Source organism: Xyrauchen texanus, chromosome 26 (assembly GCF_025860055.1).
Source record: "Xyrauchen texanus isolate HMW12.3.18 chromosome 26, RBS_HiC_50CHRs, whole genome shotgun sequence".
NCBI classification, from domain to species: domain Eukaryota; kingdom Metazoa; phylum Chordata; class Actinopteri; order Cypriniformes; family Catostomidae; genus Xyrauchen; species Xyrauchen texanus.
The window spans coordinates 38,370,513-38,431,460 of NC_068301.1; the positions used below are offsets into that span (position 1 = coordinate 38,370,513).

A 60,948-nucleotide genomic window follows, 5' to 3' on the forward strand; every position below is an offset into this window, starting at 1 on the left:
ATAACTGAGTTCAGGCTTCCTTTACAGCTGTAAACACTATTGTAACCACGGTAACAATGGCATCGGTTTTTGCCTACCGGTTTGAGTCTGAGTCCAATAATGAAAGTTTGGAAGAACAAGCTGATCAACCCAAACCACCTTCACAAGCATGACTTAACATTTCACAATGGTAAGTTTTAATTTGGTAGATTACTTACAAGTACACTGTTGATTATTGTGAACCTAACAAAGCTTCAAGTAAAAGACATGTAGTGCATCTAAGTTAGTCATCTTTTGCTGGAATGGGTGTAGCCAAACTTTTTTCATCAGAGCAATTAACGGAGAACAGAGGCTTACTCCCGGTTGGACATTACCGGGTGTATTAGAGAGTTAGTGAGCAAGTTATGTGTGACTACCATTGATAGCAGCCGTAACATTACAGCTTGTGATTATATAATTATATTAGACTTAAAATGTACCATTTTGTTGCCCAGTTATAGGTAAAAGCCGGCCCACAGTTGAAGCAGTAACATTACATAGCAAGTTAGTAACATTACATAGCAAGTTAGCCAAGCACTACCGTGGATTGCAGACATAAATTACCATTTCTCAAAATAAATCCATCTTCACATTTGATCACTATTCATGATAGTAAGAACTACAAACAATCTGCATAATTCTACACAATTGTAGGTAAAAGTGGGCCCTCAGCTGATTAGCAAAACTATTTCAACACAAAAAACATTAGCTAGCAGGTTAGCAGAGGCCTACATCTGTGCAATGGGTGTACACCTTAGCTACAACACAAAACTCTGCTGTTGAACTCTCGGTAGCAAATCATCAAACATACTTACAGGTTGTGGTCCTGAAGTGCCAGATTTTCCCAACAATGTAGGAACTGCACCATCTTTCAGGAGTAACTGTCTTGAAAATCCAGCATCGGTTGTGGTTGTACTGCTAAATAATTCAAATACATTTTAACCACTGATTTTTTTAATTCGTCTGCCTTTGGAAGTCCAAACAAGAGGTTTTGTTTTTGCAGTGAAGAAAACAGTGTCTTCTTGACAAGGTGACAACACTAACCCAACTCATCCTGGCCTCTGCTATAACTACATTTGTTTGCGGTCGGGCCAAAGTAGCATTATGCAAATGTAATACATAGTGACGTAGATACTTTACAGAAGAAATGGCTGGACTATAAATGAGCCGTTCATGTAGTTCTTGAGCAGTGGTGTCTGTTGGAGAGAATAACTCCCTTTTTCGTGGACTTTGTGCTTTGTAACTTTGCAGACATTTTAAATGCACAAACTAAATATCACATCACACTTAAGGAAAGGTAAAATCCCAAAAAGTATAATACAGCCTCTTTAAACTAATATAATAATCCAGTTTAACCCAGTTTTCAGTCAAACAGAGCACATCAAATCTATGATCTGTAATAATTTCATTTACAATTAGTGCTTTGGTTGAAAGAGATCTAATGCTTAGTAGCCCTACCTTTATATGATGTTTATCTTAATTGGTTTTTTTTTAAGTTTGACCTAAAATAATACATATTGTGTGAGTTTTGTTTTTGGTAATTCAGGGAACAGACAAAGTCTCTGTGTTATATCTAGATGATACGGTCTCTATGTGTTGTAGTTTGTGAACTGTGTGACGTCTCAAGGCAGCTAGCAGATGTTTGGATTAACCAGTTTGTCTGCTTCCGGACCTAGGCCCTATTTTGTCAAATTATATCACTATTAAGGCTATAAGCCAAACTACTAGAGAGGAGAGCGGCACTTTCCCTGGATGGATGGAGTCCGTTTCTTTAGCAGGTCAGATCTACCCCCAAAACTCTTCCAGTTGTCTATAAATTCTATGCTATTCTCCAGACACCACTCAGACATCCAGTCATTCAGTGACACTAATCTACTATAAACCTAAAATATTATATATATATATATATATATATATATATATATATATATATATATATATTAGCTATGGTGGGTGAATTCACTATTTCCACATTCCTTACAATAAAATCACCAATTATTATTAAGGCTCTTTCAACATGTTTCTCAGTGGGTGCATCACTGAGTGGGGAGAATCAATTGGAAACCCTAACAGTAAATTTGCTGAGCGAGTATGCCGCCAAGACGTCACCCAAACGCCCTGCTGCGGGGGCTCTACAGCCAGAACCAATGTGTGTGTTGCTCACTGTTCCACCCGCATCTGAAAAAATATCTACTGGCTTCTCTTTCTCACTGACCTCCACTAGCGTTCGGATGCGTGTCTGTAACTCATTAATCTTCTCCGTCAGCCTGCCTAATTCCTTACATATATCACATTTTAATCCCTCACTGCTAATGGAAGAAGCTATAGTAAACATGTGGCATGCAATGCAGGAAGAATTAACATAAGAGTATGCCATGACTTACCACAATTGTTTGTTGTTGTTCTTATGATTGTTCTTGCATGGTGAATGTTTGAGATCAATGTGGTTCCATGTGGTTCCTGATCAGCAGTGGTTTGAGATTGATGCAATAATCCTTGTAAAACACAGTGTAGAAAAGGGGGGACTAGAAGGATAGAACTGTACCTTTAGATAGCAAGCCTACGTCGCCATGGATTCAACCAGGATTTTCCTAGCACCTCATCTGGTTGAGCAACCTAATCACATACACCTGCACCTCATTAGCAGCCCATTAGGACAACTACTTACATGGGTGAGCACTGACTCCATGCTGAGACTATCCTCTGTTCCTCTCTGTTCACAGGCTCAGATTAATCTTGCTCTTCAGAGAATCTGGAAGTGGAGTCAGGTGGATGCAGCCTTCTGTTCACATGCCCTTGGTGGGAAACCCTAAAATAGCCCAGCCTACCTGCACCAAGCTCCACAACACAATTGGACTCTCACTTCCTGTCATCCTACCTCACTAAATTTGCTAATAAAGTCCCCTCCGGTGTAATTTGGGCAAGTCAACTGTGTCTATGTCTTGTCTCCCTGCTACAGCATACATTTAGCTACATTTGGGCCTTCCGTTAACACTGAGACTGCGCTTTTGTTCAGAGATAGGACAATTGCATTTTAGACCGTACATGGAAAGATTCAGTTTTTCATGTACAGACTATGACAGGAAACTTTTTAGTGCAAGTGTTACACACTGAAATGCAATGTGTCACCTCACAGACCCTTTTCACAGACATGTTAAGATGCGTTTCAACATTCTTTAACAACGTAAATGAAGCAATCTTTCTCCAATTTTAAAAATATTTAGGATACATTTTTAACATTGTACTTTGTATTATATTACCCTAGAATAGGTTTTAAAAAATCAGTAACCATAGCTGCAGTGAGGCTTCTAACACAGCTGCGGAAGGAGTGACAGAAAAGTTGCCTGTTTCACTATTCTTACTGCTGTTATCAACTGCTCTATATTTGTATTTTCTTTTGCAAAGCTGTTGCTGTTGGTGCAAATGGGCATGACATTTTTATAATTGCTGTGGTCTGCCATTCAAGCCAAATATGACAACTTCCGCAGATGTGTGAGAAAGGTCCATTAAACAGCTTCTGACAAGCTTCATCGCAATTCTTCATACTGTACTAGATAGAATGTGTAAGAAAGTACAAAATAAATTGTACATTCAACATTCAGTTACAACATGCACTACATGGCCAAAAGTATATGGACACCCCATTCTAAATAGCTATTTTAGTAATTCCTCTGCCCTGCACAGGAACATAAAAAAACTGTAACTACACATTTTGTGTCAGACCTGAATCTCATTAAGCACCATTGGAATTAATTGAAATGCCGAATACATTTTAAAAGTGCATATCTGCTGAAAGTGAATTATGTCAAAGTATAGATGGCTTCAAAACTAACAGACATGAACTACAAGTCACAAAACCTCGATTTTGATTTCATGTCATATGATCATATATGATCATTATGATGTCACGAAGGCAGCATAATACAACCACCAAAAAAATGACAAACTTACATTTAAGAGGTGACAGATTTCACCTATAAGAGAAACATTTATTAAAGCTCTATATTTCCTCAGCTGTCTAAGGGTGTTTAGATCTTGTAGCTGTAATGACGTGTGGCTAAAACCGGTCGTCAACCTCATAAACATCAGCCACCCATCAGAGATACCCGACCTGACAGTACTGATTTTGCATCTGGTATACCACTGCGAGAGATGTGACATGCCGATTACAGCAGTCTACTCAACTTATTTCTGCTCTTTATTAAAGCAGATACACCCACACGCAACACTTCAGATTCTCATAATTACACTCACTGCGACATACCACACAGAGGATTACTACATATTTACTGAATTTCTCCCTCATTGTGCCCAATGGAGCTCAAGTGCCCTCTTGTGCCCAAAGAGTTTCGTGTTATGGGATGTTAGTCTGTGTGTGTTGCTTTGATGTGTGTTTTTGCCAGGCTTTGTCATAAACTACAGGCTATTGGCCATTTTAAAAATGATACTTTGATATCCCTTTGTAATCTGAAACCTCAAAGCCATTTCATATAGGGTCTTTAAAGATTTGGTCATCATGAATGCATTAAAACGAGGAAATAAGACATAACTTTTAACTGATAAGTCTTTACTGGCTTATTAATTAGTATTTCAACAAATAATCTTTCTCTTTTTATTCAACACAACAGTTCAATGCATAAGAGTGATTATGAATGGCCAAGTGTGTGTTCAAACAACAAATATAGAGGTAGAAGCCGGTTTCGTCAGATGTGAGATGTCAGGGCAGTTTCACACTGATCTGGTGCGGACTCATTATCAGAATGAAGAACTGTCTGTTTACTTTAGTATGAGAAGAACAGACCTGTCAATCACTGTCATATCAATCAATAGTGGACTGGATACAGGAAGGATTGGACTGTTTTCTATGATAAAGTCAGTCTCTATTTGACTAATAGATGCCAAATTATGGTAAAGAATTAAAGCAGAATTCTTCATGATGGTTTATTTTGTTCTTATTACAGTTGGTCAAATCTATTTTATAAGGCAGGAACTCCATAGAGCATATCTTCTTAAACCGAAGAGAAAATATTTTTACTGGCAATTATCTGTGTCTTACATTAAAGCAAAAAGCCACTCGAGGATGTGATACAGTGAAAAAAACCACAATAACTGTAACGTGTCCTCGAGTAGCTGTTATAGCTTTTATAAAATGATGGCATTAGCAACAAGAAAAAAGATTCCAATGTTAAACAACAACATTAATTAATTAAAATAATCTGAGTAAACTATAAGCTGACATCTAATACAGTTCATTAGCTGAACTGTGTGCTGTTTTCCCCCCTTCGGTTCCTATCTGGGACCTTTCTATAGTTCTCGAAGCTATGAAAGCCCCCCCTTTCGAACCGCTTCAATCCGTGGATGTGAAACACCTCTCACTTAAAACCGTTTTTCTAACTGCCCTATCATCAGTTAAATGGGTGGGAGACCTTCACGCGCTATCTGTCAGCGCCGCGTATCTTGAGTTTGGACCAAGTGACTCCAAGGTCATTTTAAAGCCTAGACACGGCTACGTCCCCAAGGTGGTCGGTACTCCTTTCAGAGCACAGATCATTTCCTTGTCGGCGCTACCAGCATCTGATAGCGAACGCGACGCCAATCTCCTTTGCCCAGTCAGAGCACTGAGATTGTATACTGCGCGCTCCGCATCTTTCAGAAGCTCCGAGCAGCTTTTCGTATCGTTCGGAGGGCGCACCAAAGGTCTCGCCGCCTCGAAACAGACACTGTCCAGATGGATAGTGGACGCTATTGCTGCCGCGTCACGGCGTCAAAAGACCTACCATGCCCGCTAGGCATTAAGGCTCACTCCACTAGAGGCATGGCCTCCTCGTGGGCATGGTCCAGCGGGATTTCCATTCACGACATATGTGTGGCAGCGGGCTGGGCTTCCCCTCCACCTTTGTCAGATTTTACAATCTGGAAGTACCCTCTCTGCAGGCTAAACTGCTAGCGGTTTAATACGCTACAGCTCCCTGGTGAGCTGCATTAATGGGACACAGTCCACACAGACCGGCACCGCCGCTCTGTCTATGTGCTTATGTACTACACACACACTGGCCCGCACTCTTGCCGGCCAAATATTAATTCCCCACTCACAAGGGCTCCCCGGGTCCCCTTAATTCCCTGGGGCTCATGCAGTGGATGCTTGGCGCGCACGGCGTTGACAAAGGGTTCCCGTAGCGTAAGCTAGCTTACGCAATATGAGAGAACCTCTCGTAAGAGAACGAATCGGTTACTAACGTAACCTCGGTTCTCTCTAGATGAGGGAACGAGTATTGCGTAACCGGCCGTGCTCGCGCCACGAGTGATTTTTCGCTTCATTCAATGAAAACCAGGGTTCCAGCCTACGAACTACGCTTATATGCACTCTAGTCACGCCCTTTTTATCGGGCTTTGATGCAGTGAGCGCACGGACGCCTCTCATTGGATGCGAGTTCGCCCAAGTTCGTCTATAGGCTTCAGCAGTTGCCGCAGAGCAACCAATGAGCTCGCTAGATAGCCCGCTCAAGGTCTGCAGCTGCCGCACTGCGTTGACAATGGATACAAAATTAAGGATCATTTTTTGGCTTCAATATCTCAGAAAAGATGAATCTTTCCCGTAGTGTAAGCTAGCTTACGCAATACGAGAGAACCTCTCGTAAGAGAACATACTGTAACTTTCATAACTCAAAACTGCCTCTCCAGGTAAAAAAAAAAACATTTATTGAAACTAATCTGCAAAAACAACTCCCTTTAAACTTCCATTGCTTTGTAATGCCAGATAGATTTGAATAGGCCACTTTTGAAGAATAGAGCTGTGCAAAACACACTGGACCGAAAGCAAACCAAAAGTGCGTGAATAAACTGCAAAGCGTTGTTACTCATTTCAGATGCGAATGGGGCGATTACTATGGAGCACCTTAGAGGACAGGGAGGTCATTAGTTTTCTGAAATAATTGAATGCTCTGCAAGCTATTGCATTTATCAGAGATAAGTCAAGATGAAAGGTGCCGGTGCCTAATTTTTGTGGAAATACTGTATCATGTAAAGAGTAAGAAGATACAATGACTCTTTCTGTATTGCATCATTACGCCATAAATAAATCTGATATATGACATATGCAAAAAACACAAAATATATATTTCATAAATGGTGCTGCTAATCCTTTCACTGAAAAGTGACATCCTTGTACATACATGCAAAAAAAAAAAAAAATGCTGCAAAATTGGCAGTTTTTATACACAGTATGTAGCAAATAATAGTGGAATTTGAATAAAACACATATTCTCACATATCTGAACTACAATTTTGTATGCATGTTTACTGTATATATGGCCATATTTCATATTTGTGTATTGTGCCAGCAGATGGCGACAAGTGAATCTGTTATGAGTGAGTTCATTATTCAGTCAATAACATTAAAACTGCCTGCCAGCCCCTGTCCTAAATGGCACTCTAAGCCCTTGCTGTCCTCCTCTGAGTCCAGACTTTGGTGGCGTAACTGAGTGCAGATTGATGGGGCGCATGAGTGATAAAAGTGTGCATTTGGGACTGACTTGAAGACTTCAATCAGATGGCGTTTGTTTATACATTATGCTCTTCATATACACTCAGTTTTACAAATGATTATTTGAAAAGTCATGGCATTGATAAAAAGGGAAAAGGAACACATTTTAAACTAACTCTTGAATAAGAGAGATTTTTTTTTATTAAAAATTCCCAAGCAACAACAACAAAACCACAGTTCTGCAGGTATATACACTATATGGCCAAAAGCTTGTGGACACCCCCTTCTAATTAAAGAGTTTGGTTACTCTGTTAATACCAGTGAAGATAACTCATAACTCTACTCCAATCAATGGCATTCTAGGATATTCGGTGCTTCCAACTTTATGGCAACAGTTTGGGGAGAGCCCTTTTCTATTCCAGCATGAAAATGCCCCAGTGCACAAAGCAAAGAAATGGTTTACTGTGTCTGATGTGGAAGAAATAGTCTGGCCTTCACAAAGCCCAGACCTGAACCCCACTGTACACCTTTGTGGTGAATTGGAACACCAACTGAAAGCTAGGCCCCATCACCCAAGATCAGTGCCGGACCTCAGTGATGCACTTGTGTCTGAATGGGGGCAAATCCCAGCAGCCATGTCACTACATACAGTATAGTGGAAAGTCTTCCCAGAAGAGTGGAAGTTATTGCACCAAAGGGGGAAATTGATGCCTATGGTTTTAAAATTGAAGGTTCATCAAGCACATATGGTGTCCACACACTTTTGGCCATATAGTGTATATCACCGGTAGACCGAATGTTAATAATAAGCTACAGGACCGCAAGTCCACATCATGTGTGACATTTGGGACAGGGCTCCAAACAGCAGAAATGATGCCTCCACAGGGCATTTAGAAGGGAGAACAATCATGATAACCAAGCTGCAGAGTTGTTTCAATTTGGAATCACTTTTAAATCACTTGAATCACTTTGGAAGTTACAAACACAAAATTAAATACAAAAATATTTCAAACACAAATTCAAATAAAAATAATTTGAAAGTGAGTTCTGAATTGTCGTTATTTTTGAGCACGACACCATTCAGCTTTCCAATGCTCTCACATAGTAAAGGAAATAGGGCATAAAGATGTTCACTTCCAAATGGAATGTACCCTGTTTCGTTCTTTACCAAACAATTTGTATTGCGGTTTAATTATGTAAAGTTTGCGTATCTATAGATTTACTTAGAGACTGACATAACCTCCATTATAATTAACCATTTTAATTGGTTAATGGTTAATAAACCAATTATATTTATGGAGAGAGAAACACCACCACCACAAGAACAACAATACTAATATAGCAGCAAGCAGCAATTATATGGCTAAGCACTGAAATAGCAAGCATTGCACCATAGCAAGCACAACACATTGCATGAATATGACATACAAAGCAACCCAACACTATTTAAGATGTCACCAAAAAAGTGACAGAAATAGAAAATTTTCACATGTGCTAAAGAGACATACCATGCTGAGAGTCTGCAGGTTTTGAATTAAAAAAGTATTCAAAATTATGGAGAGCCAATATGGCTGACATCAAACAAAGTAGAAAGAAATGGATAGCAAAATAGGTTGGGCAGGATCTGGCAGCATTTCGGGAGTGAGTTTGGCCCACATACCACATGAAATTGGTCCAAAAGTCACTCCGGCCAAAATTTGACCGGATCCACAACAGAAAGCAGCCAAAACTCAGCCATAACTTTCCTGCCTCCTCCGTATACCCAGAAAGTAGCCGTTTCTGGACCAAAACTACGCCAGAATGCTCTGACGTCAGCCATACCACAGCCAAAGTCATGCCAAATCCACCCCAGAACTCACCAATAACTTACTCTGAAGCCCCAGATAGCAGCCGTAAGTGGTCCCCAGTTATGCCAGAATCCTCAGATGTCAGCCAGAAAACCATGGTTTTACTACAGTATTATTGTAGTAGGAACCATGGTTTCCTTACGACTCAGTACACTTGACATTGCGTCCTGCTGATGCATATGGGGTGTGTCCTTCTAAATGACCTTGCTGAAAACCTTCTAAAATAACGCCAATTCTAATATTGGCTATGGAGTTTGAGCCCCAGCCTTTTAGGCACGAAGCTGCCCGCATTAAAAACATGCGTGCAAAAAACATTCTTCTGAATTTTCTTCCTTCTAGACAGCAATTCATCTCTCAATTAGAAGCCCTCTACTATTTCACCGTCGACTACACGTCAGCGGGCCTGATCTTCAGCATAACAAGAAGAATCTCTGCTACCCTGCAGTGCTCCGGCGAACATCACTCAGTCTCGCCCCTTGACACTTCACTGGTGAACGAGCCACATCAGTATCCTGATTCTCCGCAGCACTTCGGCAGGAGTTGTGTATCCTTATAAGTAATTGTGATTTGTGTGTATATATATATATATATATATATATATACACATACACACAATATCAATCGATTAACATTTTTAATCGAATTAATTACATGGTGTCCAGATTAATTATTCGCGATTAATCGCATATACAAATATTTGCTGAGAAAGCCCCTCATATAACAATAATTCAGTATATAAAGATTATACATATTTATATCAATATATAATTATACATAGTTATCTTTAAATATTTAAAAGTACCCAAAAGTAGTGTGAAGGGTGAGGGTCAAAAATCCCTTGTCTCTTCAGATATATCAATACATATATATATCCTTTTATATCAATATCTATCTATATTCTGTTGCTTAACTTCTTTAATAAAATGATGAATTAACTATATGCATGATCACATAATCAATTCTATTTTCTTATGCATAACTGAAATATACTTTGGATCTTATGTGTGTTGGAATGTTAACTAGTGTCTTTTAAGAAACATTCCAGAGTCTTTCTCTCTGTCCTACCCGTAGTCTGAAGGTCCTTTGGGGATAAGCTTAGCTGTGATGAGAGGGGGCAGGGAGAAGGTTAAACATATGTTCTGTGTTTGATCGTTACTTTTCTATGATTAAGTATATGGTTTAAAGTCCTATGCAATACTACCTGAATAGTAGAAGTGTGATTTTCTATTATTATTTCTTTAGGGAAGAAATGTATGTTATTTCAACCCTCTCCTCTGCCCGAGGAGTGAATATTTTATCTCTCTGTTTTGGTTTAAATGGCCTGATAATGTGTGCTCTAGCTGTCTTGTGCCCAGAGAAGGACTGTCGTTCGTCAGTGTTTTGTGTGCGTTTGACCTTCTACCTAGGTTTTGAACCAGGGATGCACACCAGGCCGACTCGAAGACGCCCCGCGACCATCTGCGAGGTCACTTCAGATGTAAATCTCGGGCGCGGACGACAAGTGCGCTGATTAATGTTGATAGGCCATTTAACTATCTATATGTTGTGACTTTATGTTCTTTTAGCCAATCAGGAGTAAAATAATGGAATGTACGTCCTTGCAAATGGTATAATTGATGTAAGATTTTGTGTAAGGTACGAGTTGGCTTTTCGATCTCCTCGTGAGACTTTGCCGCTGGCTCTACCAATTTCACTGCAAACTATTCTTCAGTAAATTTTGATTCTTTAATTGAATTTCTCGACTCCTGGTTTTCTTTCTCCATATCTGGTCCGGGCCATACCTGTTGTACCCCTAACAAGTGCATAATGACAGATGTAGGTGATAGCAGCAACAGTTTGACTGGCAATATGTACATTGTGCAAGGTAAAGTGCAATTGTGCAGTAATGTTGATAATCAAAATGATTACTCAGAAACAGATCTTATTGCACATTCACCCACATGATTAGTTTGCGTCGATAGATCTGAAAGATACGTACTTTCATGTTCAAACTGTACAAAATCACAGGATGTTTTTGAGATTCGCATTCAAGGGAACAGAGTGTCAATTAAAAATCCTACCCTGTGGACTGTCTCTGGCACCTCGCACATTCACAAAGTGCATTGACAAACTGAATCTGAGCAGCGTACGTATCTCAACGATTGGCTGTTACCGGCCCAATCACAAGCTCTGTTATGCCAGCACCGAGACTTATTGCTTAAACAGCTTGGGCCTCAATATCAAATGGGCAAATAGCACACTCTCCCCATCCAACAAATCTCCTTTTTCACGAGTGAGCACATACAGGCCATTCTACAGTGTCTTTCTCAATTCAAACTGGTGAGAAAACTTCCACTGAGGCTGTTTGAAAAAGCATTGGGTTTTATGGCAGCAGCATAAGACCTCTTCTGTAACAGAGCATCTCAGTGTGGGATTTGTGCTGGGTAGGAAGGCGGAGCCAGGACCACCTACGTCAGCTCTGCGTCAAGATGATGTAAGGCAAGGCTCGGCTTCCACAGCCCTTAGTGGATTTCCCTCTGGAGCAGACATGAGACGAGACTCTTAGGCACACCTTCGACCAAGTGAGAGTGATTGATGTTCACCATCTTCAGCTAGACATTACAACCGCCTATCCATACTTTTATATTATAAATGACCGTGTGGCAGGGCGGAGGGCGGGGCCGGGTCGAGATTATACACACCCGGTCCCTTATCAGGCTAATCAAGCCTCCCGAGAGGGATAAAGGCCGACTGCGGAGGGTTGTGCGGGAGAGAGAGATAGTTTACGGACATGTCCGTCAAGTGTAAAGCAGTCAATGGAAAGGAGGAGGCAAGAACTGGCTTTTCAATATAAATAATAGTTTTAATATAAAACTTAAACAGACACAAACACACATGACGGATGGAGAGACCACCTCTCACCATCGCAAACCAAGGACATGGCCCAGTTGCAAAGAGAATTCTCTGACGTGTTTTCGCCGCTTCCTGGTGGTACGAACCTCATAAAACACCAAATCGAAACAACGTCAGGGGTAGTGGTACCCAGTCGTCCCTACCGATTTCCAGAGCACAAAAAAAAGAGTGGTTTGAGAAGAATTAAAGGCCATGCTTGATATGGGGGAAATAGAAGAATCCCACAGTGACTGGGCCAGCCTGGGAGTGCTGGTTTCGAAGAGCAATGGGTCAGTCCAGTTCTGTGTGGATTATAGAAAGGTCAATGCGGTGTCTAAAGTTGACATGTATCCAATGCCTCACATTGACGAACTGTTCGATCGGTTGGGCGTGGCTCGCTTTTATTTGACACTGGATTTTACAAAGGGTTGTTGGCAGATCCCCTTAACACCAATATCCCGTGAGAAAATTACATTCTCCACACAGTTTGGCTCACACCAATTCGTGACCCTTCCGTTTATTTTGGGAGGCCCCTGCAACTTTTCAGACCTCAGACCACACTCTGAATATGCTGCTGTGACCCTTTTAGTGCAACCGAAGTTCAGCATCCTCCAACCCAGCGTGGCAACTACTACTGGATCGCAACTCTGTGCCCTTCCCACTGCATGCTACCCGCATTGCCAGTGAAAGACGTCTCTACTGCCAGATTGATCACCCGACTGTTTGGAACGTAAATATAAACTTACCTTGGCATTAGTTTATACCTGCAGCATATGTTTTTCTAACTTGCTTAGATAACAGTTACCTGGGTCAGCTTGTTACAAACAATAGGTATATTATTAATTTAATGATAAATAAGCATTGTTTATCACCATTTTGCCAGAGCCATTAGGTGGTTTCCCATAAAAAGTATTTGTGAGACAGGTGTTAGACATAATCAAGCTCAGGTGTAAGCACCCTTACCGCTTTCACTTTCTCCAGACGGACGCTCGATCATGCCCCCGCTACTACCACATATACCATATTTAACAACTAATACAACATTAAATACCTGAGATTGTTGATTTCAATGCATCCATTATCTAGAGACTGACAGAGTTCCCACACAATTCCCTCCCATTGCTACAGTCAATAAATGTCCTTAATTTTATTACAAATCTGTCTTCATTGTGTTGATGATCAAAGACTCTACTAGTTGTCCAGACTCACAAATCCATCAGATAAATCAGCTGACCAACTCCCTCTAGTTTACATTCATTCTATATTATCGAACAGCTCTTTTGGGAGTGTTCTTAAATTGTCATGATGGTATTCTTAACTGGTGCCCTATATTGCAAAGGGGGAGGGGTTATCTGATATACTCATAACCACACCTTAATTGACACAGGATCAAAAATCACTATATCATTGGTAAATTGAGTAGAAACCACTACAGTATCATGAGGCTTTGTATTGTATTGTATCGTATCGTGAAATTTGTGTATCATTACATGCCTAGTGACTATGATATGAGACACCTGTGGAGGTAGCATTGGGGACATCTGCAGACACACTTGTAAAGGAAACACTACATCCCTGGAGTGGTAAAGGGATGCATGAGGAAAACCTACAAGCATCTTCTGCATGAAATTTGGAAAATACCTGAACATACACTTTAGAAAACAGTAGAAGCAACGGCAACACCTGATGAGAGGAGTTAATGCACAGCAAAAAAGGCATACATTTGCGATGTGCAAAAACATCTGGGCAAAAACACCTGCCATTGCGATGAACCTAAAGAGAGAGCTGTAATGAAACCAGTATTGAAACAAATGACATAACTCTTCTAGACTTCTGCTGAAGGCAAACCTACCTGTAGAAACCCCTATATGACCTTGAGGGACGATAATGGCCAAAAGTATGCAAGCATATTAGCACAGTCAAGATGCTCCTGCAGGAGCGGAGAGTTAAACATGTCTTGGGGGGGGGTATTTGCTCCCCTTTTCTTCCCAATTTGGAATGCCCAGTTCCCATGCTCTAAGTCCTTGTGGTGGCATAATGGCTCACCTCAATCCGGGTGGTGAAGGACGAATCTCAGTTTCCTCTGCGTCTAAGACAGTCAATCTGTGAATCTTATCACATGACTTGTTGAGCACGTTACTGCGGAGACATTACAGCGCTTGTGGAAGCTCATGCTATTCTACGTGGCAACCACGCACAATTCATAAACTTGTGACTCCATGTTTGGTATTCAGTGTCTTTACTTGCTGGGCTATCCAGGCCCCTTATTAATTGTGTCTTGAAAAAAACAGCAGCTTTATGTAAAAGAGTTAGATAACTGGCATACATTTCCGTCAAGAGAATAGTTTAAGAACTCTGTATATACACCAATGGCATATGATAAACTAATGTTTTACAGTCTGATTATGATGGATGACATTGAATCAAATACATTGATTTCTTGATGTCATCTTGTCGAAAATATGCTGATCGCTGCGGTAGGCCTGGTGTGAGCTCCTGAATGTGATGAACTCTGGGATATACTTAGCCTGAAACACCGCTCTGAAGCAGCATTTGTGCTAGTGTGGGTTAAGCGCACTGAGCTTTGGCATTTTTCAGACATGGAACAGTCTTGAACACTTACTTGGTGCTGGATGAACTCACACTTAAGTATCAAGTTCAGGGATCAACAATTCAAAAATTTACCGGAAACAGTAGACCATCCGGGCTACTTTGGGACACTCATTTTCACATACTACGATTTGGGACACCCTAATTCTAATCTCTGGTACTGTTTATGGTGGATAGGTTCCAGATTGGGATGCAGGGTCAGTTTCGGTTAAGCTGACCACACCATTTTGATTGAATCATTGTTTATTACTTTTGTTATTTTACTTTAGTTGCCACTTTTGTAACCAAGGATCAAGTATTGTTTGGAGGCTTGATTTATTTATGTTTTTCTAATATTTATATTTGTGTCTCATTGCCACAAGTTTTTTAAGGACTTTATTAAAAAAATAAATTACTGAGAAGAAATAAAAAAATATATTTTTATTATTCGTTGTCCTGCCTACTTCTTTGGCCATGACGTCACAGAGTCCTAGTATGGAGTTATAATACTGCCAAAGAGAGTGCATATGCATGTAATGCAAGAGCACATCCATTTAATGCACAAGCAGAAATTTTCAGCGTTCTCAGATTCCCTCTGGACTCGCTCAGAGTTTTCACGCTCAAAACGTGTCCTGTGAACTCGCAAATCTCTCCGAGCACTTGCGCTCGGATTACTTTCTCTTGGTTCTTGGATTTAAAGTTGTCAAAAGTTATCAACTAATCAGAATGGGCTCCAGGACTGACCAATGAACCTGGATTTCTCTGTCAGTCTCTAGATGGATGCATCGAAATCAACAATCTCAGGTATTTAATATTGTATTTGTTGTTAAATATGGTATTTGGATGGTACAGGTATGTATCCATACTCAGTGTTGGGGAGTAACTCGTTACATGTAACAGCATTATGTAATCTAATTACAAAATTAAAAACTAATTAAAGTAGTACAGTGTTGTGGCAAGAGAGACACAAACTCATTCCCTCCATCAGGGAACGGAGGTTACGACAGTAACCAAGACATTCCCCTTCTGTCACTCACTCGACATAGTGTCGATGTAGTGACACTATAGGTCCCTATACGAAGTGCCACAATGATTAAACTGTGTTATGTAAACTGCCAGTGCAGATGCAAGCAGGCTACAGCGTGTGTAAAATCAGATGCACTCGGACTGCACGTAGCCTCCCCCAATGCCCCAAAAAACGTTGTATAGTTCCCCACATCCCTGGGACATAACTAATATGGGAGCCTCAGCCTTTTCCCTCTATGTTTCAAGTTGAGGCAGTTCAGCAAGGCTGCACACGCTTACCTGTGAGGCGTGCTGTCATTGAGACTGAAACTAACTCCATGCTCAGAAAAGAGATGCTCTGAACAGGGGAAAGATTGCTCTTTTCCCAGTTGAGCGAAAGCCCTAGACGGCTGTGCACACAGTAACTCTCGAGAGTGTGCTAAAATTAGCCAGTTGTTAAGGTAATTGAGTATGTGGATGCCCACTTCCCTTCACGGGGCAAGAGCTGCCTCTGCGACCTTCATGAAGATGCGAGGGGACAGGCCGAAGGGGAGGACCTTGTACTGACATGCTCGGCTATGGCGTTGAAAGTTGGGCAAAACAGCGCAAGCGCAAAAATACAGCGAGCAAGTGAATTTCAACAGTGTGAGCACCATGACACAGCTTGCACGTAAAATTTAAACCTGCAGAACTTGCAAATCACAAACTTGAGCACAAAAAATATGATTGTTCACACAAATTAACAAGTCCCACACATGCGAGAGTCCTTTTCTGCACACGCACAAGTTCTTTTCTGCACACACACAAGTTATTTTCTGCACACAAGTTGTTGTCGTCTTCATTAATCCTTAGTTAACATTAAGACACGTACATGCAGGAGTTATAATGCCCAGCTTCTTTACTTGCATCTTTTTAGAACACCTCACCAGATTGGCCACAAGCCATACAACAGTGGGTCATACCAACTACATGAACTATAGGGGTGTGCTGGTCAGAACCATTCACTGCATATACTACATCCCCCTTCTTAAGCTTTTAAACAGAGTATTAATCAGACATAAAACAAGGACAGTATGCTGACAACATTACCAGTGTATGAAATAAACGTTTGCTATGAACAAGCAATAGTTACACTAATCTAGCATACTTAAGTAAGCACATAATCCTCGAACCGTGCCGGTTGTCTGACGATACGTCCGGCTCTTGTGCATTCTGGTCGCTGCACACTTCTTTCCACATCTTGAGGAGGCTCATTTGGAACAGGATTTGAAACAGTGTCTTTGCTCAAATCATTGTCAGTGTCCATGGAACAGTGAGGTTGTGAGCCATGTTTGCTTGACCTGTCAGGCCTGAGATGACGTCGGTTCCTGCGGTAGACTGTGCCCGCTGGTGTGACAACATCGTATGAACGGGGCTCTTCTCGGGCACTGACAACTGTAGCTGGTTTCCATGTATTTCTGATTCTCATATATACTCTCTGTCCCCCCTTGAAGGCTAGAAGTGGGGCTGCTGTTCTATCGTACCATCTTTTTTGCTGTGATTGAAGATGCTGCAGCGCTTCCTGGATGTGTTTATGTATAGAAGGTTGCAGAACAGTTTTGCTGGCCGGTAAAGTAGAACGTAAGACTCTGCCCATAAGGATCTGGGCTGGGGAGTGCTGGAGACCAGTGACAGGAGTGTTGCGGAGAGTCAATAAAGCCAGATGAGGGTCAGTGCCAGACTGAGCAGCAGCTTTCAGCATAGATTTGACAGTCTTTACGGCTCGCTCTGCCATGCCCTTGGACTGAGGGAAATTGGGGCTGGAGTGTGTGATGTTGAAACCCCAGTCATGAGCAAATCGAGCCATTTCAGCACTGGCAAAGGGTACATGATCTGCAATCAGGATCTCAGGCACACCATGTCTTGCAAACACTGCTTTGAACTGTGCTATTAGTGAGGCTGACGTTTTGTCTGGCAGCTGTAAGACTTCTGGGTATTTAGAAAAATAGTCCACAATCAGAAGAAATGAACGTCCTTGAAAGTCAAAAATGTCAGCAGCTATCTTCTGCCAGGGTCCCTTTGGAACTGGATGTGAGATAAGTGGCTCCTTTTGATTTTCAGGGCGACTCTCTTGACAGAAACTACAGACTTCTACCATGTGACGTACGGCTTCAGTGAGTCCTGGCCAGTAGAAACATGATCTGGCGTGTGCTAGAGACCGCTGTATACCCTGATGTGCCGCATGAAGTCGTTTCAGCACTTCTTGTCGCAGTGCGTGAGGGATAATGATGCGATCATCTTTCAAGAGTAGCTCATCATCTATGCTAATAGTGTGTCTGACTGGCCAGTAAGCTTGAGCAGCCAGTGGGACATTTTTCTTTCTGTCCGGCCATCCTCGCGCATGTAACTGCCGTATCAGTTGAATCTCAGCATCTGACTGTGTGGCTTGTTGGATCATGTGCATGATGTTACCACCAAGTTATTCTCCATTCATTGCATAGATGACTTTCTCTTCGCTCAGGTCTAGACTCTCTGTTGTATCAGACTGAATGTATGCTCTGGACAGCGCGTCGGCGATATGCATCTGGTTGCCTGGAGTGTAAACAATGTGGATGTCATACCTTTGCAGCTGGAGCAGCATTCTTTGAAGGTGTGCTGGTGCTGCGCCTATGGGTTTGGAGAATATCGCCTCAAGTGGTTTGTGATCAGACTGAACCCTAACAGGCACACCGTAAACATGCTGGTGGAATTTTCTCAGCGCAAACACTATGGCCAGTAGCTCTTTTTCTATCTGGGCATAGTTCTTTTCAGCCGCAGATAAGCTCTCGAAGCATATGCAATTGGTTGCTGTTTCTGCATTAGAGCAGCCCCCAAGCCATCTTTTGAGGCATCTGCCTGCACTTCAATAGGCTGCTTTGGGTCAAAATGTCCAAGAACAGGTGCAGTTGCTATGGCTGTTCTGAGTTTTTCAAGTGCTAACTGCTGTTCAGGATGCCATTGCCAGTCTATGTCTTTCCATAACAACAGCCTAAGAGGTGCAGTGAGGGTGGTTTCATTGGGAATGTATTGTGACAGGTAGCATGTCATACCTAGCAGACGCTGAAGGGCTTTTCTGTCAGTGGGAGGGGAAAATTGCAATATTGCCGAAACCTTCGATTCATCAGGCTTCACTCCCTCAGCGGTGATAACGTGGCCTAGGTAAGTCACCTCATTGACCATATACTGCAATTTGTCTTTGTTGAATTTCACATTTAGACTCAGCGCTCTGTTCATCACTTTCTCTAGGATGTCATCATGCTCCGCTTTGGTGGATGCCGCTATGATCATGTCGTCAGCCACCATGAAAACCCCTTCAATGTCCCCAAAGCTTTCTGAGTTCAAGCGCTGAAATACCTCACTCGCTGACTTTATACCAAAAGGCATGCGATGGAAACGGTATCTGCCCCACGGCGTGTTGAAAGCACAGAGATCTGCTGACTCCTCATCTAGTTGAATCTGCCAGTAGCCATCCTTCTCATCCAGGATGGTGAACAACTTTTTGCCAGCTAGCTTACTCCGCATGTCCTCCAGAGTGGGAATATTGTAGTGCTGGCGGAGTATGGCCTTGTTTAGGTCTCTGGGATCCAGGCAGACTCTCAGTGCACCATTTTTTTTTTTTGTAATGCAGAGACTGCTCACCCATGCAGTAGGTTTAGATACTTTGCTTATGACACACCTTTTTCCAAATCATCAAGTGTCTCTTTCAGTCGGTCATGAACTGCATACGGTATCTTCCTGCAGCCGTGTATTACTGGAGGAATGGAAGGGTCAGTGTGAATATGGTGCAATCCAGGAAACTGGCCCAAACCTTGAAATACTGATGCATAGCGGCTGAGGAGCTCAGTTTTTGTGGCGGGTGATGACGGTGTGAGAGCGTCTACTTTTCTTATAAGGTCCAACTGCACACATGCCTGTCTCCCCAGTAGGGCTATATCTGATGCTGTAGTCACAAAGAACATCATGTCAGTTGTTTTATTTTTAGCCTGCACATGGAGTTTAACAACACCTTCTGGTTTGATGCAGGTGCCTCAATACAACACGAGCACTGTGTTTGTTTTTTGGATGTTCACAGGAACCTGAAGCTGATCAATGATTTTCTTTGGAATGACGTTTGCTTTAGCACCTGTGTCAAGCTTGAAGTTTACAACAATGCCTGCCATACTCAGCTTTGTGTGCCAGCCTGTATCTGACGTGTTTGAGTGAACTACCGTACCCACAAACAGTGTGTCCATCCCAGAAATTTCGGCATCAATATCGAGCGCGTCCATTTTGGCTTTAGATTTGCACACAAGTGCGAAGTGGTTCTTTTTGCCACATTTTTTTGCACACTTCATTATAGGCAGGGCACTGCCTTGGCATGTGAATGCGTCCGCATTTGCCACAATTTTTTGAATGTGCCCTAGTTGGCGCTGTCACTTGTTTGTGCACTGCTGATTTGTTTGATCTCCATTTGGGCTGAGAACCATTTTTGGCGACGGCATGCACAAATTGCGTTTCTGATGATGCTGCCATAGCTGTGACTTGCGCCCTCGTGACTTCTTTAGCTCTGCACATGTCAATGGCTTTTGACAGGGTTAACTCAGATATAGACAGCAGTCGTTCACGAAGGCCAGAGCCTGTTATGCTGAAAACTATTTTGTCTCGTATCATGAGATCTTCAGTTTCTCCAAATTCACATGTGCGTGCTTTGTTTCTTAGCTCCGTGAGAAATTGATCTATGCCTGCTTGCTCAGAGAATGTGTGAGCCCAGAACTGATGTCATTCAAAGACAGTATTCTTCCGCGGAGCACAGTATTTTCGCAGTGCTGCGAGGACCTCTGATAATTTTTTATCTCGTGGATCCTCGTATTCGATCTCGAGCGAGTTATAAATGTCTAGCGCCTCTTCTCCTATGCTATGCTGCAGTACAGCGATTTTTCTCGTCTCAGATTTATCCACTAAAGCTGAGGCAGTAAGATACAAGTTAAATCTTTGTTCCCACTTACGCCAATTTTCAGCCAAGTTCCCCATCAGTGACAAAGGTGATGGCGGACGAAGCATTTCCATTTTGTCCGTCTCGTTGTCTTGTTAGCTCGTAGGGCTCGTTAGGATAATCCAGCGGTGCTGCAGTTCGACACTGTTTTTGTTTTGTTTTTTAAGTTACCCGCGCCACGGTGATCTTCAGTCACAAGTTGATGTGCGTGGTGTTATTCAGGAGATACATCCAACTTCTGACACCATGTTGTCGTCTTCATTAATCCTTAGTTAACATTAAGACACATACATGCAGGAGTTATAATGCCCAGCTTCTTTACTTGCATCTTTTTAGAACACCTCACCAGATTGGCCACAAGCCATACAACAGTGGGTCATACCAACTACATGAACTATAGGGGTGTGCTGGTCAGAACCATTCACTGCATATACTACACAAGTCGGTTTTGACACTCAGGGGCGGGCCCAATCCTTTCTGTTAACAAATGCTATTGGCTGCTGACCAAATACTGTACTGATTGGCTGCATCTCTTCGAATCTCTCGTGATTGGCTGTTGTTGGACGAGAACAGACAGAAAGCGGGAACTTTTTATTTTTGACAAGAAAAAAACTTACAAAACTCTCTTAGTGGAGAAATAAGAAATATACATCAATTGGCACAATACAATTATTGTCAGTGTAAATGAAAGAAAAGCGTCCCCTACACTATACTGAACAACAAAAAGCAAACAACAAGGGTGTATTGGTTTAAAAAAACAATTCTTGAGATCAAAAGGCTTGAGAAAAAATATAAATATTAAAGAAATTTTTTTAATAAAAGCAATCGAAACAATTGTCTGGATATATCACTACACATCTTTCTTGCAATTTTACTAGACTTATTTCAGTGAGGAAAATACAATTTATAATCATTCATAAACCATGAAAAAGAAGGCTTAGAATATTTCCACTTACTATAATGAATGATATTTACCCATGAGGACAATCATATTAACCAAATCAGAAAGGGATGATTCTACATTATCGATCCATATAAAAGAGAATTTGTGATAAGTCAAACATCAGGATGTCATCAATCTTAAATGACAGCCAATTATGTAAATCAGACCAGAAGCTTTTGGCCATAGGACATACAAGTGTTCCAGAGTCTCATCAGCTGCCTTACAAAATACACAGGGATACTTCCAATTTAAACCTCTTTCTAAGAAAGTCAGCAACCGGATATATTTTATAAATCATTTTAAAGTGAGTCTCTTTGACTTTAGGGGAAATGGGCCATTTGATGAATTTGAAATGTGGTTTATTTATGGACAAGGCATTCATATTTGGAATTTGTACACACAATCCTCTATTATAATCCAAAAACATTTTGTTATATAAATATATTTGTTATAACATTTTCTGTAATGTAAATTACATTCATTAATTACTAGATTTGGTAAGGTTGGTGAAAGTCTTATTCTCACATACATCAATGTGTTTTGGATTAACGGTAATAACGGTATTGATTTACACATTTTATTATATACTCTATAATTGCGGTTAAGATTATACTTCAGGAAAAATGCTAAATGTCCCAAAAAGTTACCATTATCATCTAATTTATCATTCACAAACACAATACCCGTCTCACACCAATCACTTTTAAACAATGATTTCATATTCATTGTAATGAACCTGTTATTCCATAGGGTGGATCCATGGGGAAAAAGTAGTGGGTAAATATAATTTTACAGTATTGGAGAAGTTGTTTGTGGAAGTTTGATAATTTAATAGGAATATTAGATACCTCAATCACATTTTAAAAGAAATTCAGGCCCACCTATTTTATTAAATAGAAATCTAGAGATCTATCACATAAAGTATGATTTCAACCATTTACACGTAAATGCCCCAAAAATGTATTCAAAGTCCAAGGCATTGATACCACCCTTATCATTCTCTTTCTCTAACTGTGATTACCTAATATAATGGTTTTATTTTTACAAAGGAGGGAACTGGGAAGAGGTTATGGTTTCTTTCTAAATTCCTCCTTAATTTCTTTTAGCTGTAAGATGTTTTGTGCGTTTATATATATATATATATATATGTGTGTGTGTGTGTGTTTTCTGTCTTTGATAATAACTGAAAATAGGTGGAAATATAGAACGCAGCAAGGCGTTTAGTGAACCTGTTTAGAGGTACCCTATCTATCCATATCTATCCATCTAACGTTAATTTTGAAGGGAACGTTAGTGTTTCACAAAATGTTAAGTGTAGATAGCTAGATGCCAGATAGTTCCCAGCTTGTTTGTGTGGTACTGCAAGGGCCATCCACTACTCATCAGCCTCTACATTAATTCATTATATAGATGAAATGCAGGCTCAGAGAGCAAGCCAGTCAGTCTTGGGGCTGAGAAAGCAGAGCAGGTGCAGAAGAAAGGCCAGGTTAGGAAATCAAGTTTACATAAAATATTATATTATTACAGGAATGTCTCTCTGAAATTTTTGATTCTGATTTGTCAGTTGCAACATTATATGACCAATAATGATCGTCGTCAGTAGCAAGGCTTTATACTGACTGCGCATCCGGCTCTTTCATGTCTCTTATCACACTTCAGATGGATGCGCTCTTGTTTTATTCAAACGCAGCTAGTGTCATCTTGCCTCTCATATATATATATATTATATATATATATATATATATATATATATAGATATATATATGTGTGTGTGTATGCACAAAACATCTTACAGCTACAAGAAATTAAGGAGGAATTTAGAAAGAAACCATAACCTCTTTACTGTCTGCATCATCCTTCCTACTTTCTGTCTGTTCTCATCCAACAACAGCCAACAGATTTGAAGAGATGCAGCCAATCAAAACAGTATTTCGTCAGCAGCCAATAGCATTTGTTAACAGAAAGGACTGGGCCCTGCCCCTGAGTGTCAAAACCGACTTGTGTGCAGAAAATAAGTCGCGCGTGTGTGCAGAAAATAAGTCGCGCGTGTGTGGGACTTGTTAATTTGTGTGCACAATCATATTTTTTGTGATTCATATCGAGTTTGTGATTTGCAAGTTCTGCAGGTTTAAATTTTACGTGCGAGCTGTGTCATGGTGCTCACACTGTTGAAATTCACTTGCGCGCTGTGTTTTTGCGCTTGCGCTGTTTTGCCCAACTTTCAAAGCCATACTCTGCCGTCAAAAGCAAACCGTAGGAAGGGTCTGTGTCGAGGTAAAATCAAGACATGAAAGTACACATCCTTCAGGTCTACCGCCACAAACCAATCTTGATGCGGGATGCACACCAAAATGCAGTTCTACATCAGCATCTTGAACGGGAGTCTGTCCAAGGCCCGGTTTAGAATTCACAGGTCCAGGATTGGCTGCAACCAACCACACATTCACGCAAGATGTGTTGTATCGCCTCTTTCTGTTTCTTCACCGCCGAGAACTGCTGGGCGAAGTCCTTGGTGTCGCCGAAAAGGCCGACCTAGGAGATGGCCGCAGGAAACGTGCCTTGTCAGCGTCTCTCATCTCGACAAAGTTCAGCCACAGGTGGCGGTCCTGGACCTCGAGAGTGGACATTGTCTGCCCGAGTGCCCGTGCCGTGACCTTCGTCGCCCAGTTCCTGCATCACGTCAGGGGCAGAACTACCCTCTTGCAGTTCTCTCAGTGCCTTGGCCATGTGGACTTGCAGGAGAGCTGCAGTTGTTTAATATTTGCAATCGTTCAGTCCAAAGTTCTGTTAGACAAGCAAACACATAACATAATAAAAAGCACTTTGCATCTAAAAGGAATCACATATAAGACCGAACTTTTTCATGGTGAGTAAAATTTTTATTACACATAATTGAGGTAGACAAACAAACTTAATTTAGATAAGAAAACATGATAGTGGTTCTTCTTTTTATAAAATATTTATTGACTAAATTGATGCAGATTCAATAAAGCTTAAGAATTTGGACATAAAACTTTTTTGCAGTTAAAGATTCTTTTTTTATTCCTAATTGTTTCATTAGACCTGCGTTACTTCTTACCCCTGGTTTAAAAGAAACCATGTGTTATTTTGTTTAGTTTTTTTGCTTTGTTTTTATTAGTTACTATTTACAGGTATGTGTAAATGGTGCAAATAGAGCAGGAAGTACAAATCAGGAAAACAGTATTCAAAACTACCTTCCATATTTTATACAAAAATATAATTTGCAAACAGTTGATGTGAGAATGTCTTATGGCTGGACTAATGGATACATTTGTTAAATACAGAAGTAGGAGTGACTTACATCCAAGAGGGTCATTTTCAGAGAAGGAAATATTTTAAGCTTCTCAGTATATAAATAATAAATAAAACCTTTATTTAACCAGGTAAGCACATTGAGAACACTTTCTCATTTACAATGGCGACCTGGCCAAAAAAGCGTCGAGGTACAAAAACACAAGTTACACATATAATTACAAGACATAGTAGTACTCAATAAACATAGATGATTAATATACTGATCCGTAAATCATGTACACAGATCAGGTTAGCATGTACAGTGGTCCAACAATAAATTTGCTAACAATAATTTAAAAGTGATTAACGGGACAATGGATTCAAGCTTCAAAGATTTTTGAAGTGTATTCCAATCATTAGCAGCAGAGAACTGGAAGGAGAGACGTCCAAAAGAAGTACGAGCTTTAGTAGCCACCAAGGTGACATACCTGCTTGAACGAAGGTTAATAGAGGGGATTGCTCTGGAAACTAATGATCTTAGATAGGGTGGGGTGTTACACAATAAGCATTTATAAATAAAAAGATACCAGTGTTTTTGACGCCGGGTATGTAATGAAGGCCAGCCGATTAAACTGTAAAGGTTGCAGTGGTGAGTGTTATATGGAGCATTGGTGACAAAACGGATGACACTATGATATACAACATCCAATTTCCTAAGGAGAGAATTTGAAGCGATTCTGTAAATAACATCACCAAAATCAATAATTGGAAGGATAGTCATTTTCACAAGGGAGAGTTTGGCTGGGAAAGTGAAGGAGGCTTTATTACGAAATAAGAAGCCAATCCTAGATTTGATTTTAGCTTGAAGCTGATTGATGTGGGTCTGGAAAGAGAGTGAAGAGTCTAACCATACCCCTAGGTATTTATAGGTATCTACCTGCTCTATTGCAAACCCATCTAGTGTCATGATACTTTTTGAGCAGTCAAATACAGTGTGAGATCGATTAAAAAACATAAATTTCGTTTTGCTAGAATTTAAAAGTAGTTGAAGGGAACGGAAAGAGTATTGTATATTATTAAAACTGTCTTGGAGGTTTTTTAACACAGTGTCCAACACCGGGCCAGCCGTATAAAGGATGGTATCGTCTGCATAGAGGTGAATCATTGAGTCTCCTGCAGCAAGAGCAACGTCATTGATATATACAGAAAATAGAGTCGGCCCGAGGATTGAACCCTGAGGCACCCCCATGGAGACTGCCAGGGGGCTGGAGAGAAGTCCCTCTGACTTAACACATTGAAACCTGTCAGAAAAATAATTTGTGAACCAAGCAAGACAATCCTTTGAGAAACCTAGGTTTTTCAATCTACCAATTAGAATGTTGTGATTGACGGAATCAAATGCCTTGGCCAGGTCGATAAATACTGCTGCGCAATAGTGTCTTTGATCAAGAGCAGTTATGATGTCATTTATTACTTTGAGTGTGGCTGAAGTGCACCCATGACCGGCTCGAAAACCTGATTGCATGTCAGAAAGACTGTGATGGGATTCGAAATGGTGGATAATTTGTTTATTAACAATTCTTTCGAAAACCTTTGAAATGCAAGGGAGGATAGAGATTGGTCTATAGCAGTTTGGGTCTAATCTATCCCCTCCTTTAAATAACGGAATTACTGCAGCAGATTTCCAATCTTTCGGTAGTTCTGATGAATTGAAAGAAAGGTTGAAAAGACTGGTGATGGGGGTAGCTATGATTACCGCAGACAACCTTAAAAAGGAAGGGTCCAGATTGTCTAATCCTGATGATTTAAAGGGGTCAAGATGCTGCAGCTCCCTTAGAACGTCTACTGTCTGGACATGGGCAAAGGAGAAACGTGAGAGGTATTTATATTTATATGTAGTAGATATAATAAATAAAACATAGCAGATTTTTTTTTTAAAAGTGGCAGTGGGAGTTAATGCAAATAAAGCCTACACTGAACCTTGAACCCGACCTCAAAAGACAGAGGTAGTGTAAACATACTGATGGTTCAATGCACTGTGAACTGTGTGTGTTTCATTACAACACATTACACAATGCATAATAACAGTTCATATTAATGAACTGATGAATATATATATATTCATTGCATACTCTTAAAGGCAACCTATTATGCAAAATTCACTTTTACATGGTGTTTGTACATAAATGTGAGTCGGCAGTGTGTATGTGTACAAAACCACCCTATAATGTTAAAAGTCCACCCACTCCTCTTTCTTATATTTCTATGAATCAAAAGCAGTGTCCCAAAATGATCGGTTTTCGTTTTGATCTAAAGTGACATCACTTTAGAGCAGGCCTCGCCCACGACTGGTGACGGACTCCACCCTATTATCATAGATCCTCCCCGTGATCTACACAAATTTTTTCCATTACATTTACATTTATGCATTTGGCAGACGCTTTTATCCAAAGCGACTTACAGTGCAATTATTACAGGGACAATCCCCCCGGAACAACCTGGAGTTAAGTGCCTTGCTCAAGGGCACAATGGTGGTGGCCGTGGACTTCGAACCAACGACCTTCTGATTAACAGCCCTGTGCTTTAGCCACTATGCCTCCACGCTAGATCAGCTACAGTGAGAAGAATAATGTCATACATTTTCTGTTGTTGGCTGTAAAATTGAACATAACAGGCTTCATCAGGGGTGGACTGGGAAGAGAAATTGGTGCTGAGCCCTCTTCTTGAAGACGGGGACCTGCAAGCGTTCTCTGTCAGCGACATTTGCATGTAGTTCGGTCCGGCAGACGCCCATATTGTCCTAAGACCTTGACCGGATACGTGCCCAAGGTTCCTACGGGATCAGGTAGTGAACCTGCAAGCGCTGCCCCTGGAGGAGGCAGACCCAGCCTTATCGTTGCTGTGTCCGGGAGTATTCCTGGTGGACCGGTCTGTTTTTTTGGCAGCGAGGGCCGGTGTTGTCATGGCACTGGGTTCAAATATGGATACTGTCCCTAGGCTGCCTGCACTAAGCAGCCCACTCTTTTTTATTTTACCTCAGCCCTACTCTTTTTATTTAGTATTTTTTTTTCGCAGCCCACTCACAGAGTACAGCCTGCAGGTTAATGACGTAATAGCTTTATTAAAGTTCAAATAATATGGAAGCAGGTCTTGTAGTTAACAAAAAACTCCAAAACGTTTGATTACATATGTAACCTCCGTTCCCCGAGGGAGGGAACGACACGTTGTGTCGGAGAAGCGACACTAGGGGTCTCTCTTGAGCGCCGATATTCACCTCTGACCTATTGAAAAGGGCCAATGAGAGTTGGCAGTCAGTATTTGCATACCCCGCCCCCGCATATGGGTATTTAAGCGGGGCAAATACGGAAGTTTAGTCAGGATTTTTCTGAGGAGCCGGAAATGGTCTGGCCACAACAGTGGCTCGGTTCAGCGACATGGCGGAGGAAAGACACAACGTGTCGTTCCCTCCCTCGGGGAACGGAGGTTACATACGTAACCAAAAGTTCCCCTTCTGTCGCTCTCTCCACGTTGTGTCGGAGAAGCGACACTAGGGGACCCATTCCAATCTTGCCATTCGCTGAACCGTGTACGTGAACCGCCGATACAGAGGCGGGCAGGGATTTCATCCAGTGCCGCGCATCGTCTGTACCTGGCTGCACGTACCCTTCCCCAATGCCCCATAAGAACATCGGGATCCTTCTAGTTACCATGGGAGGGGAACAAGGCGATGTTTGCCAACATGGGAACGGGCCAGCCTGGCTGGGCCTCTTTTCTCTCTATGTTTCTCGCATAGAGCAATCACGGCCGGGGCCCTTACACGCATATAGGGAAGGGGGTCTTACCCAGACCCTGCGGAGACCACACCTGCCCTTTTTCTTGGGGAGGAAAAAGGGCTCGTGTGGAAAGTATGGTGCGGTGGTAGATCCAGCCTCGAAAGGGGGGATTTGCTACAGCACGGCGACCGGGGCAGCTGTAACTGCCTAAGGGAGACACGGGGGTCCGCTCGTAAGGGGACAGAACCGTGGAATTACACACAGGGGGAGTCCGAACAGGAGGCCTTACCTGTGGAGCACCTATACCAGTACAGGGTAGCATCAGGGTACCGCAGTGGCTTGGATCGGCGAGTTCCTCCGCTGAACCGCGGACCCGGAGGGCTGGGGGGGAATCGACCAGGGTCCCGACTCGGAGTGGGGCGCCCTGGGAAAAGGGCGCTGGGCGCAAGCGATCCACCTGGCCGGTCGGTCTACGTGTTACTGAGTTCTACGGGCTCGGACCTGACAAAACACGAGACGCAACCGACTCAACGCGGAGGTTGTAAAACCTCGCAAAGGTGTTGGGTGTTGCCCAACCCGCGGCTCTACAGATGTCTGCTAGGGAGGTGCCCTTGGCCAGTGCCCACGAGGACGCAACACCCCTTGTTGAGTGAGCTCGGACCCGCAGGGGTAGGGGCATGGCCTGTGTGTGATAAGCCAGTGTGATGGCGTCGACGACCCAGTGGGCGAGCCTCTGTTTGGAGACGGCATTCCCTTTCTGCCGTCCCCCAAAGCAGACAAAGAGCTGCTCAGAGCGTCTGGTGCTCTGTGTGCGGTCCAGGTAAATGCGCAGAGCGCGCAATGGACATAGCAACGAAAGGGCTGGGTCTGCCTCCTCCCGGGGCAGCGCTTGCAGGTTCACTACCTGATCTCGGAAGGGTGTGGTAGGAACCTTGGGCACATAGCCCGGTCGCGGTCTTAGGATCACAGACGTATCTGCCGGACCGAACTCCAGGCAAGTGTCGCTGACAGAGAACGCTTGCAGGTCCCCGACCCTCTTGATAGAGGTGAGCGCGATCAGCAGGGCCGTCTTAAGAGAGAGGGCCCTGAGTCCAATTGATTCAAGCGGCTCGAAGGGAGGTCTCTGGAGTCCTGCCAAGACTACCGAGATCCCAGGAGGGAACTAGGCCTGGCCGGGAGGGATTCAACCTCCGGGCGCCTCTCAGGAACCTGAGGATCAGGTCGTGCTTACCCAAAGACTTGCCGTCTACAGGATCGTGGTGGGTGGCAATGGCGGCAACATACACCTTGAGGGTGGACGGGGACAGCCTCCTGTCCAGCCTCTCCTGTAGGAACAGGAGCACTGACTTGATCGCGCATCTCTGCGGGTCTTCAGTTCGGGAAGAACACCAATCTGCGAACAAAGCGCCACTTTAGGGCGTAAAGGTGCCTGGTAGAGGGGCTCTGGCTTGGTTGATTGTATTCACAGCGGTCGCCGGTAAGCCGGCTAGCTCTTCCGCATCCCGTCCAGGGACCAGGCGTGGAGGTTCCAGAGGTCTGGGCGGGTGCCAGAGCGTGCCCCGTCCCTGAGAGAGGAGGTCCTTTCTCAGGGGAATTTGCCAGGGAGGAGCTGTTGCGAGAAGTCTGAGTTCCGAGAACCAAGTCCGAGTGGGCCAGTAGGGGGCCACTAACGTGACTTGCTCCTCGTCCTCCCTGACCTTGCACAGCACCGGTGCAAGAAGGCTCACTGGGGGAAATGCGTACTTGCTCAGCCCGAGGGCCAGCTGTGTGCCAGCGCGTCTGTCCCGAGGGGAGCCTCTGTTAGGGTGTACCAGAGCGGGCAGTGGGAGGTTTCCTGGGAGGCAAACAGGTTTACCTGGGCCTTGCCAAACCGTTCCCAAATCAGCTGGACCGACTGGGGGTGAACCGCCGGGCAGGCGTTGTCGTGATAGCGCGTCCGCTACGACGCTGAGCTTGCCGGGGATGTGAGTGGCACGCAGTGACTTGAGTCGCTGCTGGCTCCATAGGAGGAGACGGCGGGCGAGTTGAGACATGTGGCGGGAGCGTACGCCGCCTTGGCGATTTATGTACGCCACCACCGTGGTGCTGTCCGATCTCACGAGGACGTGTTTGTCCCGAACTAATGGGAGGAACTTCCTGAGAGAAAGAAGGACGGTCAACAACTCCAGGCAGTTGATGTGCCAACGCAGCGGGGCCCCTTTCCAATGGCCCGCTGCTGCGTGCCCGCTTGCACACGGCACCCCACCCGGACCGGGAGGCGTCAGTTGTGACCAGAACGCGTTGGGACACCTGCTGCAGGGGCACTCCTGCCCGTAAAAAGCAGAGGTCTGTCCAGGGTCGGAGTGTTTTGAGGCAGGCGGGGGTGATCCTTACCCGATGCGTGCCGTGGTGCCATGCTTGTCTCGGGACTCGAGTCTGGAGCCAGTGCTGGAGTGGTCTCATATGCATCAACCCCAGCGGCGCGACCGCGTGAGGACGCCATATGCCCCAGGAGCCTCTGGAAAAGTTTTAGAGTGACCACTGTGCCTGGCTTGAAGGAAGCGAGGCAGTCCAGCACCGACTGAGCACGCTCGCTCGTGAGACATGCTGTCATTGAGACTGAGTCTAACTCCAACCCGAGAAAAGAGATGCTCTGAACCGGAGTGAGCTTGCTCTTTTCCCAGTTGACCTGAAGCCCCAAGCGGCTGAGGTGCCGGAGCACCTGGTCTCTGTGTGTGCATAGTAACTCTCAAGAGTGTGCTAGGATAAGCCAGTCGTCGAGGTAGTTGAGAATGCGGATGCCGGCTACTCGTAGCGGGGCAAGGGCCGCCTCTGCGACCTTCGTGAAGACACGAGGGGACAGAGACAGGCCGAAGGGGAGGACTTTGTACTGAAACGCCTGGCCGTCGAGCAGCGAACCGTAAGAAGGGTCGGTGTCGTGGCAGAATTGAGACGTGGAAGTACGCGTCCTTCAGGTCTACCGCTGCGAACCAATCTAGATGCTGAACACCAGCCAGAATATTTCTCTGCGTGAGCATTTTGAACGGGAGTTTTAACAAGGCCCGATTGAAAACTCGCAAGTCCAGGATTGGTCGTAAGCCGCCGCCTTTCTTGGGTACAATGAAGGGCTGTAGAAACCCTTCCTCATTTCGGTTGGAGGGACGGGCTCTCCCGCGCCCTTGGCTAAGAGGGTCGCGATTTCCGTGCGCAGGGAACTGGCATGCTCACCGTGTACTGCGGAAGCGGGCGCCCTGAAGGGGCGGGAGCCGGGCAAACTGAATTGCGTAACCGAGTCGAATGGTCGGTGCAGCCAGCGTGATGCGATGGGAAGCGAAAGCCACGCTTCCCAGCTCTGCGCTAGGGGCACCAAAGGGACGAGTATTTTGGACGTACCGGCGGGGCCTCACAGCGGGCGGAACAGGTAATGCGGCGTCGGGCGGCCGTTGCGGCCTGAGGCTGAGGTGCTGAGAATAGACTCAAAGCACTTACCTTGCTCCGCGCCCGGCAGGGGCAGGTTCGTGACTGAGGAGGAGGTCTGATGTTGGCGTCCTCTGGACTCGTCTGAACCGGCCGGCCGGGGACAGTCGTGGGCAGGCGGAAGGCGGGATCGCCGCGTCCGGTGTACCGGGACTGTCGTAATCTGAAAGCACATTGCCGTGAGAACGGCATTTGCGAGCCAGGTGACCCAGAGGCAAAGGAAATAGCTCTTTTATTGAGAATGTGGGTACCACAGCCCCGTCAGGGGTGTGGCAAATGAAAATACAAAGGATTCTCCACCCGGCCCTCCACCGGGGACGGAGCGGTCTTACCACCTCCGGAGCTAATGTCTTCGGCTCTGGGTCGACTGTCTCAGGAGCGGCTTGGGAGCCTTCCGGGTCCTAGAGGGGTTACGTGAGACGGGCGTAAGCGGCCTGCGGGGTGCTTCGGCGCTGGGGCTGAGAGCTGGGCCGGGTTGGGGCGGAGCAGGAGCTGGTTTCTTCGCCGCAGGGGATGCCCTCGGTGAGCAGGCGGGGCAGGTCCCGTTGCGGCAGGTGTGCCGGCGGGGCATGATGTGAGAGATGGCCTCCGTCTGCTTCTTCACCGCGGAGAACTGTTGGGCGAAGTCCTCGACGGTGTCGCCGAAAAGGCCAATCTGGGAGACAGGTGCGTCCAGGAAGCGGTTCTTGTCAGCCTCCCGTATCTCGACCAGATTGAGCCAGAGTTGGCGTTCCTGGACCACTAGGGTGGCCATCGCCTGTCCGAGTGCCTGCGCTGTGGCCTTCGTCGCTCTCAGGGCGAGGTCGGTCAGCTGGCGCAGTTCCTGCAGCACATCAGGATCAGGTCCACCCCGTGCATGTTTCTGAGTGCTTTGGCCTGGTGGACTTGCAGGAGGGCCATCGCATGCAGAGGCGGAGGCAGCGCGTCCAGCCGCACTGTAGGCCTTCGCGTTGGCGAGGATGTTGTCCTACAGGGCTTGGATGGGAGTACGGGCGGCCACGCCAGGAGGTAGGGCTACCGGGGCATAGATGGTGCGCAACTCCCCTATCGACCTGGGGAATCGGCCCGTATCCGTGGCGCTCTCCGCCGTCGAGGGTGGTGAGAGTGGAGCGGGTGGCACCTAGACGGGCGGAGAGCGGGGCTCTCCACATAGGCGTCAGCTCGTCATGCACCTCCGGAAAAGCGGGACCGGGGGATGCGAGGCCGCGAACGGCACGCTGCCCCCAGGAACCAGTCAACCAACCGTGAAGGCTGTGGGGAGGATGGAGGGTTCCAATCCAACCCCACGCTCACGGCGGCCCGGGAAAGCATGTCAGACATCTGAGCGTCGGCCTCAGCCTTGGCCTGCTGGCCCGAAGGCGGCAGTCCAGGGGAGTACTCGGCATCAGACATCACACTCTCCGATGCAGCAGCGAGCTCATCTGCTTCGGGCTCGGGAGGATAAACAGCCAGGGCGTGAGGCGAGCCGCTATCGCCGCAAGCATGGACGGAGACCAGCGAGCGTGTCGGGGAAACTGCACCCGCTGCCGCCCCCAAATCGCCCCCAGCGCCAACCGCATCGTCCTCAATCCCGTGGGAAGAAGGAGCAATGCGGGGTGCAGCTGGAAAGCAAGCCGCGACCGCAGCGTGGTCATGGTCATGTTCTCGCAGTGAGAACATGAACCATCCCCAAACGCCGCCCGGTGTGATCGCGGCCCAAACACACGAGACAGCGCCTGTGGCCGTCTGAAGCGGAGAGCACTCTACCGCATCCAGGAACGACACAGGGGCGGAAGGGCATCTTGAAAAAGACGCGTCCTAAAAAGGACGTTCAACGCCGCAGTGTTTGCTCTTTTAGAGAAATTACTCTTTTAATACACAGTGTGTGTGTGTGTGTCTGCGCTGTCGAAGCGCTCAGGGGCAACAATGCACGGCGTGCAATGTGAAGAGAAAGCCGCTGTTGTGCGCCATCAGATCCAACAGCATGCAGATCGTCAGAGGAAACAGGAACGTTTTTAATGGCGTGTAAACTCGCAGCAAACTGCAGACAGACCATCAACTCCGAAGAAATTTTCTGACTAAACTTCCGTATTTGCCCCGCTTAAATACCCGTATGCGGGGGCGGGGTATGCAAATACTGACTGCCAACTCTCATTGGCCCTTTTCAATAGGTCAGAGGTGAATATCGGCGCTCAAGAGAGACCCCTAGTGTCGCTTCTACACCACAACGTGGAGAGAGCGACAGAAGGGGAACTGGCATTTCTCTGTGCGGTCAGCGCCTCTTCAATGAGCTGCGCAAATGTCCCTATCTAAGGGTTAAGAGACACACTGTCACGGGGACGCTCGTCCCTCGACCCCGCGCTTACTAAAGCTAGATTATAACGTGATGCTCACAACTATATTCATAATATATGTGTCACTGTGCATTTCTTATTGTGAAGAAAATTGTCAATACGCAGCTTAATTAATAAGAGAGAGTTTGTTTTTTGTGAGTTAAAGATGATTAAAGTGAACAGAAAGGTGAGAGAGGTGAAGTCTTCGCCCCATTATACACTGCAACAAAATATGTTTTTGATTTGTTTGTTTTTTGGCTTGTTTTCCAATCAAAATATCTAAAACTCATTTAAAACAATGTACATTTACTTTAGGAACTATACTGCAGAAGAAAAACAGATTATTGTTATCTGAGAATGTTGAATATAATATAAAAAAATGCAAATATTTAAAAATATCTAAAAATCCTTTAAAAAAAAAAAAGTTTAATTCACCTGAAAAGCAGCATACTTATGATATATTTAGACTTGCTTTTAGAGAACAGACCTTGAATATTCATATATTTTGTCTTTACTGCACTTGCAGAAGTATAACTATGTGAAAAAAATACACTTATATACAAAATACACTTACAGTATATTTAAGATACATTCTCTTAAAGCAAGTCTAACTTATATGTTGCTTCTCAAGTAAATGTATCTTGTTTTAAGGATTTTTAGGCTGTAGAGAACAGTGCAATATTGCAAACTTATATACTGAGGGTGTAATTACATTATTTTAATAGTCAGTCATGAACTAAAGTGGGCATGAAACTCCAGGGCTGAAAATGAGTTCCACTCCGGCCCTGTATAGGACTGAACGTCACTATTTTCGCTGTCAGTCATATTGCTTATGAAGTATAGTTATCCAAAGCAAAGACGTCAAAACTCTGCCCTATTCTGGATACACACCAGCTCATTTGCATTTAAAGACACACACACAAAAACAGATAATTTCTATTCCCACATAAAAACTGGCATTTTCAACATGATATATTAAATATGCTGTAGGGTATTTTGAGCTTAAACTTCACAGACACATTCTGGGGATATCAAAGATTTAAATTACATCTTGTGAAAAGGGGCATAATAGGTGCCCTTTAAATAATTATACACTGTGTATCACAGAAAAAGCATTAAAGGGTTAGTTCACCCAAAAATTTTAATTATCCCATAATTTACTCACCCTCAAGCCATCCCTGGTGTATAGGACTTTCTTCTTTCATCCAAACACAATCAGAGTTATATTAAAAAATATCCTGGCTCATCCAAGCTTTATAATCGGAGTGAATAAGACCCCAGATTTTGAAGCCCAAAAAAGCGCATCCATCCATCAAAAAAGTACTCCATACGACTCCAGGGGGTTCATAAAGGCCTTCTGAAGTGAAGCAATGTGTTTTAGTGAGAAAAATATCCATATTTATAACTTTATAACAATAATCACTGGCTTCCGGTAACGCCGTCCGCGCATTCACGAGAGAGTCGAGTTCCGGCGTATGACGTAGACGTAGTGCAAGACATTATTAGTTATTTATTTGCAGTGCAAATCATGGTTTAAAATCAGTAAACTAAGTGTTAAGATACAGTGCTTTCCAGCCGGAGCGTTCAAATTTGGAAACAATTATTCCCTTGGTTCCTGTCTCAGTGTCTTCGCCGTCCAATCACCTATTTTATTTCTGAAAACTGCCAGATACAATATAGGCTAAAGGCACATATGATTTGTTAAGGGGTTACTGGGCGTGAATAATAAATGTATCGTCATTATTTTTATCCTCCATTTGACTGAACGGAGCCAGAGAGGATATCCTGGGAGATTACCTCCAGTGTTGGACTTATTGCTTCAAATTGAAAACTGAGGTGATCTTTCAAGGTAAGACAATTATTTAACATGTGTTGTCAATATTGTCTATTGAAAGTCAAAACGTGGGGTCCGGTTATGGCCGCCATAGAGTAAGACGCGAAAGCATCGCTCCCACAGAAAATCCTGCTTATAGTGCATTAACTTGAGCAAAACGCGGCTACGCTTGTATTTTCTTTAATTTAAACTGGATACACCTCTTTTGGCAACCCTTGAGGATGCCTCCTAAAAAACCCATCGAGAACAAAAAGGAAACAACTAACGCCACCGAATACAGCCCTTCAGTACTGACGGTTAACTTGGCGTCACCTCCTGAATGGTTCCAGTCAGAACTGGAGAAAGGCTTCGTGAAAATTCAAGTCATGCTAGACGGGCGTCTGTGTGAAATACGGGACTCAGTAGACAAAGTACACAGCGACCTTCAAGAAACGAGGCAAAAACTGTTTGAACTCGAATCACGCCAAGACGGATTTGAAGAAGCCATTGTGAGTCTGCGTGAGGACATCGTGGACGGTAAAAAGCATGCGGAGCGTGAAATACTTACTCTGAAAGATAAGGTCGACGATCTTGAAAATCGCTCCAGGCGTAACAATTTACGCCTTGTTGGCTTTCCTGAAGGGGTAGAAGGGAGAAACGCAGTGTCATTCGTGGAGGAATGGCTTCCAAAAATCATCGGTGTTGATCAGGAGCGCCCCTTTGAAATTGAACGAGCTCACCGCACGCTTCAGCGCCGGCCGGCAGAATACGAAAGACCACGGGCCATTGTGATTAAATTGCTTCGCTTCAGAGATACGGTCTCAATATTGAATGCTGCACGGGAGGAAAAAAAAAAGAGCTTACATATGGCAATTCAAAAATCATGATCTTCCGGGACATGTCAACGACCCTCTACAAGAAGAAACAGGCGTTTGCCCCTCTTAGAAGACGGCTCCGGGATCATAGTATCTCATACAGCATGCAATACCCTGCCACGTTGACAGTGGGTCTACCAGAGGGTGCAAGATATTTCAACTCGAAAGACACTGCAGAGGCTTATTTGAAAACTCATCACCCAACACTTCTGTCGGCAACGAGTTCGGAGTAAGACTGTGGGTACGTTGTAAATAGTAATTGGGTCTATGGATATGTGACCTCCGAATAGTTGTAAGAAGGGACAACAAGGAGCCTGTTCAATTGTCTATCCTACCACTTTATTTATAAGCTGTTCTCTAAAATAATTCTGTCCAGTTTACTAACTTTCGTTGCCCAGTAGATGGCGTAATCTGCGTTTATTCTGTGGATGTATGTGGGTAGCTTTAGCTTGAAGTTGCGCATGTTCAATATGCAACGTTACGCGTGTTTTTTTTTCCCGGGGAGGGGGGGAGTGTTGGGGGGTGCCACTTTCTTGTTCTTTTTTTTTTCTTTACTCTCGATCATTTTGTGTTGCTTTTATTTTACCTTGACCTATAACTGAACTAGTTAAATATAAATATCTGTCCTGGAATGTTAATGGGATTAATAACAATTTAAAGAGAAAGAAAATACTGTTGTTTTTAAAGAAAAATAAGATAGACATTGCTCTTTTGCAAGAGACCCATCTGATTGAGGAGGATCATTGTAAGCTATCACGTCAATGGCCTGGTCAAGTCTTTTTTGCTTCATATAGTTCTCACTCAAGAGGGGTTGCTATTCTGACAAACCGCAGAGTTCCTTTTGTCTTGGAGCATGTGGTTAAAGGCAACTGCGGAAGATATATTGTCCTTAAAGGGTATATTGCAGCTGAAAGTATCACAATAGCAAATGTTTATGTGAATACCTTCCACGGACTTTATCGGATCACTCCCCACTAGTCCTTATGGTTAATGCTCCTACCACCGGAACACATCTTAGAAGATGGCGATTAGTAACTATCTCCTCAATGACCTTGACTTTATAGCTTTTTTAAATAACAACATAGAATGTTTTTTGAACTTTAATGTGGGATCCGCTCCTCCAGGGGTGGAGTCATTAAAGGCTTATCTAAGGGGAATAATTTTATCATACTCATCTGGTAAAAAGAAAAAAATATCAGAGTCATCTGAACCTACTTTCTAAAGACATCAAAAAATTGGAACAGGACTGTTCTATCCATGGAGATGAAAATATGTTTCAGAAACTAAGCTCACTGCGGCTTGAGTACGATATGCTGTCCACTAAAGAAGCAGAGTGTGTCCTCCTTAGATCTAAACAGCGATATTACGAGCACGGGGACAAAATTGGCAAATTGTTGGCCTGGCAAATACGAAAAGAAGATGCAGTGAGGTCCATTAACGCAATACGTTGAGCTGACAATACTGTTATCAGAGATCCTACTCTTATTAATCAGGAATTTATGCGATTCTATAAATTGTTATATACCTCCCAAGGTACCGATATGTTGAAAACACATACCTTTCTGGATAAATTGGACAAACCATCTCTCACTAAAGTTTCTAGGGACAGTTTGGAGGGGGACATTACTAGGGTCGAAATACAAGAGGCCATATCATGCTTAACTGCTGGCAAATCACCTGGTTTGGATGGTTTCTCTATGGATTTCTTTATAACTTTTATACCCAAATTAATTAAGCCAATGCAGGATATGTATATGCAAGCTATAGAGTCTCAACGTTTACCAGACTCTGTCGAACAGGCTATGATAACTTTTCTACTTAAGCCTGGTAAAGACCCTTGCTTGTGTGGCTCGTATAGGCCAATCTCATTACTCAATTCGGATTACAAGGTGTTTGCCAAAATTATTGCCTTAAGATTGGAAAAAGTAATCTCACAGGTAGTACATATGGATCAGACAGGATTTATTCAAAACCGATGCCTTTTTGACAACGTTCGTAGGCTACTAAACGTAACTTTTTCCGCCTCTCAGGTGGACTACCCTGTTATTGCCGTTTCTTTAGATGCCGAAAAGGCCTTTGATCGAGTTGAGTGGCTATATCTGCTTTCGGTCCTTCAAAAGATGAATTTTGGCCCTAAATTTATTAATATGGTTAAGATGCTTTATAACCATCCAACAGCAGTCATTCAGACCAATGGTGAATCTCGACTCCATTCTCTTTGGAGCGGGGCACGAGACGGGGTTGCCCTCTGTCTCCCCTTTAATTCGCGCTAGCAATAGAGCCTTTAGCTATTGCAATTCGCTCGCATGACGCCATCAGTGGCTTTACAACCCTTCAATCTCGGCATATAATCTCATTATACGCAGACGATATCATGTTGTATTTGATTAATGTAAACTCTACTATACCAGCATTGACGACTCTACTACAAGATTATGGAGTCATATCTGGCTATAAAATTAATGTAAATAAGAGTGTCTCTATGCCCCTTAATATAGCAGCTACTCGACTACCTCTTAGAAATTTTCCCTTCACCTGGAATAAGGATAAATTCACTTATCTTGGACTACAAATATCCAGAGACTTGTCTCAGTTATATAACCTAAATTATATCCCTTTACTTAACCCTTGTGCATTGTTCAAATTCACTACCCTTTCGTTATGTTCGTGGCTGAAAACAGCCACTACTTTAAACTGCTGTAAAAATGTATCAGATACCGTAATTTCCGGACTATTGAGCGCACCTGAATATAAGCCGCACCCACTGATTTTTAAAAAAAAATATGATTTTGAACATAAATAAGCCGCACCTGTCTATAAGCCGCAGGTGCCTACCGGTACATTGAAACAAATGAACTTTACACAGGCTTTAACAAAACACGGCTTGTAACAACAATAAATAGGCTTTAACGAAACACGCTGCCACACACGGCTTGTAATAAAACATTTGCAGTAAACAGTAGCCTACCAAGAAAGTCATTGGTCACTATCTTCCTCGTCCTGTGCACTGAAACCACTGAAGTCATCTCCTTCGGTGTCGGAGTTGAATAGCCTCAGAATAGCCTCAGATTTAGCTGTCTTTTTCCAACGTCTTATCATCGACTCATTAAGACCAAGCTCCCGTGCAGCAGCTCTATTTCCTTTTCCAACAGCCAGATCAATCGCCTTCAACTTGAAAGCTGCATCATATGCATTTCTCCGTGTCTTGAGGGTGACAAAATTACTACCGTAATCAGAATGATGGGAAGTTTGAGCACGCTCGATTTAATCTAAACAGTAAACAAAAAAAAGTTGTTTTGATCTTAACCCATTCGGCAATTTCATTGGTCTAATGAAAGCTTCACGCTGCCAAAAAACTGAGCACGTCACAGACTGTTTTTTTTTTTTTTTTTTTTTATAAAATTTGAAAGCGGGAAAAATCCATATATTAGCCGCGTCATTGTATAAGCCGCGAGGTTCAAAGCGTGGGAAAAAAGTTGCGGTATTTATTTTTTCAATTTTTTTTGCATAAATCTATTAATCAACCTCAGTCCTGTTCAAAACTACTAAATGTTTTAAAAAAAAAAATAAAAATCTAGATTTTAACTCTTTAATTGCCAAATTCATAAATGATGTCACTGATTTGGGGGAAAAAAAAACACACAAAATGACTTATTTTCAATATAAAATGTGATTGTGGACTGGATTTTTTTACCTTTTATCACAGTCTTGGACATGTCAAAGATTAGAAACAACATTGGTTTCGATGCATTGTTAGTTTTTGTGCAGCATCAGATTTGAACTTTTTCTCCCTCATTTACTGTTCGTGGCTCTTTTTGCCCCATTGACTTCCATTATAACCACATTTTTTGATTGCAAAGCCATGACACCATATAATCATGCATTTTTGATTGTTGGTGGTTTTCCCTGTTGGGAAGAGGTAAAATTTGTAATTTTTACTGTTGATAACCACGTGGCACCATTAACCCTTTAGATAGGCCTGTGCAAAAAAAGCTTAGTTTCTGGCTTTTACATGGAGTTATATGGAGTATAATAGCATAGTAAAGTGTGTGTGTGGGTGTGTGTTGGTGTGTGTGTGTGTGTGTGTGAGAGAGAGAGAAAGTGTGAGAACTCACCTTTTTGCGTCTGAGAAAATCAAAACATGCACCTCAGCTCTCACAACTACATGGAGTAAACAAAAACAAAGTGCCTTTTGATGGTGAGAAATGCAGAGTAATCAAAAACAAAGCAAGTGGATTTAAACACTTGCATGCAAGCCTGCTGGTCATTTGATGGTGAGAAGAGCAGCAAGCAACATGAGAAAGGGTTTGACTTGTAGTGAAGTTTTAGAGATGATAATGCAGCCTGACCCCTCCAGCGAGCTGCAGGATGTATTGTCTTCTCCCTCTGAAACCACAGACTCAGCAGAGTCAGATCCTGATTTGGATGTGGCACCCTCATCATCCTCTCTAGCTTCCACTGAAGGCGAGGAGGATTCGGAGGATCCTGGATCTGGGTAGATTGGAAGAAACGGCGAAGTGTGGTTTTCCACCAACGCGGAGACAACTCCCTTTCTTCAGCCTGCCAGAGGCGTGACTCCAGGGCCGACAGCTATGCCATCGCAAGGGTCCAGAACATGGATTCTGTGTTTAATCTGTTTTTCACAGAGGAGATGATTGACCTCATTGTCAGCAAAGCAGTGGTGACAGAGGGACCAAAAAAGAAGCCAGAGATAATCGCAGATTACAACCGCTGCAAGGGAGGTGTCGACGATCTAGACAAGGTATGTGCCATTACACATTTGTTACTACATGCATCCTATTCCTGTTAATTTTTACTTGAATTCATGTGCTTGTTAGAGATAAATTTAGGAGATATTGTTTGTGTTTTGACAATGTTTGCATGACTATTCTCATTGTCATGTGCAGCTTCAAAAATACTTATTATGAAATCTGTACTTATTCTTTTCTTGTTCTTTTATTTTTGTAGGTTGTCGGCACCTACAGCTGCAGGAGGAGGACCAATCGGTGGCCACAGACGTTATTTTTTAATATGATGGACGTCTCGGCATATAATGCATATGTCATCTTCACAGCTGTGGATCCCTCCTGGAACCAGGCAAAGCGGTTTCGGAGAAGGCTTTTCCTAGATTTCCTAGAAATTGTTCATAAATCTGATGCAGATGCTGAGTAGATTTTTCCCTTTCTCATGTTGCTTGCTGCACTTCTCACCATCAAATGACCAGCAGGCTTCCATGCAAGTGTTTAAATCCACTTGCTTTGATTACTCTGCATTTCTCACCATCAAAAGGCACTTTGTTTTTGTTTACTCCATGTAGTTGTGAGAGCTGAGGTGCATGTTTTGATTTTCTCAGACGCAACAAGGTGAGTTCTCACACTCTCTCTCTCTCTCTCTCTCACACACACACACACACCAACACACACCCACACACACTTTACTATGCTATTATACTCCATATAACTCCATGTAAAAGCCAGAAACTAAGCTTTTTTTGCACAGGCCTATCTAAAGGGTTAATGGTGCCACATGGTTATCAACAGTAAAAATTACAAATTTTACCTCTTCCCAACAGGGAAAACCACCAACAATCAAAAATGCATGATTATATGGTGTCATGGCTTTGCAATCAAAAAATGTGGTTATAATGGAAGTCAATGGGGCAAAAACAGCCACGAACAGTAAATGAGGGACAAAAAGTTCAAATCTGATGCTGCACAAAAACTAACAATGCATCGAAACCAATGTTGTTTCTAATCTTTGACATGTCCAAGACTGTGATAAAAGGTAAAAAAAAAATCCAGTCCACAATCACATTTTATATTGAAAATAAGTCATTTTGAGTGTTTTTTTCCCCAAATCAGTGACATAATTTATGAATTTGGCAATTAAAGAGTTAAAATACTGATATTTTTTTTTTTTTTTTTAAACATTTAGTAGTTTTGAACAGGACTGAGGTTGATTAATAGATTTATGCAAAAAAAATTGAAAAAATTATTTATCTGATACATTTTTACAGCAGTTTAAAGTAGTGGCTGTTTTCAGCCACGAACATAACGAAAGGGTAGTGAATTTGCCCACAGTCTACTGTTGAGTTTTTGAAAATTTTCAAAGCATTTTCCTAAAATATGTGTGAAAATAAGATTTGTCACCAAAAATCATTCCATTTGCTGAAACACGGAGAAAGTTATGGCCAAATTACGACTCAACAACACCCCCCAGTGGCTGAAAACATCCCGAACAGCAAAAGTAGAAGGGGATTTAGATAGGTGGAAGTCCCTCCCTATTTCGTTAATTGGCCGGGTAAACTCTATCAAAATGACTATACTGCCAAAGTTTTTATATTTATTTCAGGCGCTCCCTCCTGTTTTGCCAAGGTTTTTCTTTAGGGAACTTAATAGTATTATTTCGAGGTTTTTATTGAAAGGAAAAGTGCCACGGGGTCAAGCTAAATTCTCTATGTATGACATTCCGGAACGGCGGATTAAAGTTGCCCAATTTTTATTTGTACTACTGTGCAGCTCAGCTGCGCTCAATTTGGATTTGGCAAACGAAATGCACTTCTCCGCCAGCGTGGCGACAATTAGAGGAAGCACAAGTACAGGGTATAGCTCTTGCTGCAACACCTTTTGCCCCTCTGAATTGCTTAAAGAAATTGACTTCTAACCCTCTGATCATTGGTACGTGTAAAATCTGTACAGACCTCAGGAAAAAGATGAAATGCAAACAAACTTTGTTCAGATCCACTGCCTTTTATTATAATCTTTTCCTACCCTCAGCTCTTAAAGATGGCATAGCCAAACAATGGTATGACTGTGGCATTTAAACTTTTGAAGAACTTTATGATGGGGACGCACTCATGTCTTTCGAGCAGCTACAACAGAAATTTTGCCTCTCTTCTAAATTTTTCTTCAAATACCTACAAGTTAGACACTACATTCAGACTCAGCAAGGTGGTCGTCTATCTAACCTTTCCCCTTCCCCCATGGAGGACATCTTTTCTGATAAAAAAGACCCTAAAAGTCTTATATAATTTATTTATGGTAAGCTGTCCCAGTTGATGGCTGGCAATCTTCACAATGTTAAATCTAAATGGGAAAAAGACCTGGAGTGCTCATTCAGTGATGATGAATGGGAAACTATATGTGAGAAAGCTCAGACTCTGTCGATCAATAGCCACCATAAACTCATTCAATTTAATGTGATACACAGAGTCTATATACCCCAGTAAGACTAAACGCTTTTAAAAGTAACTATTCAGAGCTATGTCCAAGATGCAAAGTGCAGAGAGGGACACTTCTACACATGCTGTGGTCTTGTCCTGATCTTGAGGTATACTGGGAAGGGGTCTTAGAGATCATTGGCACAGTGGTCGGTACTAATATACTCAAGGAACCCAGACTCATCTTGTTGGGGGACACTTCATTATTAGAGGAACGGAGGGGGATTAATCTTAGGTTTGTTAGATTAGCTTTCTTAGCACCAATAAAATGCATAACTCTGAGGTGGAAGGACTCTAAACCACCTACTACTTCTATGTGGACCACAGAAGTATCATCATATGTATCTCTTGAGAAAATTGCATTCTGTTTGAAGAAACATCAAGATCTGTTTGTAAAACACTGGGGCAGTTTCCTTTCATATATGGGTATAACAACAACAGGACAAAATACCTAAATTTAATATGACTTTAAATGCCTTTTTCTTGTTTAATCTGTGTATGGTTTATTAGTGGCACTGGGGGAGGGAGATTTGGGGTGTGATATAGGGTTGTGATATGGATGAATCATTCAATTTGTATTTTGTATTGTTTTTCCCTGTTTTAGTTTTTTTTTTTTTTTTTACGCAAAAACCCAATAAATACAGTGTTCAAAAAAAAAAGAAAGTCAAAACGTTTTTACAAAGCATTTATTTGTAGGAGTAACGCTAGTTTTTTTTTTTTGCAGTGTTTGTGTCTTTCAATTTCAGATGCAATCTCAATTTATTATTAGAGTATTTGAGGAGGGGTCATGTGAAATGTATCTTAACATTCTAAATGTTTTTTTTATTCTGTATTCCCACTAATCACTAGAATGGTCATAACTTTTAAACAATAGATTATATTTCTAATCTGTCTGCTATTCTACATTGCCACATAATTATATATATATATATATATATATCATACACTAAGTTTTCCTCTAATTTGTAATGAAAATAGTTGAAAACACAGTTGTCTGATGAAGTATGGTGGCCGGAGAAATATTTTGTAAAAATTCCTGTATGAAATCTTATTGATAAAGAATGAATAGCCTTAAATAATCATACATATATTTATATAATTTGAAAGCCCCAGTTATTCTCTTCAGTGTGGCATATACAGTTCAGGTGTGTGATGTTATATGAATATGAATGTAATATGAATATGAATATCATTTTCTGGCACAGAATGGAATTTTATGAATTTAGGGCTCAGGCTTTAAAGATTCTATATGAACTGTAAGATTAATGACTAATGTATTTGAAGTCCATCGTGGATTAACTGCAGAAGTTCCCATAAATGTATTGTCCTTTGTTGGTTGGCTGATGAAGGGTTTTGTTGGCAATGAATTGATAGTCTGTGGCCCTGTCCCAAATGGCGCACTTCATGCGGACTTTCGGTCTCGTGGACTTAAATTGCGCGTGCTTGCTGAGTCTACGAGTCCGTAGGCCGTCCCATTTAGCATTTTAACGCTCTGAAGTGTGCTCAGCAGCGCCCCCTTTGTACCCTTGAAGCGGTCTTCCGCGAAGCCCGCACAGATCCAGGATTCACGCACTTCAAGTACCCAGGAGTCCTTGCGAAAGGCCAACTGGTGTGAAGAGCGCTTTCGCTCACGGACACAGACAATTGATAACATGGCTGAGAAGAAAATATTTAAGTGTAAGTATCATTATGGTTTTTATGACTGTGTACATTTTACCAGTTGTTACCTACAGTTTATACAAACATTATGGTCATCGACCAGTGGTTGATGTCTCAAACATAGTAATAGCACGCTGAATAATAGGCTGATCGCATAACGATTCATTATATAGAACCGAATGGCAGGGCTTTACTGAGTCATATGTAAGTGAAGTATGGATATTTAAACCTGTAAATTAAAAACGACATAAAAAAAACAAGGTACACATAAAAAATATAAAATACATATATATATATATATATATATATAAAGAAAAAAGAAAATTAAATGCATTAACGACTTTTGACAAGTTATATGTTTATCTACAAAGTCAATAACATTTACTTGCTTACCCTTTCCTCCGTGCATAACATCAGCATTTGTATGCATGAAAAATAATCTTGTCTTCTACGACGTTGGAGCGTATAAATGTGATTTCTCTGCATGGCAAGCCATCTCGCAAACACAATAGTAAAAACAACAACAATAGGCAGCATATTTCCCCGAACCTGCAGCTCCTGTCCACCAATAACCACGCTTCACGATCGAGTCTGTCCCAAAAATACTTCTCAATGTGCCCTTGTGGACTTGCGCGAGGGGCCCTATAAGTCTGCACTACATGACGTCACCGAAGTGTGGACTCTGAGGAAGTCCACAAGTCCGGAGTGTGCCATTTGGGACAGGGCCATGTATTCCATTTCAAGAGTGTAGTCCATTAATAGACCGAGGTGATGCAGGCAGAGATCAGTGAGGTGCATCGCAGTTCAACTGGCAGGTAATTTCGGTTAGGTTCAGTGGGGTCCATCATAAATTCAAGTTTCAGGCAGTGGCATATAAAGTATCCAATGTCTTACAGTCGGAGTTGGCATCAAGTCATCCTCTGAAGTCCATTATAAAAGACCAATGTGATATCTGGCTCATTTTATTTTGTTGTCATCACTCAGCGACACGTAGCAGTGGAGTCCAACACCAAGCAGTTAAAAGGAGCTGGATCTGGCCGGTTCTGGTAACTTTGGGATATGAATCAAAAATGTTTTTTGATTTCCCAGGGTTGACACAGGGAAACAAATAGAATAATATTAGCATAGATGCTATAATTTATTGCAGAGTTCTAGATTAGGTTAGAAGGGTTTCTTAGAAATGTTTCTAGTTCTGGCAGACCTAACTAAAGCAGCCTAATTGTGAGTTAATGGATAAATTAGGTGTATGCCTGGCTAAATATATGAGTCTATAGACTAGACTTAAACTGAGTGTGTCTGCATTCTGAACAGTGTTAGGGAGACTATTCCATAGTTTAAGAGCCAAATAGTAAAAGGATCTACCTGCTTTTGTGGATTTTGATATTCTAGGAACTATTAACAGGCCAGAATTTTGTGATGAATGTGATAGAATGTAGTGTGACAGAAGGTCACTTAAGCACTGTGGAACTAGACCATTGAAAGCTTTGTATGTAGTTAACAGAATTTTCAAATTAATACGATATTTAACAGGTAGCCAATGTAACGCTGATAAAATGGGGCTAATATGATCGTATTTTTTGGTTCTAGTCAGCATTCTGGCAGCTGCATTTTGAACCAATTAAAGTTTATTTATTGATATTGCTGGACATCCTCCCAGTAATGCATTACAATAATCTAGTCACGATGTCATGAATGCAGGAATTCGTTTTTCGGCATCAGCAACAAAGAGCATATGTTGTAACTTGGTGGATGAATGTTGTTCTAAATTTTTTTAAATGTTATTTTCAAAGTACAGATTGGTATCAAAAATAACACCTAAGTTCTTTCCTGTAGAAGATGACCTATTATATTTTTATGCAAATTATACAATTATACAAATTTAGGTTTTTGGTCCAATATTTAGTACCTCTAATTTATTATTTTTGTCGGAATTGAGTACAAGGACATTTCTAGCCATCCAATCTTTGAAATCATTGATACAATCTACTAATTTGGAGAATTTTTAAATTTCGTCGGGTTTAGAAGAAATATACAGTTAGGTATCATCGGCATAACAGTGGAAAATTATTTCACAATTCCTGATAATATATCCCAAGGGAAGCATATAGAGAGAAAAACAGAGAAAAGCAAAGGCCCTAATACTGATCCCTGTGGCACTCCATACTTGACTTTAGTTTGATTTGACAATTCTTTATTTACACATACAAAGTTGTAGCGGTCTGATAAATAGGACCTAACCCATGCTAATGCAAGTCCACTAAAGCCAACATAATTCTCCAGCCTATTCATGAGAATATTGTGATCTATCGTGTCGAGGAAGTACTAAGATCTAAAAGCACTAGAAGAGTGATATGTGCAAGTCATTTTTAACTCTGATAAGCGCCGTCTATGTACTGTGATGGGACCTAAATCCTGACTGAAATAGTTTATATATACCATTTCTCTGCATTAATGAACATAGTTGGGATGACACTACCTTTTTACATTTTCTTGGGACATATCCTAAGAATAGCAAGGAGTTAATAATATTAAGAAGAGGTTCTGAGATTTCAGGGAATACCTTTTAATAGCTTAGTTGGTATTGGCTCTAACATAATGTTGTGGCTTTTGATTTTCTTTTTTAGTTTTGTTAGCTCTTCATGACCTATTACAGTGAAGGATTGAAGTTGTTAATGAGGAAATTTATGAGACACTGTTTTCTGAGGTGCAGTGACAGTTGACTGCATAATTCAAATTTTATTTCTATTTTATCAGTAAAGAAATTAATGGAGTCATTACTATTGTGCAGCGACGGAATACCTGGTTTAATCGATGCTTTATTCATGGCTAATTTAACCACAATACTGAAAAAACACCTTGGATTGTTGTGGTTATTTGCTATGAGTTTGCTATAATATGCTGACCTGGCAGCTTTTAGCGCCTGTCTGTAGCTACATACACTATCCTTCCATGCACTGTGAAATACCTGTGATAGAATTTCTATAGTATCAACATCAAATCCATTTGACAGAATTAAATCTAGCGTATGATTACGGAGTTATTCCTGTCACATTTTGTCTGACTCAGAGAGTTGCGAACATCAGTAAATGCTAATCCCAATGCGTAATTTTCGTTATCTATATGAATGTTGAAGTCACCAACAATTAAAGCTCTATCTACAGTAACTACAATATCTGAGCAAATTCACCAAGGAAATCTCAGTACAGCCTGGGTGATCTACAGACTGTGGGGTCAAAACACTTTATTTTGATGGTCCCCTACAGATATTCAACTGACTACATGTGACTTAACTGACATGCTATAGCTAGTAAACAGTGATTCAACAAACATAGTAGACTTTCAACTGCCTGTATATAGATCTTTATTAATGAGCTACTTACGTTATTGTTAAGAACATCAGTTCATTAAAAGGTCATTAATAAAGATTTACATGTTTGCTGAAACACTGTTTACTAGCTATAGCAAGTCAGTCGATAAGCTGTTATTTTGCTGCTGTTATACAGGCTATTAAAGACTACTGAATGTTTGTTGAAACACTGTTTACTAGCTATAGCAAGACAGTTTATAAGTCACTTATAGTCAGTTGAATATCTGTAGGGGATCAAAATAAAGTGTTACCTAATGTGGCAAGGGCAACAGATGACAGAGGTGCTTTATTTATATCTGTCAACTTAAGTATTATTAGTTCAAAATACTTAAATGTATATCCTGTCCTCTGAGTAACACCAAGAACTTCACTGTAAATTGTACCAACACTTTCTCGACACTTCAGACGAGGCTTGTGTTAATAACTTGGGGGAGTAGATTCATTTAAACTAATATATTCATCTGTGGTCTTGACTCCGTTTGCAGTCTCTGTTTATTGTATGCATCTCAGAAATCGGAGCTTGTCAAAAGTAACATTAACTCAGAAACAATATCATATACATTTTCCACTTCTTCAAATTCTCTCATATATTCATATAGGAGCGGTGGTAGTGTAGTGGGCTAAAGCACATAACTGTTAAACTGTTAATCAGAAGGTCGCTGGTTCGATCCCCACATCCACCACCATTGTGTACTTGAGCAAGGCACTTAACTCTGGGTTGCTCCGTGGGGATTGTCCCTGTAATAAATGCACAGAAGAGCTCGTCTGTCCCTGACTTAAAGTTGACCATATTTACATCCACATCACAGATTAAGGTATTATCTGGTTAATCCTTTATTACAAAAAATAAATCTATTTAGAATATTCCTCCACACATAATACGTAGAAATTAATACATGCTTGTTCTTTTTCTGATATTTATTCCACTGCATTTCTCTAATTCTTCACATGTAATTTAACTAAATAATGACATCATCTACATAAAAATACATGCACATAAAATTAGCAATGACTGTATCTTAATTTCCTGAAAGACTCATCTGTTGGTAGGCTATATTGACTTTTATAATTTCTTCTAATATTTGTATATGTATTTAATATTCACTGCGAAATGTGTGCTTGACATTTCACCATTGTTTGACACCTCGTGCCTCCAGCATATTCATTGTAATAAATGCACAGATTCAAAACAAAAATTCAGTTTCAGCAGATATGAATGAACTTCAATGAGAAACCACAGTTAACAAAATATTTTGTTAATGTAGCCTACATATTCAGATTTATCTGGTAATAAAAAAAAGAAAAGAATAATAACATTAAATAATAATTATGATTAATATTTATGACTAGGCATATACAAGACATGTTTAATTTATATAAACTCTAAATGTAATAAAGATGTTATTTAGTTTTGAGACACTTCCGGTTTAACCCTCCTATTGAGATCAGGATCTGTGTGCACCTTTTGTATTCACTGGTCAATACTGATCTGGTGATATTCAAGCTTAAAATCATTCATAACGTGATGGTTTTCATCTAAAATATATTGTTAATAGGATCTTAACTGTTCATACATGTAAAAAGATTGATATTTTCTTCCATGATGAATATAAAAGTTAATAATTAATATGCAAAACAATTCATAATAAAATGTAGAAATTCTTTGACATTTCAAAATTTCATTAACTACATGTGAAGACATTCTTTTTCTCAACATATTTTTGAAATTGTATCCAAATACATCATAATATACTATTTATATTAACATTTAATGTGAGAATTAATAGTAATTTGAATTAATTTCCTATTACTCATAACTGCTCAGTACAGCTGGATAAAAAAAATCATCAAAACATCTGTACAAATCAAACAACATGAATACTTCTTTGCTGCGTTTTTAAGCTAAATCTATTCTATGTACTTAGAATGTACTTTGAATGTCGATGCCTGAATATTCTGCAGGCTGGATCACCATCAGATGGCTGCAAAGTAAAATGTGAACACTTTTTTTCTTTCAAGCCCTATTTAGATTATTGTGTGCATGAACATTTGGTCTCGTCACACAGTCTTTAGACCAGTGGTTCTCAACCAGCGGCGGTCACGCATGGAAGTGCGGCCCACAATATGCAACCTACATTTAAATAACTTTCAGTTTTTTAACTATAATGTTTTTTCATCATAAAAAATAATTGGGTGATCATATATTATTTTTAGACATGTGCAGACCTACTGTGTGAGCATGGAACTCACGCAATTACACAGTTAACGATCATGCAAGCGCACGATTTGGCATAATTCAAATCAGCAGCCTTTAGTTTGGTAAAATTAGGGATCAAAATGGACAAATTTGTTATTAGGGGAGAGAAACAGAATGAGGAAAAAGTGAACGAAGGAACCCATGCAAACAAGAGTCAAGTGGTTTTTATTGTTGTTTCAACCATATACAGTTAGTACAGTACACAGCGAAACGAGACAACATTCCTCCAGGACCATGGTGCTACATAAAAACAACATAGGACCACATGAGACTACTAAATAAAATACCTATATAAAATACCTATATATATACCTATATAAAAGTGCACTTGCAAACATGTGCAAAAAGTACGGGACAGTACAATACATTTCTAACAATGAACAGGACAACAGACACAGTGAGAGACACAGTGACAAAAAGATGACAGTTTATAAAAACGTTAACATAACATACTATGAGAGAGTGTTCTATGCACATAGCAGTTATTGAGGTAGCAGCCAGTTATAAAGTGACAGTAATTAAAGTGCAACTCAGGACGTGTGTGTGTCAAACCAGTCTCTGAGTATTGAGGAGTCTGATGGCTAGGGGGAAGAAGCTGTTACACAGTCTGGCTGTGAGGGCCCGAATGCTTCGGTATCTCTTGCCAGATGGAGGGTAAAGAGTTTGTGGGGTTGTCCACAATGCTGGTTGCTTTGCGGATACAGTGTTTTTTGTAAATGTCTTTGATGGAGGGAAGAGAGACCCCAATGATCTTCTCAGCTGTCCTCACTATCCTCTGCAGGGCTTTGCGGTCCAAAATGGTGCAAGTCCCAAACCAGGCAGTGATGCAGCTGCTCAGGATGCTCTCCGCCAGGTGAAAACCAAGAAATTTGGTGCTCTTGACGATCTCCACAGAGGAGCCGTCGATGTTCAGCAGAGAGTGTTCACTTTGTGCATTTCAATGTGTTGCAAGCACTGTGCAGCAAGTAAGGTGATGGATACCTCTTGAAGGTTATGGACACTGTGGTCAAGGTGCTCAATTTCATTCAAGCACGCCACCGCACTGCCGGTTTGTTGCATTGTTTGACAAATTGTATGGTGCCTACAGAGACCTCGTTCTGCACAGCAAAGTGAGATGGCGAAATCGGGGAAAGGTCTTAAAATCCCTTTCTAGCTTTACTCCCAGAGATTCACTTTCCCTGTGGAAAAAATTATGGACTTGGCTGCAACTTTTGGTTTACCCCTCCACTCACTTGAAGATGAATTGGTGGATGTTCAGGCAAGAGAAAACACCCATACAGCGCAGCAAGCATTACAGAAATGTGGTGAAACATCCCTGGAAAGAACCTTAGATTATTAAGTTTGAAAGTGCTTTCCATATTTGGATCAAAATATATTTGCGAACGCACATTTTCTGCAATGTCGTGCATCAAGTCACGCTTCCATGCGAGTCTTACAGAATGTGACTTACAGTCGCAAATTCATTGTTCTGTGACTCCTTTCGAGCTGAATTTCACCAAATTGGTCAGCTCCCAAAAACATCAGGTGTCCCGTTAAGGGTGAGTGTTGTTCTTGTAAAAGTAATTACTGTCCACAAGTTAGCACCGTTCTATAAACTATTGCCTATAGAAGATGAATGAAGAGTGTGCAGACTACACTAGATGTGAAATAAGATTCAGTTCTAGTGAGATACAAAATAAGCTTACATTAAGATTATTTCATACTAAGTGTTGTAAAAAAAAAATCTAAATCATAGATGTACAAAACAATCTACATATTATCATGTGTAAAGCCACAATTGATGGTCAATGTTATTTTTTTTATGATTATATCTCTAAGAAAATCTGAAATGTATTATGTGCATTTTGATAGTCTTGACAAAGTCACAAAGTTTGGATCCTGTACTGAAAACCATGTGGAATTAAACTATTATTTTTATACCTTTTATTTATATAAATAATTACCAAAATCCAATAAGAGGGTTAAGCCCCACCCACATCCAGTTCTATCTGAATACATACACAGATACAGGTAATTTTGCCATTGCAACAGATACAGATAATGACTTCGCCGCACACCCCTAATAATGCATCATATGAAAAACAATACATTTTAATGCTTGTATTACAGACTCACCTACATTTACACACTTAATCTAATGTGGTTAGTTTCCAAGGTAGCTCAAGGTAGACTGAACTTTGTAGCAACATTTTTGAAAAACAAAATTATTCAGTCATGTTATGTTCATGAGACCAGGCTGGTTATAGCATCATTTCCTCTGAATGTTCTCTTACTGCTGCCTCTCACTCTTCACAGAGAGAATGGAACTCCTACCCACAATGCAGTTGTCCACCTCATTTGTTGTGTTCCTCCTCTTCTGTTTGCCATTGCAAAGTGCTGGGACAACTTTCTTGACCTTTCACGGAACCCTGTGTATAGACGATTGCAAGCTCAACGGTGCTGTGTACATGTGCAAAACAATTGATAAAGATGGTAGGTGCCAGAGTATGTACTGTTCACCTCAGGAAAACGTGGACTACTGGGGTAGGCAATGCATAGATAACAGTCCATGTGGGCTGAATGGACAGGACTACTACTGGTGCAAAACTGGTCCCTTGTCTTGGGGTTACTGTGGGCTTGTGATGGAGGATAAGAACCATTATGGATCCAAGACAGGTGCACTGTGTTATGACCGCTGTGACCAAAAAGGTGAAGTATACTTTTGGTGTCACACTTCCCAGGGATGGGATTACTGCTCACCATCGGAAAATGTAGATTACTTTAGAAACCACTGTAAAGAAGACAACCCATGCGGGAAGCACGATCAGACCTACTACTGGTGCTGGCTGAAGAAAGGAAGCTGGGGTTACTGTGGGCCCGTTGAACCAAAGATGTTGCTCCACCGGTCTAAGTATCATTATGTGTGCACAGACGAGTGTCAGTATTATGAGCGAGGCGATTACTACTGGTGCCACACTGCCAAAGACTGGGACTACTGCTCTCCGACTGTGAACGTAACCTATAAGGACACGCCCTGCCGCTCCAACCACTTCTGTGGCTTGCATAAAGGAGGTTACAACTGGTGCTGGACAACAGAGTCAGAGTATGATTACTGCGGGCCCATTGAATCTGGAGAGTGCACATACGTCACCTCTCAACATCGCAACAGGAGAGCCCCAGAAGATCCAGTACTGATATGCACCCGGCATGACAAGGGTAACCATATAACAACCACTTTTAGTGCACAGCCAGCTCCAAATGACATCACCAATGGCAGACGTTGGAGAAACGAGGCACAAAACTTAATCAGCCGCTGGGACAATGGGTACCTTGTGGACCAGGCCCGCTCAAATCTGATCCATTCTGATAATCTCCGCATAGACATGCAGGGCATTATCACCCGCAACAATCAGCTCTACTACAACCTGCAAATCCAGGTGAATGTGAGTCGAAGACCTGGTGAAAGCACCACTGTGTCTCAGATCATCGTCCCTGGTGGCATTCCAGGCCGCTACATCCGCAGAGCATTCTGGGAGAGCTTCCAACGCCAAGCTCGGGTTTTTGTTGAAACTTCAACGCAAAATCAGTGTTAGAGTTATGCATTAGAAATGCACAAAATATTTATCATAATTAAAAAGCCGTAATTTACACAGCAACTAGCACGATAGACCTTTCTCAGCAAGTACAAAAAAATACAAGTAAACTTAAATATTACTATAGTATATTATATTACAACTATTGTTTAAAATTAAATAAAACAATACTTAATACAGATACTTAATTGCCATTCTATTTTGCTTTGCTTTTTCTTTTACTGTTCTCTCAATAAATGAAAACTTTATGTGAATCATAATCTTGGGAGAAATAATTTTTTCTAATTTTTCCCAATGATAAAACTAGAACATCAAACTGGTCATAAGTGGTTAATAGAGTGTGAGCCCACTTGAGCGAATTCCTTCACATTACAAGTTGCAGTTTGTCCAGTTAGTACAACCTCTGATGACATTTTGCAGTGGTTACTCATCATTAGGTTTTGCATGTCAGATAATTTAATATAGAGGCACTTCCATCTATGTTTCAAACCTGACTGGGTTCTTCATCCATCACAGAAAAATGTATAGCATTATAAAACGTTAAGAAATTTGGCATTAGATATTTTTGTTTCTCGCTGGACTCCCTATTACAATGCATTACACTGCAAAAAGGACTCATTTGAAAAACAAACATTTTGAACTCTGCTCAACTATTTTAGATTCCAAGGATGTCCCATCTTTTGTCTCCCCAATAGCAATAATCTTTTAGTTCTTGGGTTTTTCATGAAACATGAGTACAGGAAACAAAAACTCCAAACTCAGTGAGGTCATGCACTGATGTTGGTTGGCCCACAGTCACAAGCTCACATTCAGCATTCTAGCTCATCCCAATGGTGTACAGTGGGGTTCAGGTCTGGGCTTTGTGCAGGCCAGTCAAGTTCTTTCACATCAATTAAGTAAGCCATTTCATTATGGACCACACTTTGCACACAATGGATTGTAATGCTAGAGCAGAAAAGGTTAATAGTTGTTAAATAGTAAAAGCTCTTAATTACCCAAATGCAATAAGAGGGTTAAGCCCCACCCACATCCAGTTCTATCTGAACTGGATGTTCAGATGGACCACATAAACTTAAAATTATGCAGTAAGACATGTATTGTTATGTAGATAATGTCATGATTTAGAATACAAGTAAAATATCCATTATTTAATTTGACTGTTATGTTCTCTCCAGTCCAAGACTGAGGAAAGTGCGGCAAATGACGCTGTGAAGTCCCATCTTCCCCAGCAACTAAAACCACAGCAACTACAGTGGTTTTAGCGCAACCCTTGCTCCCTAACTAACAAAATTTAAAGTTAGTGCAATAAGTAAGTGTAGTACTCCTGAAAAGAAGTATAATATAAATAAACGAAGAATACTGATGTGATGGCTTCTCATCGCTGCATTTACTACGAATCCCAATAACAGCATATGCATTATACAATAGTTCAGCACATTATCAACAGTATCATGTCTTTGCATATTAATGACTGGTTATAAACACAAATAACTTGGGTGACACTCAAATCTCATATTCTTTACAAGCAGAATAAGATTTCCAGAATGTACACATAAGCACTGAAACAATATATAACATTTTCATTAATACATACAGTGAGGAAAATAAGTATTTGAACACCCTGCTATTTTGCAAGTTCTCCCACTTAGAAATCATGGAGGGGTCTGAAATTGTCATCGTAGGTGCATGTCCACTGTGAGAGACATAATCTAAAAAACAAAATCCAGAAATCACAATGTATGATTTTTTAACTATTTATTTGTATGATACAGCTGCAAATAAGTATTTGAACACCTGAGAAAATCAATGTTAATATTTGGTACAGTAGCCTTTGTTTGCAATTACAGAGGTCAAACGTTTCCTGTAGTTTTTCACCAGGTTTGCACACACTGCAGGAGGGATTTTGGCCCACTCCTCCACACAGATCTTCTCTAGATCAGTCAGGTTTCTGGGCTGTCGCTGAGAAACACGGAGTTTGAGCTCCCTCCAAAGATTCTCTATTGGGTTTAGGTCTGGAGACTGGCTAGGCCACGCCAGAACCTTGATATGCTTCTTACAGAGCCACTCCTTGGTTATCCTGGCTGTGTGCTTCGGGTCATTGTCATGTTGGAAGACCCAGCCTCGACCCATCTTCAATGCTCTAACTGAGGGAAGGAGGTTGTTCCCCAAAATCTCGCAATACATGGCCCCGGTCATCCTCTCCTTAATACAATGCAGTCAGCCCTGTCCCATGTGCAGAAAAACACCCCCAAAGCATGATGCTACCACCCCCATGCTTCACAGTAGGGATGGTGTTCTTGGGATGGTACTCATCATTCTTCTTCCTCCAAACACGGTTAGTGGAATTATGACCAAAAAGTTCTATTTTGGTCTCATCTGACCACATGACTTTCTCCCATGACTCCTCTGGATCATCCAAATGGTCATTGGCAAACTTAAGACGGGCCTTGACATGTGCTGGTTTAAGCAGGGGAACCTTCCATGCCATGCATGATTTCAAACCGTGACGTCTTAGTGTATTACCAACAGTAACCTTGGAAGCGGTGGTCCCAGCTCTTTTCAGGTCATTGACCAGCTCCTCCCGTGTAGTTCTGGGCTGATTTCTCACCTTTCTTAGGATCATTGAGACCCCACGAGGTGAGATCTTGCATGGAGCCCCAGTCCGAGGGAGATTGACAGTCATGTTTAGCTTCTTCCATTTTCTAATGATTGCTCCAACAGTGGACCTTTTTTCACCAAGCTGCTTGGCAATTTCCCGTAGCCCTTTCCAGCCTTGTGGAGGTGTACAATTTTGTCTCTAGTGTCTTTGGACAGCTCTTTGGTCTTGGCCATGTTAGTAGTTGGATTCTTACTGATTGTATGGGGTGGACAGGTGTCTTTATGCAGCTAACGACCTCAAACAGGTGCATCTAATTTAGGATAATAAATGGAGTGGAGGTGGACATTTTAAAGGCAGGCTAACAGGTCTTTGAGGGTCAGAATTCTAGATGATAGACAGGTGTTCAAATACTTATTTGCAGCTGTATCATACAAATAAATAGTTAAAAAATCATATATTGTGATTTCTGGATTTTTTTTTTAGATTATGTCTCTCACAGTGGACATGCACCTACGATGACAATTTCAGACCCTTCCATGATTTCCAAGTGGGAGAACTTGCAAAATAGCAGGGTGTTCAAATACTTATTTTCCTCACTGTATATCCTTAATACATCGGTCATGAAATTAATGAATGTAGCTATGCAGTTAGTACGTAGAGTCTATCGTCTGTATTACATTCAATTAAGACACCCCAGCTAACACATAACGTACCAGTTACGTAATTTTTCCATACTTTTTGGTAATTTCATGACTTACTAACTGGTAACGTAACTACAACGTCGCAGGCCCGTAATTTCATTACCATTAAATGACCAATTCACAACGTTGTCATTCTGGGCTCCTAATGTTGCAAGATAACCAAGAACGTTCCAGTTACGTAATATATTCGTAATATTTTGGTAATTTCATTACTTATTGGCAACGTAACAACAACGTCGCAGGCCCGTAATTTCATTACCATTAAATCACCAATTCACAACGTTGTCATTACGGGCTCCTAATGTTGCAAGATAACCAAGAACGTTCCAGTTATGTAATATATTCGTAATTTTGTGTGCAATTATGACTTACTGGCAATGAGACTGCAATGTCCCAGGCCCGTAGTTTTACCACCTTTCACGTAATAACTCAAGACAAATTGCATTTGTTAATTAGGGCCCAAGCCTTGAAAAGGCAAGGCCCTATTGTTTTCGTTAGGATTATTAGGGCCCAAGCCTTGAAAAGGCAAGGCCCTATTGTTTTCGTTAGGATGACTATGATTATTATTTTTTTTACGACTATTGGGGCACTTTTGGGGCTCTTAACATGCTCGAAAACTCTTGAAACTATGCACACGGGTCAGAACCCGCGGCCATTAGGGCCGGGCTGAAGCTGGTACCGGGGCGTGGCAGGGGGGCTCGACGGCGCCCCCTGGAACGGGGTCCGAAAACTTGGTCCATAAATCAAACATGCTTGCATGTAATAATATGAAACTCGGTACACATATAGATCTCATCGTTTCATATATCCTTCATACTTTTACTTTTTACCTCAGCCCAACAGGAAATCGTCTATTTAGGGTTGTTTGGAAAAGGCATGCAATGGAATTTGAAATACTCCTCCTAGAGAATTCCACCAATCGCCACGAAACTCGGTCAGCATGAAGTCAAGACATTGAGGATGAAAAATTGCCGGCGGATTTTTGATATCTCGAACGGTTTGGCCGTGGCGAGAAACGAAATGATGGCGTGAAAAGAGAAACAGGAAGTGTGTTATAACTTCTGCATACATTAATTGATCTCGATGAAACTTCAGCAGTTTGTTCGCTGTAAGAGCCCGATCGCATGGATGTGACTATTGTGAGTCAAAGTTATAGCGCCACCAACTGGCAGAAGGAAGTGTGTCACTTTCAAAATGCTTTGAAATCACCCTCTTATTTTTACCCGATTTACTTAAAACTTTTGGTGTGTAATGTAAACACACGGCAGATGTAGACATGTGAAAGGATTATTGATATCTTGGATACTGTTGCAGCGGCAATGCTTCAAACTCGAATATTCTTTTTGATGCTTTTAGACTCTTAGCATACTTGAAATTGCATGAAACTCGACAGACACATCACATTTATTAGCCAGTAGACATGTGCAAAGTTTCAGAAACGGGTGTGGTGCAGGGGCTCAGTAGCGCCACCTTTTGACAAAAGTGAGGGGTTGGTTTTATACTTTAACCCACAGTCACAAAACTCAGTAATTATATTGTTCTCATCGAGCCGGACAACTTTCTAATTTACAGTCATTAGCTCAGACCAACAGAAAGTCAGATATTTTGGTTTGAATGTGGATTTTTTGGAGAATTTTCTCTGCCTCTCCCACTGACCCTACGTCTCTCTGTGTCTGGGGGGAGGGGGCTGATTTTGCTGATGAGTGAAATGCTTTTATTTTTGTTTCTGTTGGGTGAGATTTGCATTAAGATATTGTTTTTCAAGGTTTCCGGGACTTTTGGGGCCCTTAACGTGCTCAAAAACTCTTGAAACTTTGCACACGGGTCAGAACCCGCGGCCATCGGGGCGGGCTGAAGCTGGTACCGGGCGTGGCAGGGGGCTCGACAGCCCCCTTGAACGGGGTCTGAAAACTTGGTCCATATATCAAACATGCTTGCATGTAATAATATGAAACTTGGAACACTTCTAGATCTCATCGGGCTGAACAACTTTCGTGCTCTAAGTTTTACGCCAGCCCAACAGGAAGTCGGCTATTATAGGTTGTTTGGAAACACATGCTCTGGAATTATATATATTCCTCCTAGAGAATTAATCCAATCGCCACCAAACTCGGTCAGCATGAAGTCAAGACATTGATGATGCTACATTGCGGATGGATTTTGATATCTCCAACGTTTTGGCCGTGGCGAGGAAATTAATTTATGAATAAAAAAGGACAGCATAATAATGGGAGCATAAAAGCAATCCATACGACTCCATTGGTATAATTCATAATTCCCACAGTGTACTTGCTTGTTATATTAGCTACTACAAAATATATAAATACATTTACTATCTTAACTT

General features: G+C 41.9%; 1 protein-coding gene across 1 annotated transcript; it reads left to right on the forward strand.

Moving 5' to 3' along the window:
• The first annotated feature begins 24,513 nt into the window (after window positions 1–24,513).
• On the forward strand, window positions 24,514–55,548 carry LOC127619508 (uncharacterized). The gene is made up of 2 exons (XM_052092348.1): window positions 24,514–24,612; window positions 54,028–55,548. Exon 2 carries the CDS (start codon window positions 54,033–54,035, stop codon window positions 55,302–55,304), a length of 1,272 nt encoding a protein of 423 aa, XP_051948308.1. The 5' UTR covers window positions 24,514–24,612; window positions 54,028–54,032; the 3' UTR covers window positions 55,305–55,548.
• The last annotated feature ends 5,400 nt before the right edge of the window (window positions 55,549–60,948 follow it).

Excerpts from the sequence above, each read along its gene's own strand:
- LOC127619508 (XM_052092348.1), top strand. The coding sequence starts at position 54,033 with ATGGAACTCCTACCCACAATGCAGTTGTCCACCTCATTTGTTGTGTTC.